At 47.8% G+C, this 72,089-nt stretch overlaps 1 protein-coding gene across 3 annotated transcripts; it reads right to left on the bottom strand.

Moving 5' to 3' along the window:
- Positions 1-24,902: 24,902 nt before the first annotated feature.
- On the bottom strand, positions 24,903-43,113 carry TMEM265 (transmembrane protein 265). Of its 3 annotated transcripts, none has more exons than XM_078652848.1 (3): positions 42,907-43,113; positions 28,676-28,946; positions 24,903-26,307 (listed from the first exon to the last, which is right to left on the bottom strand). In XM_078652848.1, the coding sequence occupies exons 2-3, from the start codon at positions 28,886-28,888 to the stop codon at positions 26,155-26,157; spliced, it is 366 nt and encodes a 121-aa protein (XP_078508974.1). In that variant the 5' UTR covers positions 28,889-28,946; positions 42,907-43,113; the 3' UTR covers positions 24,903-26,154. The 3 variants fall into 3 exon arrangements, with proteins under 3 accessions (XP_078508974.1, XP_078508975.1, XP_078508977.1); XM_078652849.1 differs by having other exon boundaries at positions 41,884-43,082; XM_078652851.1 differs by lacking the exon at positions 42,907-43,113 and adding an exon at positions 36,207-36,258.
- Between the last annotated feature and the right edge of the window lie 28,976 nt (positions 43,114-72,089).

The raw sequence follows: 72,089 nt of genomic DNA, 5'->3' as shown, positions 1-72,089 counted from the left end.
CCTGCCAGTCCCGCCTATGGGTCGCAAGTCTGCGCACTGGGGAGTCCACTAAAGGCGGGTGTGACCTGTCCAACAGCACATCTGAAATGGAGTTAAAATCTCCCGCCAGCAATACAGGGCCCGCCAAATAATACGCCAGTGAGCGCGACAAACCCTCAAAGAAACGTGCTTGATCAGCGTTGGGGGCATAAATGTTACACAGCACCACTTCCCTACCACACAGCCGTCCTTCCACCACCACATACCGACCCTCCGGATCTATTCTCTGACTCGTGACTTGGAATGGCGTGCCCGTTCTAATCCATATTAACACTCCTCTGGCGAATGCCGAGTAAGTCGTGCCAAACACCTGTCCCCGCCACCTCCTCTGTAACGCCCCACATTCCTGCTGCGTCAGGTGAGTCTCCTGAAGCATCGCTATCTGAATGCCCCTCCTCACCAAGTAGGCATGTACCTTGTGGCGCTTAACCATATTTCGAATACCTCGGACATTCCATGTGACACATTTCAGGTTAGGTAACGTCCCCATAGAGCATCAATCCCAACAGTGGCGCACGCCAATAAATGTGACCCGCATTGCAGCAATTGTACAACCCCTTCAAAACATGCCCCTCAACTCCCAACCACCCCCTCCCCAGGACAGGGCCTAGTAACCCAGCTTCAGCCCCGTTCCAAACCTTAAACACCCAACACATCACACTAATCTGTGGTCGACACCACAGAAGACCTTAAGGGTCTGATGAGGGCTATGGAGCCCCAAACCAGGACGACAGAGCAACCACCCCGCGCCCATAGCCCCATACTGCCAATGCAGCCCCATACCTGGCAGTCCAATAGAAGTCAGGAGCGCCCAGGCCTTACAAAACGTTCAGCGGCCACAAGCCTCACCCATTAAATATACCATCCGATGTCTGTGGGGTGACCTCCGGCCCCTGCGCTCCTCCCACCTCCGAGTCTTCATCACCGGTCTTCTCCCCTTCTCCTTCCGAAGCCGAGCCTCTGGAAGCGTCCTCACGCTGCGACCCCATGATGCTCGCCGTGGCCTCCAACGCACTCTGTCTATCGGCCAGCATTTGTGCCTCTCGCTCGGCCCGTTGGCGCCTATTCCGGGAGCGGATGCGCTGTGACTTCCTGACCCTGACCAGCTGCTGACGATCCCTGGCGGGCCTGTGCGCACGATCCGTCCCTGCACGATACAGTTCCAGCCAGGACCATGCTTCATCGGGTGTTTGGAAAAAGTGAGTCCTGTCATCAACGATGATCCGTAGCTTGGCCGGAAAAAGCAAGGAGTATTGAATCCCTTCCTCTCTCAGCTCTTTCTTTATCGACAGGAAAGAAGCCCTGCCCCGCTGCACCTCCTGCGTGTAGTCCGGAAAAATCGTCACCTTGCTGTTATCCACCTGGAAGGGCCCTTGGGATCTCGCCCTATGGATCAGCAGATCCCGGTCTTTGTAGTGCAGCAGTTTGACCACCATCGGTCGGGGCGGTCTGCCCTCCAGGGGCGGCTTGGCGGGCACCCTGTGCGCTCTCTCCAGCGAGAAGAAGGGGGACAGGCCCTCCGGTGCTACCACCGTCCGAAACCAGTCCTCCATGTAGGCCACTGCATCACCCTTCTCGATTTTCTCCGGGAGCACCACCACCCGCACGTTGTTCCGTCGGTTGCGTCCTTCCGCGTCCTCAGCTCGACGCTCCAGGATCGCCAGGCGGCGAATAACGTCCTCAAGTTTATGCTCCGCAGTGACCACGGCCGGTTACAGCTCCTGGAGCAATTGGTCGTTGGATTTCACTCTGTCAGAGAGCTTGGCGTGGTCCGCCCTCAGCAGGCCAAGCCCCGTCGCCACCTGCGCTATGTCCTGGTGCAGCTCATCCTTTGTAGCAGTGATCGCGGCCAATATCGCATCAAGGCGGAGATTCAGCCTCTGTTCCTGCGACGAGGGCCCCGTCGTGAAACCGTCATCTGCCTCCTCCGACCTCCCGTCTCCTCGCTCCTGTGGTGCGGCGACTCCAATTCCCTGCGCGGCCATCTTGAGCGCGGGACGCCCGCCACCCGAACAGCTCCCACTGAAGAAGGCCGGTGGTGGCAGCTCCTCCAGTCGTTCCGAGCCCGGGCCCGCCCGGTGTCGCCCAACGAGACAACCAAGCAAGCGTAGTCCTCCTATCCCCAGGTCAAGCGTGGCTATGCGGAGCCAGCCGTCCTTCGTTCAGCTGCCAGCTTCCGGTCCGGAGGTTGCAAGCCCTTCCTAGCAGGCGGGCAGCCGGGAGTTCGTGTTCCCGGGTAGACCAAGCCCTCTGCTCCCAGCAGCACCGGTCCCTGTGGGTCTCAGCCAGGGCGACCAAGCTTCTCCGCTGTGCCAGGACGGGCCCTGCGGTAACCTGTTGTTCCAGCAAGTGTCAGAAAGGACATCACATGCCCCCTTATCTGGAGAGGGTCGATCTAAAATGGCGGGAGGTGCTTGTTATGATGCACCAAGCGGGGATAGGCAGCTGTGTCTTCCAGAAAGTAAGGCACGCAACCGGCAAAGTACAGGACATAAAATGGTAGTTTATCTATGTCAGTTCTGCATGACCCGGAAATCTCTGCTGGAGAGCGTTCAATCGCCCGAAGTATAGACTTAGCCCTCCTTTCAGTGTTGTGAAGTGTTCCCAATTGGGCTGGAATGTACTGGCCACCCTAGTCACATCGCACCCCGGGGTGCCAGTCCGGCGCACCTTTGCCTGCTACTGGGTGGGCCCACCTCTGGCGACCGATCTTCCAGCCGCCGCCCAGCCTGCCCGTTCCCCGGGGTGTTCAAGCGCCGTGGGCGGCCGCACCTCCAGCGCCCTGAGGACTCACCGCTCCCTTCTGTGCCTCAGCGGCTCCCGCTGCGGCGCACTCAGCGGCCGGGCGGCCCCGCCCGCCCGCCCGCAGCACCTTCGGCCGCGCAGCGCGAGCCCAGATCCAGCGCTCCAGCCGGCCGGGGGAGCAGGCGGGGAGGGGCGCCGCTATGTCCAGTCCTCCGCGCCGACCTCTGCCACCGTTCAGGGCCCGCACTCACTGACCGCTCCCCGGCTCGCCGCCTCACGAGGGTCCGCCAGGCGCCTTCAAACGGCCCCGCACCTCTCCCCGCTCAGCTCCCGGAGCCTTCACTCCGGCAGCGCCGCCATCTTGCCTTCTTGGTCCAGCCAGGCCGAGCCGATCGCCAGGTCCGTTCCCACTCGGCGCTCAGGGTCCCGACGGGGGCCAGACGTTCCCCACCAGGTCGGCGACCCTCCAGGACCCCGGACTCTGCTGCCAGGTGATGCGGGGCCGGGTTTCACAGGAGAAAAGACGGGACTTGGCGCGGAGCAACTCGCTCATGCAGCCATCCCGGTCGGCGCCGAAACCACGCCCCCCCTCTATTTATTTGTAGTTTACGATTAATTTTTAACCCAATCGCCAATGTATGAGTAATCATAAGGTTTCTAATGCTGCTCAAAATGAATTAACTGCTTCTCTATTGACTTTATTGGAACATTTTACACAGAGTTATATCTATTAGCTACCTTCTGCACAGTATACATATCGCACATGCACTTTATTGAGCCTATTGGATTTGGAACAGTATTGAATTCCAGGGCTGGATGTCATTTTACCATTTTACCTTTTTATTCTTCTATTTTAATGAATTGTATGTTGTCTATTTTGTATACTTTTATGGTCGTAAAAGACCGAAATACCGTTTTCTGACTGAATGAATCTTTATCATTTGTGTACCAAGTACAGTGTCTTGATTTGTTTTGATCCTATTAAAATATTTGTTTTCATCACTCTTCAGAATTACAAAACCATGTGCTTAATTTTTGCTTTCCTAACTGCTCAATGTGTGCAGTTCATTTGCAGGTATTTACAATTCATTGTGTGTTGCAACAAATTACATCCTACACTCTTTCCCTTCACACACCTGTACACCAGCAAGACTGTGGCATAATTTACTTTACTTTTCTTTCTCTGACTGCAAAGTAAGAGGAGTTCGTAAAAAATCAGTCTCCGTGTTAATAAAAGCAGCAATTTGTCAGACTTAGCCTGACATGTAACCTCTGTTTATGAAGTGTCGCAAATGTGACAACTTAAATACAGAATTTAATTTGTTCTTTATTTATTGTTTGAACTTCGTGACCCACCAAAAATCGGCACACGGCCCAACACTGGGTCGGGACCCGCAGTTTGAGAAACACAGTTGTAGACTCTCGATTTACATACAGAGTTTAATAGAATGTGCTTGCTTACCCATTCATCCCCGTACAGACTTCGCCTCAAAATGAAAGGACTGGGAAGGGGAGGTCAACGAATCGGGGTAATGAAGATTATCAGTAAGTAATTGGAACACTGTGGTTACAAAGGATGGAAGAGGGTGTAGTGTAATCAAATTGGGGATGGTTGATCAGAAGAGAAGTGTGGCTCATAGTGTGTTGAGGGATACGCGCAGGCAGGGGCGGATTGGCACTGCGGGCATTCGGGAATCGGCCGAAGGGCCGCTGTTTCAGTGCCCTCTGTGGGCCGTTTTTTTTCTCCCCTTTCCCAGTCCACAGAGAGTGCTCTCTGCTGTCTGCTCTCTGTCGACTGGGAAATGGGAGAAAAAAAACGGCCCACAGCACGGAGACAGAGACAGAAATGAAAGCGCTTCACTGTGCAGGCCATACAGCGATTATGCCGCTGGCCGCGCGACGCGAAGGGGAGCTAAGCGAGACAGCATCTTAGTCCCACATTCCGCGCGCACGCCAGCTCTGGCCCGCCCCCTTTCATGCGCCCCAATGGGGGCAGGCCACCAGGTGTGAGGGGCGGCCCTTATGGGGTTTAAGTCTAGCGCGGCAGCAAGGCTCGGCCTTTCCTGCCGTCGCGTTCCTGGCTGCTCTGCGCTGTTCTTTCCTGCTTCGTCTCCGGTCCGCCCGCCTGAGCGCTGCTGTGTCGTCGGGTCGTTGAGCTGTGTTGTCCTGCAAAGCCAGGTATGTGCCTCTCTTGTCTCCCCCCCGGCCATGTCCCTGGGTATGACCAGGTTGCACGTGGCCCCAGTGGTTAAACACCACGGGGGGGAGGGGGAGGTGGCCACGCTAGTCGTGTGTGCAGGCGGTCGTGTGCGCAGGCGGACGCGTCTTAAAAGACCATGGGATCGGGGCGGTGGGGGGAGGTTCAGCCGTCGGGCGAAATTCTGCAGCACTTCCACTCGCATGGTATCGGTATCAACCCTTCCTGGGGTTCGTTGCCAGGAGCGCGCCTAGTCTCGTATCACCTCCTGGCGATGAGACTATAACGCCATCGATACTCAGCATAGTCTAAACATCCTGCGATAATGGGCAAATGCTCGGAAACACCCGGAAAATATATGACCCGGCATAAAAAACACGGTAAATATGTGACCTGGCATCCCCAAACTATTTATTCGTTGAAGCTACCGGTAACTACCTCCGTATTCTGGTTTGAAAGCATCTTGAGCCAGCGTGCAGCGGGCCGTGCACTGAAGCCCATGTAGCTACGTCAGTAGAGTTTTTTAGGCTACAAACCAAGGGGTCCGGGGTTCGATTTCTGGATTAGGGGCATAGCATTTTATTCAAAATTATAAAATTCCCAGCACACAAAGCGCCCTTGGCTGGTTGACGTGGTCACAAATGACCCGAGCCCACTTGGCAGCCATCCTTCCCTAGGAAACAACCGAGACCAACAACGGTTCCCTGGGCGAACCCAAAGCACGCCGCCATAATCGCCCCCCCCTTTTTTAGGAAAGGTGGTCATGGTCGCCTTCAGCATCGGGAGCCGAGCCGTCGCCTGCCTGTATCTAACTAGAAGGGTTATGGAATGTGGGCACAGAACTGCTTGAACAACTCTGTTATTCCCGCTCTTTCGCAGAGGTTCGTTTATATTAGCTATTTTATGCACTCCTCCCATGCGTTTAAAATGCGCCTTTCATGCGAGCGTAATAACTTCAACCAGTTCTGGCTTTTTAGCCGACAGCAAAGTGCACCCTAGGACTGGCATTCATGGTGCGATCCTCCCGGGCCGTGTAATTCATTGAACACCAGCCAGCTAGAGCGACTGGGCGCGAGGGGTATATACACTGGTAATTGAAATCGTGGTATAATCATATATTCAAAATTAAGTATATGCACTGCTTAGAGTCTTGATTTATTATTTGTGTTATTCAATTTTTTTTTTAAACCAATATAAACAATTAATGTTTGGTAGGTGGGTTGCAAATGCTTGTTGCCTTTCAGTTTGAACTCGGCAGCGAATAATCAGGGATTTCTTTCCAAATTGTCCGTGGTAGTTTGTGTTAGTTTGGAAAATCAAGTTGGTTCAACTCACCCTGTAAGCACCACACACACGCCAGAGTAGAACGGAGTGAGTGAAATATGTCGCACAGTGATCACATCATAGTTGTGCACCGCAATTGACCTAAGCAGACATAATGATTTAATTAGCCGTGAGCTGGAGTCTTCCAAACCAGTAGATCGTCATTGTAAATGTGTTCATGCAGTTAGACAGAAACGCTTTAAAATGGAAGTTATGTATTATTAAGCTGAGAACGACTATTTGATTTTGAGACCATGTTTTGAGAGCTGCAGCCTGGATTTGATTCTGCCCGAGAAACATGAGAGATGGTAGTAGATGAAAGGCAAATGTGGCCGGAAAGGCCTGGCATTTCTCCTCATCCTGCCAGGTGCCAGCAGCCCGTAACTCTGTCCTGGAGTCTGGATGGAGCGCTGAATGAACGGTTTCAAAGGCGACAACTATTTTATGGATTTCTATCCACTTTAATAGTAGAGTGTAAAAGCGTTAACCGTGTTACACCCTGTCTCTCGCGGGTGCATTATTCAATCTTGCTCCGCGAACGCTCGACGTGGCAGCACTGTCCGTCATACGTTCAAATTATAGGTCTGCAAAATGCGCATTGAGCGCGGAGAATGGTGTGCCCATCGAACCCTAATGTCCCGAGAGGGTCGCCGTCGGCTGGCTCAATTGGCCGCAGGAAGGGAGCTTCCGAACTCTTTGTTGATGGCACAGGGGAAATTTCTAAGAATTCGTGCTAGTTTTGGCCACAGTTAACAAATTTCAGGGGGAGTTAATTTTCAATAGTTGGTGACTTCAGAACACTCGATCGGGTATTCAGTTACCAGAGGCTCGAAGACCACCAGCATTAGTTATGTATATGCTGTGGTCGGGTTAATCTGCGCTATAATTGATTTATGAGTCTCCCGTAGGCCCTGCTCACAACAGTATCATTGAGGGCTCTCTGAAGGGTGGACTGTGCCAAATATATTGGCAGTTCTGCGCGGCGGTTTTACCTAGTGTACTGTTTAAAGTTACTTAAGGTAACTCAAGAACACAATGGATACCCTAGCTCCCTCTTTCATTTGAATAGTAGCGCTTACTTTGCTATACCGATGCATTTATAGTTAAAATCCAGTTTGCCGCATGTTTCATGGAAGGTGGGTAACCATGGTTGTGCACAATGGCCCTTATCTACCGTGGGACCGTGAATACCCCCAAGGTCACACATGTTAGGAATATAACCTCAATAAGGTATGGCAAACTCACTGCTTCCATATGGCTACAATTTGCATGCCTGGGGAAGCTGTACAGAAGCTTCAGAAGAGCACGGGACTGGAAAGAGGCATGCCGTGACTCGTCACTCTAGACATAGTGCAGGCACTGTAAGATTGCCAGATGTCTTTTTCTGTCCACAGTTCTCCGAGTCTTACAGCAACTCAGGCTCCTGGCATTCTTCCCACAACAGGATATGCTGCGCAACACAAAGAAGATATGCCCCTAAGCCAGTAGGACCGCGAGCTTTTTTAGCGGGCCTGTGGAGGATACATTTTAGGGGTCTCAGTACAAAACAAAGTTAAATAGGATCGCCAGGAAGTCTGGGCGAATCAACTAGGACCTCCAGATCGGAGAGCAGGTGGGACCCACACATATTCCGAGCGCTCGTCAGTTGGGTCCGCTGGGCGGCTCTGGGGGGGGGCCATGGCCGGCCATGCGTTGCGCTCGACAGTTAAGCTCGCTAGGCGCTTCTGGGTGGGGTAGGTTCACGCCGCCATTGCCGGCCACGCGTTTGCCCGCCGCCATTGCCGGCCACGCGTTGCCTTAGCCGGCCGCCATTGCCGGTCAAGCGCCATTGCCGGGGCTCTCTCACACGTGCGTGCTGGCAGATCATGAGCGGATTATGACACGATAGGTGTCTTATATTAATTGATTAATGGTTATATAGCGTGATCATTACCCCAAGAGGTCGGAGCACTGTACAAAAAGGACCAGTTGTGCGCTAGTAGATCATAAAACGACTCGTGTCTTATTATTAGTTTATTTATGCGATTAGATGCGCGAACATCACCCGAAGAGGTCTGATTCGCGAGCTTTACCCGGAGATGTCTGAGCACGGTACATAGGAACCAGTTGCGTGCTAGCGGATTAGAACACGATACATGCCTTATATTAGTTGATTTATGCGATTAGATGCGCGAGCATTACCCGAAGATGTCAGAGGCGCGAACATTACCCTAAGATGTCAGAGCTTTGTCCCACTTCTGGCTTTTATCCTGTCCAAATTGAATGCTTACAGACTCTACCTGCCATATGAGCGTTGTCCCTTAAGGGGCCAACCACTTAATCTCCTCGGGCTACCACAAATGGATGTGTTCATAGGTAACGTAACGGGTGCACACGTCAGGAAAAGTGCCCCAACACTATTCGTCAACTTGCGTGTAGGAGGCAGGCATCAATTCCAGAGCGTTGTCCCTTAAGGGGCCAACCACTTAATCTCCTCGGGCTACCACAAATGGATGTGTTCATAGGTAACGTAACGGGTGCACATGTCAGGTAAAGTGCCCCAACACTATTCGTCAACTTGCGTGTAGGAGGCAGGCATCAATTCCAGATTCACAAGAAACTGAGTGTCACTAACCTCACCTCAGGCTACGTAGTAGCCAACGAATATGGCCGCACTGACTCATCGCTGTTTTCTTTGTATCCGATTACATGCCCCGGCCCACGTTGTGTGTGTTGGAGTGGGAGTAAGGGGTACGTCTCCTGACGCAGCTTCGCGTTTGCCATTTCTGGCCGCCATTACCGGCCATGCGGCATTGCTGGGTCTTGATACGGGCTTCTCCGCGACACGGGTCTCCCTCCATTGTGTTGCGTGTCCTGGGACTCGTACTTCTGGGCTCCAACGGCGCGCACGAAACGGTGATTGGAAGGATGGATACGGTCAAAGTTGGGCAGATGTGCGAGCGGCACGTCCTGTGCGAGCGGCAAGTCCTGTACAGTATGGGTAAGCCCATTATGCACCTGCCATGAGCAGGATGCGGCTGATCCGCTGTTGCCCCGCGTCGTCTGTTGCCTCGCGTCGTGTTAACGTCGGCCGATCGCGCCTAAGGTATGTGGCTTCCAACTAGCCTCCTTCGCAGAGAGCTCGACAGCGAAGTCCGCGGGCTGCTATGGGGTGGTGCCAGATCCGGTCGCCATTACCGGCCATGAGTTTTGCCATATCCGGCCGCCATTACCGGCCTGCGGCATTGCTGCTCCTTTCGACTCCTTTTGGCCTTCCCTTCGGTACGAGTTTCTCTTCGATACGGGTTCTCCCTACATTGTGTTGTGCACGCTGGGACTCGTAGTTCTGGGCTCCAACGGCGCGCGCGAAACGGGGACTGGAGGGATGGATCGGTCAAGTGTTCAAATGTCGGGCGGAAAGTCCGGTATATTATTAGTAAGCAAATAATGTATCTGCCACGAGCAGGATGCGGTTAAAATTGTATGGTAGTCTCCAGCTACCAGACCACCAAAACAGATGTTCTGTGGGGCGATGGAATGCACATTCTCTTGGGGCGAGTTGTAATGTTTAAGTTATATGGCCTGAAACTGATCGAGTGTAAGAAGCGAATGGCCAAATAATTCATGGGCAGGAGCACCAAGCGGCGTTTTAAAATGCTGAAACAGCACTACATATGTCTGGTGTTTGCCAAGGAAGCTCAACACAGGGATCACGTTAACTGAGAGGTTCACTGCAGTTTTCTCTTTATCCAGATGAACCTGGCAGGCGCAGGATAGCCGCTTACAGAGAAGTAATTGTTTTAGCACATTATGTTTCAACTATGGTAGTTGGTCGATCCTGAAAACAAAGTGCTCTGACAGAAGCCACAGCCACTTGCGTGCATGGTCGGCAGTCTTTCAATTGCTTGAGGTCAGCTTTCATTCATTTACTTATTCAGGCGTTTTTATATAGCGCAGACTTTACCCGAAGGCGTGAGAGCGCTTCACAATAGGAACAGTAAATGACTGGGCAAAAGCGGAAAGTGACGTGGGCAAGCTTCACAATAGGAACAGTAAATGACTGGGCAAAAGCGGAAAGTGACGTGGGCAAGTTACATGAGTACCACACTCGGGTGCAAGGATAATACGGCAATAAAGGGCAAATACCGCACAGGGAATGGTAAGAGGCATGCCTGTGACTTTGTTCACTCTAGACATAGTGCAGGCACTGTAAGATTGCCATATGTCTTTTTCTGTCCCCGTACTTACCCATATAACGATTTTACTATCTCTGCAGTAGCACAGCTGTACCAACCCTATGATCCTGCAGTTTGAGACAATCTCAGCAGTAGCACAGCTGTACCAACGATATGAGCGATCGTTCAAGGGGGGACGTAGTTCAGCTCCCCGCCGGATCGTATTGTACCAAAGGCAATTGTAAGCACACAGTGAGGTCAGAACAGAGGCCCTGGGCGAGAGTTCTTAGGTGAACCAATGCTGAGAAGATGCCAGCTTTATTTGTGTGGGTTGTTTATATAGCGCAGACTCGACCCGGAGGGTCGGAGCGCTTTAGATGAGCGACAGTTGCATTGCAGGCGGTCACGTTGAATTTGGGCAAGGGGAGATTGAATTATTAGTATGGCATTAAGACGGTGCACCTATTGCAACAAAAGGAAATGTTAACATATATAGCATTTCTCTGCCATTGTGCAACTAGTTAACTTGCTGTGTTTATAGAAACACATTTCCCATGTGTTTGGTGTGGCTGCAACTAATACAGCAGTCATGAAGTATCATCATGTCTTGCCTTTAGCCCCGCCCCAGTTTCGGGAGCATAAATCACTCGTGGGAAGGGAAAGGGTTTGAACTGCCATCCTTTCTGTTGAAGCAATCTTCAGGCAAGGAGGGGGGGATTTACCCAACAGTTACAATGTTGATACCGCAGAGTTGTTTTAAGACCTAGGGGAATACAAAATAGCACTAATTGAACTGATACAAGCCCTTATCCTGTTGTTGTCCTTCAACAATCTGCTGTTGCGATTGTGTTTAGTTACAGAATAGATACGAGATATTTGCCGAAGACCATTGCTGGTATCTGGTTGTAATTTCACGCACATAAGGCCGTCAACACAAATGTCGACATTAATAGTACCTACAGCAAGACCCAGCAGTTGATGCCCCTATTAGCTATATGCTGAAACATTGGCATGAAAGGTATTGCCAACTGCAAGCATGTCCCCATAAATATGGTAGGTTTGGGGCTGAAATATTAATTAAAAGAGGTCGGACAAGCCGAATTGAAACATGGTGAAATTACAGACAAACATGGTGGGGTTATAGATGGAGGATTAGGTCTTTAGTACCCCAGGTTTGGTCAAGGCGACAGCCTAATCCTGTTTCGGGTCATACTCCAATGAGTACAGTACGGTTGGGATTTTGGGTATCTTGGGCGCACGATGATCTACTTCTCCAAGTGGATTAGTGGTAAGGCTAAATAAAGGGGTCACGAGGGGAATGATGGGTTCAGGGTGAATGATACCTCTGTAATAGATCCCGTAGGTGACGTGCGGGGGTAAATAACGCCACTAGGTAAACAAAATACATGAGGTAGCCCACTGTGCATTACAGAAGGGGGAAGTGACAAGGGGCAAGTTACAAGGGAAACCAAGTTCAATTGGAGGCGGCATGCCATACGGGGACAATGCCTGTGAAGAACAAGAAAGCGTATTCCTGAGTGTTAAATTTCGAACTGGGGTGATCATAAATAGTTGAACACTGGAGTTGACAGTGCCCCTATGAAGTTGGTCAGGCGAAGGGAGCTCGAGCTAAGAGCCACCCAAATACGCAATGGGGGTAGGTGGAATGCTTGTCAGGACTGGGGGTGAACATATCCCTCCTGGATTGCAAGTGGTACGTAACAGCGAGGCAAAGTAGCTAAGTGGGTGGGGGGGCTCTGTCATCGACGGGGGCCTCCTCCAGAGCTGTGGCGGAGTACAGGGCGATCTGGAAGCAGATGGACAGTAGGGGTACCTCTGCGGCAGAAGGACACAGTCAATACCTCTGCCTGGCACAGTAGGGGTGCCTGAGCCAAGAACCTGGAGCCGAGGGGGTTCCAGCGAACAGCGTCGGCGCCCCGTTAGTCCTTCGGGCGGTCGGGGGGCCTGAACCGACCGGGGGTGTGCCTCATCGCTCCGCCCTGACAGGGGGGGTGGGAGTGAACGAAAGAAAGTGATAAGGGACTGCACCGTCAGAGCATCGACTCGCCGTGCAAGAAAGGCTCATTAGGCATGCGGGACAGCGAGGGGCTGCCGCATTGGATGGCCCGTAAGATGACCCACCTTATTTCCACTTGTTGTGCAAAATAAACCTGCACCACTGCTTTCCCACTAATTTGTCTCATGAGTTTCCTTGGTATGTGAGTGTTATGGGGCGCAGAGGGGAGTAAGCGCTGGGAGTGTGGGCACTATGCCGCTGGCCGCGCGACGCGAAGGGGAGCTAAGCGAGACAGCATCTTAGTCCCACATTCAGCGCGCACGCCAGCTCTGGCCCGCCCCCTTTCATGCGCGCCAATGGGGGCAGGCCACCAGGTGTGAGGGGCGGCCCTTATGGGGTTTAAGTCTAGCGCGGCAGCAAGGCTCGGCCTTTCCTGCCGTCGCGTTCCTGGCTGCTCTGCGCTGTTCCCTCCCTGGCCCAGACCCAGCGGCAGAGCGGCAGGCAGGCATGTTTTGAACTGTTAACGGTCTGTTTTTGTGTTGCAGGCGGAGTCACAGGGCGATCTGGAAGCAGATGGACAGTAGGGGTACCTCTGCGGCAGAAGGACACAGTCAATACCTCTGCCTGGCACAGTAGGGGTGCCTGAGCCAAGAACCTGGAGCCGAGGGGGTTCCAGCGAACAGCGTCGGCGCCCCGTTAGTCCTTCGGGCGGTCGGGGGGCCTGAACCGACCGGGGGTGTGCCTCATCGCTCCGCCCTGACAGGGGGGGCGGGAGTGAACGAAAGAAAGTGATAAGGGACTGCACCGTCAGAGCATCGACTCGCCGTGCAAGAAAGGCTCATTAGGCATGCGGGACAGCGAGGGGCTGCCGCATTGGATGGCCCGTAAGATGACCCACCTTATTTCCACTTGTTGTGCAAAATAAACCTGCACCACTGCTTTCCCACTAATTTGTCTCATGAGTTTCCTTGGTATGTGAGTGTTATGGGGCGCAGAGGGGAGTAAGCGCTGGGAGTGTGGGCACTATCAGCTGTGGCCTCTACTGCACCCCCTGCCCTGCAAAGCAATCACGCTGAGGGTGGCTGGGGAGGGGGTGATTGTTTACAAGAATCGGCCTCCCTGGGGGCCAGGTGTTTCTCAGGCCTTTTGAGCCATTTTCACCATGGCCCCCCTGGGGCCCACGCCGCCTGGGAAACAGTGATAGTCTTAACACCTCGCCCACAGCCCCTCACATTCAGGGCACAGTGGGCGAGGAAGAATGGGTCTGGCTGTGGGGGCCAGGTGATGTTTTGAAAGCGCACAATCTTCACCTTAGCCCCCCCCCCCCCCGTCCCCCGTGCAAGAAGTTTTTAAAAAAAAGAGTTATAGTTCTTTCTCGGTGTCATTTTAGAACTGATGCATTTTCAATATTACATTCAAGGAAGTCATGGTTGCAGCTTTTCTATTTTATGCAACTAACAACCATTGACAAAACCTATAGTTCTGGCTTGTTGTAGGTGTAACATTACTTGCTGTATTATATATCTGAACGCAATGACAGAAGCAGCAAAATACCAGTCGGGCGGCACACTATGCTAAGCACAGATTTGTAGCTTAGGTGTTTTAAGCTACGCCCATAATTACATTGAACACCCCCTTTGGAGAGACCCCTCAGTTTTGTCATCCCACTTAAAGCCCTGGAAACAACACCATGTCACAGACACCTCAGGGCCTGGCACTGTGCATCATGCATGACTCATGACTTCCAAGGTTTCAGATTGACTATGTGCAGGGGCATCTTGAACGACTCCCTTTGCTTTAGGAACTACAGCGAGGGGTGAGTTCCTGATGAGTCTCTTCTGTCTGCAACGCTGCTTACAAAGGCTCAGCTCACAATTATTGTGAAAAGGTGGGTGAGAGAGTAAGTGAAGGGATGGCTGGATGGATCAGTGAAAGGGTGAATGGATGAATGAAAGGGTGAATGGATGGATGATGAGAGAGAATGGGTGGATGGATGAGTGAAATGATGGATGGATTGATTAATTGATAAGTGAATGGATGAACAGATGTGTGAAAGGGTGGCCGTAAGGATGGATGAGTGAGTGAAAGGGAGGGTACATGGGCAAAAGATTGGATAGATGAGTGAAGGAGTGAAAGGATGGATGGATGGATGATTGAAAGGATGGATGAGTGATAGGGTCAATGGATGGATGCATGAGTGGATGAGTAGATGGATAGTTGGGTGGATGGAAGGAAGGATGGATGGCTAAGTGAAAGGGTCGATGGAGAGAGAAAGGGAGAATGGATGGCTGAAAGGGTGAATAGGTGGAAGGATGAGTGACTGGGTGGATGGATAAGAAAGTGAAAGGATGGCTGGATAGGTGAGAGGGCAGATGGCTAGATGGATGAGTGAAGAGATGAATGGGTGGATGGAGAGAAAAAGTGAGGATGGATGTGTGGATGACTGAAAGGGTGAATGTGTCTAAGGGTGAGTGACTGGGTGGATGGATGAGTAAGTGAAAGGGTGGCTGGATGGGTGAAAGGGTAAATGGATGGATGAGTGAATGGATGGATGGGTGGAAGAGTGGATGAATGGGTGGATAATGGGTGGATGAGTAAAAGGGTGGATGGAGGGATGGATGAGTGAAATGATGGATGGAAGAATACATGATGGATAGGTTTGCAAATGGTTGAATATGTTTGGATCTGGATTAGCGGCATCTTATGTTTGCCACTTTACATCTCACAATGACTATCCAAGCAGATCTTCCCGACCATTTCTCTCACCAAACATGCCTGCTCAGAACCATGAATTGTAAACAAAATATCAGACTGGACAACCCAGTGCTGTAACCATATATATAGATTATTATCATATGAAATATCACAAAAAGACCTGCACAGTTGATCAAAGCTGCGTGCATACCGAAAAACCGTGAAGTACACGATTGGTTCAACCTGATATAAACTTATTTTGACTAGTGCTTAAATGGTTGTCTATTTACTTACTTACATAATAATGCGCAACCTCCTCTGATGGGTCTGTAAAACGTACCTTTTGTCCAGAAGGTTTGTTCTGAATTTTAACCCTTTGTCCTCAATTTTTACACTCCCCATCCTGAATTTGCACCCATGCCAGTTGGTCACCCTAGTCCTGACACTCCCATACAGAACTACAGAGTGTTCACCCTGCCTTTTCTATTTGGTTACTCTTGTAACCAGATGCACCACACTGCCAAGCTCTAACTCAAGAGGGGCCATCTAATCCCCTTGGCATCCCACTCTCCACAGGGCTGACCAAAGTAGGCTGAGTAAAGCTAGTAGCTAAGTACTCAAAGCTACATCGAGTGTGCCTCAATTGTCATCCCACCGAATCCAGAAAATACTGCACTAGACTCAGTTCAGTAGGTCTTCCTCAAAGGTTTACTTGACTTGCCACATCCAGCACCCAGAAATGCAATGTGTTGCTAGCCGATCCCTTCCTCTGAAGCAAGAAGGAACCGGTAGGAACCATTTTGTTTACCATTTCTTTGCACAATTTACTGATTCATTTGTGTGCCAGTTAATAATGTAACTTTATTTTAAAGGCCTCATCCAAAATGCAGACAAGGGGCATATTTCTCTATATGCGAAACATATTAATTAGTAAGTTTTGGTTCGTTTTTGTTTGTAGTGTGTAGGTCTGACTGCACTCTATTTTAGGTCCTAGGCCAGAATGTGGCAACATGTTTGTGTGTTGATTTCAGGACATGTCTAAGACTTTATGTAATGTGATTTCTCAAAAGAGAGCTGTTTAGCCTCATTCTATGCTAGGCCTTGTTCGAGGCCTAAGCAAAATTTGCAAACTTGGCACTTCTTTCTCTGTGCAGAAGAATTAACTTTTCTAGCATGTTCAGGTTAGAATTCCTTTTTGCAGATTTTATATCATTTTCATGGTTAATTGAGTAATCCTCAGTCTCCTCATGGCCCAGACTTGAAGGCAACAACAGATGTGAATAAAACTGTGTTTTTTGTATATAGACATCACTTGCTGGCTGTGAAATAAATTTATGACTAGATTGTACAGATACATTTTTTCAGCATTCTTTACACCCCAGACTGCCTTTTCCTCATTTGTGAATTCTTACTTTTGTTATTACATGTTCTGTTCCCAGAGATTCCAGTCTTACCCTTTCTCCTTGACTTTGTACTAGATTTCTGATTTATGTGATGATTAGCTGGTTGGGAAAGAGTATCTAACGACCTTGTGCAGGGCGTTAAGACTGCATGTAAGTATTCAGTTATCAGACCTGCAGTGCTCCTAGTCTTTACCAATGTTACTTGCTCTGTAAGCTTTAAAAGGCTTAATTTACTAAATATTTCTCTATGAATTAGACCTCAAAGAGTAACCAAATAGTGTTTCATGAAAGGGCACGCCCCTTGAATGCGGGCCACGCCCCTTAACTGTAGGCCACGCCCCTTAAATGTATGCCACGCCCCTTAAACGTGGGCCAGTTTTTTCGTCAGTGCCCGGGCCAAATTTTGATCCCAATCCGACCCTGGATACGCGATCTTGGATTTGGCCAGAACTGAAATGTTGGATTTAGCTCCCACACGGTCCTGTTTTGCAGGGAGTGGAACATCACGGTCATAATCAGATTACTGAATTTGACAGAAAGGAGCAGATTGTGGGCCTCCTTTAGGGTTCGGCGGGCAGGTGGGTAAATAAAAGACCACCCTATGTCTTTCTTTTGCCAAATTTGCTTCTGCTGCCATGTCAGGCTCTGTTTCTCTGAAAACTGAGAATGCTAGCCAGTCTACCATTCTATTGGGGTATCGTGAGCCGACCAGGATTCAGACCAGGGAGTTTATTTTTGGAAAATTTAAATTCAGTGTCCTCAACACACTAGAAGTTTTTCCCAGTGAGTGGTCCGCATTGTTAATTTATCTAAGCTTGATATGGTACTGGACAGTAAATGAAATGGCTGACAGTGCGTTTGAAATCTCTCGCTAGTGAGGGCAGGCCTTCTGGCGCTATGGCAGCGGGCGGCACTAAACTGTGCTTTCGACATTGGACCCTGCGCTGGTGTAGCGCCGCTGGAAATGTAGAGCATCCCCAGGCTCGAAATGAGTTGGGGAACCATTAGGTCAGCAAAAAGCATATCCCCCAATGTTCACTTACCTCCTGTTATGAGCAGCCTCTAAATGAGGCCCTGCATCTGCAGTGAACAGTCTGGCCAGCTAAGAGGGGTGTAGAGCTTTTGGGTTGGACAGCTTGTGCTGCTTCCTTAGCTCGGACAAAATTTCGGTCTAGACAGCGTCTAGTATGGGTTTTGTGTTTGAATGATTGTGTTGTTTCTTGTAAAAGTTTGTATTTTATGTGGCATGCCTTTTACTGTCATGTGGATGTACTATGCAAGAGTGTCTTCAGACATTTATCTAACTTAGATGAATTCCTTCTTCCTTTTTCTTGGTACTCCCTAAATGTAAAACCTGTATTTGGAACATGAATTCATGCATTGGCGGTCGCGGCAGATGAGTGGGAAAGAAAACGATCTTATGACTGGACTGCCTCGTTTTTGTAAAAGCATGTTAACATTCTCTGCTGCACGCCTATTTGCTGTAATGTACAATGGGGCAGATCTACAAGAAAGTGCTGCAGCGCGGCACCGCAAGCCCTTTGGCTGCGCCACGCTGCAGCACTTTCAGAGCACAGGAATGCGACATATCTACAATGATATGTCGCATTCCTGTGCTCTCCCCTGCGCTGGTGCAGAAACAGCTGCCATGCGCCGGCGCAGGCACCCTTGGTGCTAGGATGCCAACGCCATGGGGAGATTGCTTTTGTGCAGGAAGGGGCCCCTTCCTGCACCAAAGCAATCACTGTAGGCATTTTCCACTTTCAATGCGTGCTGTAGAATGCAGCACGCATTGAAAGAGGAAAAAACGAGTAGAAATGAAAACATTTCTCCTCGTTTCGCTTTGCTACGTCACCCCTAGGGTGGCGTAGCAAACTGACGCATTTCCAGGTTTACGATTTCTCGTAAATCTGTAAATGCATCAGTGGACATGGGTCTCGTAAATCTGGAAATGCATCTGGGGACATGGGTGTTGCGTGGGAACACCCACAGCAACACCCATGTCCTGCCCCTAACACGCAAAGTGTTGCGTGAACAGGGGCGATATTTACAAGCACAGGTTAAGTCACGCAGGGTGACTTTACCTGTGCTTGTAAATATCCCTTAGCAGGCTGCGCCACCGGTGCGTCACGCAACGTGATGCACCGGCCGTGCACGGGGCTTGTAAGTCTGCCCCAATATGTTTTACCAGCCCCACCTAAGGGGCATTGCCAGGACTTTCTCCACCAATCCGGAGAGACAGTGAAGATCCATCGTCATCGTTGTCCTCAACCAATGAAGCTCCTAGTCTCTTGCTGGTGTTCCTGGTTATTGTGACATTTGTGACATGAAACTATTTATTACACCAATGGCCCTTTTTTGAGAACCTGGTATCCTGAAAAGCACCAAGGCCCACGAGTAACAGAGGCAGAGCATCCGGAATCAATTTAGGTCAAAACGTCCAGAAACCATCCCCATATAGATTATCCAGTCTCAATCATTCAGATAATCAGAGAGAGAAGAACTAAAACGGAAACAAGCAGTGATCAGGCCAAGACAGTGAGAGAAGGTGCATTTTTTCTTCTACAGTGTTTTTCTGCCCCCCCCCCCCCAGGCACCAAAACACTCAAGAAAAAATTGCTAATTCTACGAGGGTGCACGGACCTCACCTGCACCAGCACCACACACTTGATAATATATCATACAAGTGGGACCTCCACCCATAGAGTAATGGTACAGGGTCACTATATGGCATGCGTTAGATTCCATGGCAAAATATTGCAACCACAACATCGACCTAAGCACTCCATCACAAGGTAACTCTAGGGAGGAAAATGTAGGGGTAAGAATAATACTTCCACCATGACGGTGTAGCGGTAGGTGACATGACAGATCCAATACTTTTGTTGACCGAAATCTCCGACCTCAGTAGGTTCAAGCAACCCCCAATTACACACCATGTTAACAACATTCATGTGCCTATCGCGGTGAGCTTCAGGTGGGTCCTATTAGGCAGTCCCTGCCTTGTGAATTTTAAAGAGAGACTGCTGTCTTAGTACTAAATTGTTGTTGTATGACTTTACTAGACTCTCACTAGAGTGTCTGAAGGGTGTACGCACATTTATAAACAGGAAAACACCCAGTGAGGAATCACATAAGCTAAAAAATGACTCCGTGCACCAAAATCCCCAGGTAAGTATTAATATAGAGTGGACTGTAGTGTGCATTATAACGCATAGCACGCTTCTGCGTCGCGTCAGGTCAGTCACATGGTACATGAAAGTCCTTCATGTATGACACCGGTTGCTGATACTAGCAGGTGGTTAGTAGACGGCTTTTTAAACTAGTCTTGAACACATTGAGGCACTTGGCCAGATGCATCTTGGGTGGGGGGTTTGTACTCTTTACAGACCACTCCACAGTAGTTATGTTATACATAATGCACAAGGTGCCCTGGCAGTGTTGTCAGGGGAAGACTTTCTAGTTGGTGGTAGCGAGTGCTATTGGATGCTGTAAGGGCCTTGCCCACAATAGTTATGGTAAAGCAAAAGACCAACTAAGCAGGGAAATAAAAGAGGGAGATAAGCAGGCAGTAACTACCGAAGGAAGCCTGGCAAGGTGACTTAATAAAGTACTGAAGAAACTTACAATAGCACCACCTGTTGTCACTCCAGGTGTGGTAACAGCAAACAACCGCAAACACCACGCCCACCAATACAGCATCATCCACTTTACGTATACTCTAACCCACACTCTGCCAACAGTGCTGACCCGCAATCAATCATAAGCTAGCATCACTCACATACTTGAGATACATACATGCCAGCAGCAAACATGCACTAACCTCACATGCAGGTCACCCCCACGTCTATGCTAATGTTATATGTGTACAAGTGAAAGGTATGTTAACATCACAGGCTCCAAAACACATTTACCCAAGCACAAGTATGCAACTACCACTTCCCAGGCTAAGACTCAACCAGAAAATAGGGATGGGCAGAAAAATTAAAGTGGCTCCTATCAGTGAATCAGATAGCTAAAAAAGTGGCCCATGTTTACAAAGTGAGCTAGTTTTGAACTTGTAAAGACACGCCTGTGCAGCTGTTTTGCAAGATATGCGAGACTGCATGCAACTGAGCTTGCTGTAGGCAATATTTATGGTAATTCACATTTGTACTGTTCCTAGAACTGCACAAAGACGTTCATATAAAGTGATTATCCAATTGTTCTACCTACTCTGTAATATAATTTTATGATTTGACAGAAGTGATTTTGAATTTTGTGATTATGGGAACATCAAAAGTATCAATAACTTTTTATAATAAACATATTAGATTTATGGCACCTGAAATGCCTTTTGCTGGTGAATCGATCAGGCCTACAGCTGTTAGAACTGGATGGTCTGCGTTGTATTGAGCTACTGTTTTCCCACAAGGCAACCATCAGGCATGCAGTCATAAAATTACAAAAGTATACACAAATACATTTGGCAAATCACTGCCACAAAGAGGGTCTTCCAAGGATTCTCACAATGCCCATCTTCTATACCCACGGTTTGGTAGAGGAGATAACCAAACACCAGTATCGTTGCGTACAACGGTAATCTGTGAGATTCCATGTAACAAAATACCTATCTGTTGGCTTTAATACAGAGTAATAACAATCCACCATTAAACGCCTATTGGCTTTTCGCAAACAATATGTCTGACTTACTCCTTTATCATAACTTTTCATAATAAACAATTAGGCTTATAACCTTAATAATTGGCTTGTCACCACAGCCAATTCAGATGTACTGTGCTGGGCATAAGCTTTTCCACAAGGTAACCGGGGAGAGGAGTTGGCCTAACGGCTAGGGCGCTCGACCTCGGACCTAGGGATCTGGGTTCGAGTCTCAGTAACGACGCCAAAACCTCCTGTGATTCTGGGCAAATCACTTAATCTCCCTGTGCCTAAAATGAATGTGTGTCCGTCCTCATGTAACGTAACTGGTGCTATGTAAAGCGCTCTGATACCTGATTCGGTTTGGGTCTAGTTCGCGCTATATAAAACTCTGCAAGAAAAAAAAAAACTTCAGGTATACTGCACTAGAATTACAAATGTGTACACAATTTCTGTTTTCAAAACTATTTAAAATCCTTACTAGCAGAGCCTAATATGGATTGCCATAGTGCAACTCTATCTCCATGGTTACTCAGGTGAGTCACCAACACCAAACTCCTTGTGTACTAAGGTATAATCTGCAAAATTCTGAGTAACAAAATACCCAACTAAAGGCTTTAGCAAATAAAAATCTTCTCTTAAAAGCATGTTGGCTTTGATTTCACAATTTGTAAGTCAGACCTACTTGCTTAGTCATAACTTTTCATTATAAACAGATCACACCTAATGAATGTGACATAACCTTTACCAGTAAGCCGATAAGGCCTATAACCTTGACAGTATAGTCAACACAGGCCTACTGGAGTGTGCATAAACTGGCAGCCATTATGCATACGGTTATAAAATGTAAAATATGTCCAATATTACAGTTTGCAAACCAATAGAAACCCCTCTCAATAGGGCCTAAAAAGAAACATCACAGTGAAAATTGTCTCTTAAAAGGGGTTGTCATAGGAGGTAATCATGACTAAAACCCCTCGCCAACTAGAGTAATATGCGAGATTGCATGTAAAAACCATACATGCTGCAGGCTCTAGCGCAATATAATAACAATCCTTGGTTAAAAACCTATTGATTTTAACACATGCATGTCACAATAAGTAATTCTGGCCTACCTGCTTTCTCATAATGTTTCCTAATAAACTGATCAAACCTATGGGACCTGGCATTACTCGTCCCTATGAACCAATAAGGCCTTGAGGCTTCACTTTTGGCTTGACCCAACAGCAGCACCAGCCTATTCAAATGCACATGAACTGGCAACTATCATGCATACAGTTATAAAATTAGAAATATGTAGAAAAATACAGCTTTACAAACAATATACAACCCCTTTCAACAGGGCCTAAAAAGAATGATTATAGTAAAATTCCCCGGGGTTGGTCAGAGTGTGTGGCCAGTACCAAAACCTTTTCCCACTATGGTAATCTGTGAGATTACATGTAACATATACCTGTCTTCAGCCTGCACCAATATGATAACCCAGGTGAGCTGGTTTTAACAAATGCTTTTCACTATAAATGAGCTGGGCCTACTGCCTTTGCCAGGCCTTTTCATAATAGAAGATCAAACTTATTCCATCGGACATAACTTTTCCCAGTGCACCAATCTGGCCCACAGCTTGTCACTATCTTCCACTCAGTCCTGCAGTTTTAAGTGTAAGGTTCCTCGCAAGGCCAACATTAAGCAAACAAAGTTATATAAAATTACAGTTAGCTAAGCAAAATACTATCTCTCCTTAGAAAGCATAACAAGAATTCTCAGAGAGCAAATTTTCTATATCCACGGTTTGTTACAAGACAACACCAAACCCCCTGCCTACTACTGTAACCTGTGAGATTCCATGTAACAAAACCTTTTCTCCAGGCTTTCATACAGAGTAATAACAACCCATCCATAAATGGATTGATGTTACTGGATGCCTTGCGCAGTAAATTTGTCACCCCCACAGACTTTATCATAACATTCCATAATAAATAGATCAGGCCTTTAGCCATTATTATAGGCTTGCAAGCAACACCAACTCAGTCCTGCCATTTTGGCTATAAGCTTTTCTACAGTCCCAAAAGTGCAATACAAGCACTCTTTTGGCCGGAAGAACAAAACGTTTGCTCAATCTAATGCTGTACTTAGAGAAATGAACATGTGGGTGAAGATAAGCGCTTCTGTCGGTAGTACTCTGAAAGCTTATTCTAACCTTTCTAGCACTGCCTGATTTCCCTATAAACTAGTCCAACCCTGCCACTTCAACGACAAAACTGCATGCCACACACACTGTTTTGCCTATTAGGGGTGGGTGTACAACTGAACGCTGGAACGAGAGCCAGATGCCTGGCTCAGTTCGAGGTCCTCTTGGACCCTCAAGCCCGAAGTAAGCTGAACCTTCATGTTGCTTCTGCCATGCCACCCACGCTCTAAGCTGGTGCATCAGGATTTGAAAACAAAACATTAACCTTTGATGTAAAACAGAAAAGAAAGAGAAACCTGTCTAGTGGCTAAATTGCACAACACGAAACCAGAAAACCTGACCTCGATTCCCACTGTCCCTGCTTGACGAAATTGTGTGGTCCTAGGCACATATTATTTTACAGTGCCTTCTTTTTCTTAGTAATTTTACACAAGAGCACCATAAATCCAGGAGTCCTGTATGTAGTCTGTACGAAAGACTTCTGTGTCTGATTTAAAAAAAAAAACTATTAATATGGTAAATTTATAATAAGAATCTAAGCTACATGCCAACTGACTCGTCTTTTACTTCACTTAGCTTTGTGATCAGGTCGGAGAGAAATTACATTTTTTAAACCTGAACTTAGAAACAATCACTTTTAATAAATTCCTCTCAGTGGAGTGATATAGACTGATGTACTAAGGTGAAAGGTGTTGGCATGTTAAAGAAATACAGAAGAAATTATCATATTTTATATGATGTTTCTTGCATGATTTACATGCCAAATATTTTCAAGGCTCTTCCCGTCAAATGGCTCTTAGAGGCAGCTGGCTCTGGTTTGGCTCCCTGTGATAATTTGCTGGTTCGCCCACCTCTTTGGTCTCCTGATTGATAGAGCTGGGCGAGCCACTGAAAGCTCCAGCCAGGCTTGAGCTTGAATCATGTCTCTGTGTCAGCTCGAACTCCAGTTAGAACCTGGAGCTCATGACAAGCTGGGCCTTCTGCCTCCCTCCCTCTACTTGAGATGTGGTGTTACGGTCAGAGCTGCTGACTTTGGAACTAGGGAATGATGTTTGAGTCTCAGGGTGGGCCAAACCTTCTGTGATTCAGGGCAAATAGTTAAAAAAATTAATGTGACCTTATGCAATGTAATTGGCGCTCACGTAAACAGGGCCGAACTGGCTGTAGTGGGCACCGGGCATTTCACCAGTGGGCCGCCAGGGTGGGAGCCGGTTTGGACTCCTGGGGGGACGTTTTTGTTACTGGGTGCCTGTTTTGCAGCATAGCTGCAATATCGCCCCCGCCTGTAAAAAAGCAGCTGCTGTGAGAAGGGAGTGGTGCTTTCCACTAGCACCCCCCAACCTCCTCCCTCCGGCCGAGCTGTGCCAGGGCCGGTTTCGGTTCCCAGTCCAGCCCTGCAGGTAAAGCGCTCTAATACTTTCGGGTCAAAGTCACGCTATAAAAAAACTGCCGAAAAATGCACAAAGAGGTCAAAACAAAGCATTAACATAAAACAAAGAAAGACAAATAGAAACCTATTTACTGGTTGTGTACAAAGTGAAACCAGAAAACCTGCATCACAATCACTCACACCGCCCCCCTCCCTCCGCCCATGGCTCGTGTAGGTGGCCCAGCAAGCCGCAACGTGCCGCGCACATTTTTAACGTAAACCGGAAATGAGTTAAATATTATCCAAGCTTATTCCGAACGAACAGTGCCAGCCTCAACAGCGACCTTTGAGCCACACACTGATTTCAGAGAAATGCACAGATTTACATTTACTGCGTTCTTTCGAATAAAACGAGGCAAAGCACAGCTGTTCAAATGAAACAAAATAAATATATTAAAAACTGTACACTGTAAACAGAAAAAGAGCCACTGAGTGAGCAAGTACATGAGCACGTATCCCACGATACAAGGAGCTATCCACCCTTCTGTGACCTACATTTGGTCGCTAGCAGTTCTTATTTAGGAAGGGGTGGGCAGTCTATTTGGTTACCACTTGTGGTGTTTGCTTTTCATGTTTTTTTGCGCCTCACTCCATACAGTCAATTTCGTTTTTAGTAATTTCCTTCAAAATCTCCACATTTGCCTACAAATGTGACTGGAGTGTTTTGTGCCGACTGCTTGGGGCACATCTGGATATTGCGCACCAACAACGCCAAAATGTCAGATAGTGGGTCCAGAGCCCGTCTCCTCGGAGTCTGTTGGTCTTGTGTAGAATGGAATAAAAAGAGTGTGTGGCCATGTTTAAGCCTGTTCTTGGTTCAGACTATGCATAGGAGTTGATTCCAAAGAGTGGTATGTAGCCCTTTGTGAGCCTGGGGCAGTTGTGGTACTGGGCATGAAATGGTTTGAAAGTGCATCTGGTTTGAGGTAGTCACTTCAGGCTCTGATGGCCAATCGTTCAAAGAAATCAGTTCTGCAAAAGTTTGGTCCTCCTTGGAGTCCTGGCACTTCGTGTCCCGCTCTCTTGCCAACACATCCAAGCAAGCAAGGGCTCTGTGAAGCATGGATAGCATCCACCAGCCCAGGCAAAATGCTGCAAGGCATCAACTGCCAACTGACTGCCAGGAGTAAAAAGTCACTGCAGAGAATCTGGATGGCTTAAACAGCCAAGGGAGGTCTGGAGGCTTTTCTGGCATGGAAGGGTTCAGAGCCATCAGTGTCGAAGAGAGCCTAGCGAAGTGAGAACAGGGGTACTCCACGGTAACACACCAGGACCTCCGCAGACACCACTATGGATGTGATGATCAGCAATCATGGCATCAATCTCACTCGGCCTGCGCAACGACATAGGAGAGGAAGCCAAGAAAGAGCGGCAGAAAGACCAATGCGCCCACCCATAGGCTGATGCTGAGGATTGACAACCGACGGGATTTACGCCTCATGGTCCTAGCTGCCTCCAGATCACCGGTCCCCTCTGCCTGAAACAAAAAAAAAATCAATAAGAAATGTGAGATCTTACAATGATCCCCCACAGCAAACAACAAAGAAAACTGTATAATCACATCAAGGATTCGCTCACACAGCACCAAATGAATAAGCAGGTGCAAAGCAGGTCTGTTGACAATCTGTGCAAGATTGGAAACCAAAATCAGTCATGGCAGAACTGTTATTTCATTTGTATACCAAGATATCTGAGAAAATATTGGAGTGAGGTGCTTTCATTCTGGTTAATGGGCTGAGAAAACTGCCTATTGTGTGTCTCCTTAATGAAACTCTCACGTAAGCTGGCTGTGTGTGATATTTAGACACTTATGTACAGCCGCACTGCAAAATGCAACCAAACCCAACAATGACTCTATGGAAAACAAAGTACAGCTCTACACACATGGTATGTATACTCAATAATATTGGTCCTCACTCTTGTGGACTTTCCTTGTCCTGGTGGCCCATTCGCACTAGTGAAGTATCCACTCACCCTCCCCAATCAGGAAAGGGTGTCACAACCCTCCAAGAGGGCTGTTCCATCATAGAAGTGTCCTACACCTACTGTAGGTAGCAAAACTCAGAGTAGGATATTTTTCCCCTAATGTCATCTCGGGTCTGCCTATAATTTGGGCTTGGCCAACGATGCAACCCTGAGAAAAACAAGAGGTGCGGACAGATCCCAACTACTCATTCAGGGAAGGAAAGTCAGGACCCATGATTGCTGCTCCGGTCTCAGAGATCAGCTCTCCACTTGCCTGACACACTCCTTGAATGTGCCTCCAATCAAACAAAAACACAATACATCTTCAGCTCTTGTATCATCCTTGATTTCTGGAGGTGATAGCTCCAAACCAGTGGCGTAGCTTGGTCAGTAAGCCTGGGTGGGTGTGAGCTTCAGATTTTGCGACAGGCAGACTATAATATCATAATTATATATGAAAAGCAGCGCTTGAGGGGGGCTTAAGGCCCAATGAAAAGGGAAAGGAGTGCAGATTGTGAGGGGTTCTTTAAACAGTACATACGTGTTTTTGCCTGAGTGAGTATTTAAAAATTCCAGTTAAAACACCTTACCATGCCAGACTGAAAGCTTCTGTACCCAACTATTTACTAAATAATACATTTATTGGGGGGTGTAACACCCCAAACAACCTCCCTGAAGCTACGCCCTTGCTCCAAACACGTGGCTTGCCTGGTGCTCATCATACAATGCACCTGCTACTGTTCTAAAGCACTACCACCCACTCATAGTTGTAGGAAGTGTGGCCTCCAGTCACAGCAACAACAAAAATATAAAAGCAAAAGTTAGTTGAGGTGCTAGGCTGTAGCTCCTGGTGTATATAATTTATTTCTAAGAGCATAATAGAAGGCAGAGTAGATATGAGATTTGTAAGAGTCCCAGTAGGCACAGGGACTTCGGGGAAGGATGGGATAGAGTCGGGGAGACATGAAAGAGAAAAACAGAGCATATCTCACTTTCAACATACTTCTCTTAAGCTTCCAAATCTTTAAACATAATGCAATCTATTGAGGTATTTGACATTCTGATCTAATATTTGGCCCCTTTCTGGAGTTTAGACCATAAAAGGACTTATCTGAGGGGTTACCATCAGGGTCCTGGGGTGACCTATCTTATTTGGCCTTTTCTGGACTTTAAATAATAAAAGGACTTATCTGAGGCATTGCCACCAGGGTTCTGGGTGTCCTGTCCTCGTTTTGAATGGATTCACGCATCTGAACAGTTTCACACAGGTTCAGGAATAAACGATTCTCACCAAGTTAGACAGAAGCCCGTTTTTTGGGAGGTCCAGGTGTGCCTATTGTCTTTCAAATCAAGGGGGAACTTCTCTCTCGAGGGTCACAGATGAGCTTGTTCCTTCGAGCACTAAGGCGGTGTCTGTCTCAGGGGTTCAAGGGTGGCGACGACCTCACAGGGCTAACAGTGACTCCGTATCTGGGGGTCAAGGGCGACCTTGAGCTGAGAGGATCTAGTCTGAATATTGTCACAAGGAGTGGCTTGAATATGCTTCTCGTGGGAATAGTGAAAACTGCATGTTTTTGAAGGGATAAACCCACGCATTCCCACAGAGACAGGTGAACCCGCCCACTCTCGCATGTTCAGGGGTGCAGCCAAGCCCACAGAGGCAACACTTCACCCGAGTTCACAGCACCTGTACCCAAGCATACAGGGTCGGGTGAAGCAATCTCCATCTAGTCAGCAGTGAAACTGTTCTCAAGGGCTCAGGTGAAAACCCGTGCTCACAAGGTCAAGAGTGAAGCTGTCTTTGTGGGGTCAAAGGTGAACCTCTTCCTGCAGGCTCAGACTTGAGGCTTCAAGATACTGCCACAGATCAGCAAGCTTACCTTCATGGCATAGATGAGGGCCACAATGCCTATGCAGGAGAAACCACAGATGATACTGGTGATGGCAAGGTTGCGCGGACCATGCTTGGTGCAATGCTGCGGCTCCTGGGGTCCGGTGGCATCTGGGGACCCAGGGTAGATCAGGACCTTTTCCTCCTCAGTGGGAAGAGGTGCTGCATGACCATTTCCTGGTAGGGTGACGTTGGAGTCCATCACTGCGGCAATAGGGTGGTGCTTCTTGCAACCGGAGTGGCACAAACCTGGGGTAGAACTGGAGAAATTAAAGAGGGTGAGATGTCAAATTAGCTTAAAGAGGACTATCAAGGAGAGGATGAATTATACAGGAGAACATCAGAAACCACACAGGACAAGAACTACACACTGGAGTAGAGTGGATGATGCTTATTAGAGTAGACGTAAGAAGAGCCCAGCCCCCACCATTATCCATAGTTACTCCTAAAGTCTGCTAGCAGCACATATCTCCTGACCATACACATGTTACTGAGTAAAAAGCATAATGTGACGAGCAAAATGTTTGAATTCATCTCAACCAATGATAATCACTCAGGGCCACTTACAAGTCCATCTTTTTTGTGCCTCAAAGCCATCCCAGAGAGAGTCCAGATATATGCAAATCAGACTTGATCTGTTCCAATGGAACAGTAGATCCTGAACTATTAGGCCAGATCGCCTCTAAATGGGAACACATACAACCCCCAACTGGATGCGGCCTAGCTGCACCTCAGCAGAGAGGAACAGCTTGAGTCTAATGGCACAGTGAGCAAGGGACCAACGACTAGGCATACCTGTCACACTTAGGCAATCTCAGTGAGAAAAACAAAAAGAAGTGATGGAAGGAATGTCTGACTTCTGTCTAGAGTGGCATTGAGGGCAACAACAAAAATCTGGACTGACAACATGCCGAGTTATTTCCAGTAGCATTTCCCTGCTTACCTGTTTTTAAGTCAGTTTCCAGGTTACAGGTTTTGCACTCAGAGAACCCTAACACCAAACCTCACATTTATCTTAGTATTTCAGTATTCCATGGCCTCTCAGCCTACATGTACAACCTCCCTGTTCATGGTGCTCTGGGACCATTCGGGGGTCACCGAGAGGCATCTGGTGGTCTTCAAGAAAATAGAATTGCCTTCCTGTCCATATCTCGTGGTGTATGATTCTCACATGACTATCTGGATACAATTTTGTTTTGCCATTTTTGCAGACGTGCATTGCTGTATTCATCTGTAAAATGTCTTGTTAAAACCATAAAAAGCACCAAAACATTCAAACTCCTTTCCTGATACCAACCAAAAGGGGACTACAGAAGGATGATAACAATAGTTATGTCGAGCCTACCAGACAGTGTGAGCAGTACAGTTGTGAAAACCTATTGTGAACTTCCAGTGGGCTACCAGGCCATCTATGCTTATCATTGGCAGGGTCGTAGCTTGGTCAGTAAGACTGGAGGGTGCGAGCTTCAGATTTTCCAACAATCACGCTGGTATATAATTTAAAAAAACATTACACGACAAGGAGGATGTATGAGAGGGCAGTGACAGGACAGGAATGTAAATTGACCGGAATATTAAGTGCGAGAAAACACACAATGTTTTGTAAAACAAATATCATTTTTGTGGACTTTGAAAACAAAGAGGGAGAGTATGTGTGTGTGTTTTTTATAAGTGTGTATGTAAAAATTCCTGGTAAAATCTGACACACACTTCACCATACCCGACTGAAAGCAACTGTACCCAATTATTTATCAGAAAGTACATTTATTAGGGGGTGTAACACCCCAAACACCCCCCTGAACTTACCCCCATGACAATTGGTTGACTTTGTCACTCTAGCTTGCTTCTTAATCAATGGCGTGTTTTGTGCATTTTGTGTATGTACCTTATCTGGAGCATAGCCTCTTTACTTGTGTTTTTACACTCCTCAATTTTAGAGAACTACTTTTTTCTTTTAGGTTAAGCACTCAATAACAGTGCTTGTATTTTCTAGTTCTCTCCTTTGTGAGCGTTTCTCTCCCCGCTCAATCCCCTGTGCTCCGTGTTTCTCTCTCCTTCCTATGCTTCTGCCCAATCCATATTCCTCGCTTCCTCCTGTGGGTCCCCTGCAAAGCCTCTCCTTCCCTGTGAGTTCCGTGTTGCTTTGTCAAATGTTTGCTTCTACCCGAAGGAAAAAGTCTTCGATCCCGTTGCGCTCCTTGTGCTCCCCCCCACCTCCCATAAAACTCCGTGTTGATTTGGCCCTGGTCTGCTTGTGCCAGCACATTAAAGTTCACGTTTCGTGGGTGCTCAATTAATGCGCAACATTTGCTCATCAGCAATGTTGCATTGTATCGGGCACAAGAAGGTGTTTCCAGGAGATTGCTGTAGTTAAAATAGACATAGCATGATGATTCATGATTCACGTTCTTTAGAAGTGAAATTATTTAACCCAATTGTTTGAACAGGCATTGGCAAAGCTCTTGCTTTTCCGATAGTTAGAGCTATTGGCGCTGTAAATGACAATGTATTTTACCCATGTAATGGAGTGGAGTGGATATGTAAGGTGTGGAGTGGAATTATGTGGGTTGGATTAGAATTGTCAGTTGTGGAAATGTGTGGCGTGGAACTGTGTGGTTTGGAGTGGAATCATATGGCATGGTGTGCAGTGGAATTATGTGGATAGTAATTATGTGATATTGAGTGTACTGGAATTATGTGGAATGAGATTGTCATGGAGTGTAATTGTGTGGAATGGTATGTTGTGGAGTGGTATATAGTGGAGTTTAATTATGTGGTGTGCTGTTGAATTTTGTGGCATGGTGTGGAATTCTGTTGTGTGGTTTGGATGTATGTGGTGTGTTGTGTAATTGTGTTGTTTACTTGAATGATGTGATTTATTGTCGAATTATGTGGTGCAGAATGGAAATGTGTGGAGTTGAATTATGTGGCGTGGAACTGTGTGGTATTGAGTGAAATTATGCTGATTGGAATTATATGGCAAGGTGTGAAGTATATTTGTGTTGATTGTTGCTATGTGACAGAGTGGTTTAATGTGGGGTGTATTTATGTGGTATTGAGTAGAGTGTAATTATGTGTAGTTGAATCATGTTGCATTGAGTGGTATTATGTGGAGTGCAATTATGTTGGGTGGTGTTGAGTTGTGTGGGTGTGGAATTATGTGGTGTTGTTTGTCACACTAAACATCCAGGTATGCCACAAGGTACCCAGGCGAGTGGAGAAATTTTCTTTACTCCGCATCTTCTTCCGACTATTCAGATAGGATTCATATTAATGAAGATTAACAAATTTGTCCAAGATTATACAATGTAGTCAAGTGAGAGAGTCAGGTTTAAAACCCAAGTCTACTGGATCCACAGTCAACAATTTAAGCTCTAGATTTTTTCTAAGAAATTGAACGTATATTTGATTAGTAACTAATTTCTTGTGAAGTCAGTTTATTTCCAAAATTCGGATCTTTTCATGAGGTTTTATGAGACAATCAAGCAAACAATAAAACAAAAAAACTAAACACGGCAGACCAACTTGATACATCTTTATTTTACCACTAGAACAGATCTTTACAATCACTGATGGGTGATGCTGACATCATGTGTAGCTCATTCTTCAATAACATTCTCTCTCATCTTGGTATAATGTCTCCTACACCAACAAGGCCATATCCACGGTTGTCAACAGCTACTTGAGGGGGGAGAACAGAATTACCAGCTGCACTAAATCTGAACATGTCCAACCATGCGTCCATACCAAAGCCAACCAGCATTGTAGCTGGCGAGCCCCAGAGTGAAGAAGCATGCCGGTGTGCGTTTTAAGGTATCAGCCAGCTGGAATATGGTTTCATAGGCTACATTCTTATTTAAAGTGCACAATTGTTGTTTGTTCTGAATTTGTGAGGGCTTACAGTAATCCTTTGTCTCTCAGAAGGCGGAGATCCACTCCTAGAAATAGATTTCAGTTTCCAGATTTCTCAAGTTCCTAATTGGGTTTGCTGCTTAATAAAGGAGCATTATTACGAGTAAAAAAAAGCAGATTGAAAAAATATACGATATATGTGCATTTAAGAACATACATTTTAATACTCACTGCCTCTGCAGCAATGCTTCAGTGATCACCTCTCCTTTACCTCGCCCTACCTCCCAAACTAAATGGCTTGTGATAGAGGTGCATGCATGCGCAGTTTGACAATAAGAGACTTTATGCCTGAATGGATAGGAACAAAAGTGCAGAACGATTCGATCTAAAGGCAAAAACTTTTAGCAAGGCGCGATAGAGGGCTGTTTGGCATGAGCATTGATTACCTGTAATATTTATTTTCCTCAACCATCCAAATATCGGAATAATCCCAATGCAAATCAAAAAAACAAAAGCCAGAGACATGCCCATATAAACAAAGTAACAATGTGTTTGCAACAACAAAAAAATGCTGTTAATGCTGTGTGTGTTTCTAAAATAAAAATGTTGTCAGCGGAGTGCGTTTGATTCAGAAAGACAAAATACACAACATTCCAAAAACTAGAGCTGAGTCAATTGAGGTAACCTGTGTGTTTGTAAACTAAAAATACAGTATGTGGTTGGAAAATAAAAATACCGTCAGCTGAGAGCGTTTGCTTCAGAAAGCCAACAAACAGAACATTCTGAATAACATGAGCTGAGGCAAGCAACAAAAATTGTGCGCTGGAACTAACATAAATGGCCAGAAGGGAAATACTACATGTAATAGGGCCAGGCTCCATGGGAGGGAATAAAACAACAAAAGAAGGGACAAATATAAACCATTCACCACAATAAAGTAAGGATTTGCTAAGGGCACACAAAGGAACAAATGAAACGCCATGGGCGTGCTCTAAACCAGCAAAGTAGATACAGCATATCTCGAAGACCTACTGAGGACAAATGTTCTAGTACCATTTTACAACATGACGTTTCTCATTAAGAAAGCTTAACGTCCACATTTTAATGTATTGTATTCCGTTTTCATGAATTACATACAAATACTCAAAGTATAAAATAATTGCTATTTACGTTGCATGGCTACAAATAAACGTGATTCAAGGCACGCACTAACAATTATCAATGATATTTTCACCCAACTTAATGGTTTTTTTTTTTTTTAAGTTGAAGGATGAAATGCTGAGTTAGCTGCCGTTCTTGGTCGAGACGTGGGTGGGAAGCGGGGGTTGTACCAAAATGTTCATGGGCCTTGTGACTTACTGGGCCAGACCACTACCTGCACATGCGTATGTGTGTATACGCCGACTGGTGGCAGACTGGCAGTGCGTTCTTTCAGTTGCCATAACAGTCAGTTAATGGCTTAATTTGCCTGTGTTTTCTAGGAAGTTCGGTCTTAATGGGTTGTGTTGGAGAATGATGTGCAGGGTGCCCTGGGGAAGAGTGCTTTTGTGAACAGTCTGAGAAGGGGTTTTTGACTTTGCAAAATTATGAACATGAAAACATCATAGATAGTATAAGGAATAGTGATACTTGAGATTAAGAACATTTTATCAACACTGTGACATCATTTCTATATGCGGTAGATAAAAGGTGTTACAGAGTTTAATTATTCTCATCTAAAGCTTCCCCTGCCCCTTTTCCTGACTCCTACAGAACTATATCCAGAACGTCTCTGCCCGTGCTCCTGACTCCTACGTGAACTATATCCAAAGCTCTGTGTGTTCCTTACTCCTACAGAAATATTTTCAAAACTCACTGTCTGATCCTTACTCCTTCAGAACTATATCCAGAGCTCCTCTGCCCGTGTTCCTGACTGCTACATGAACTATATCCAAAGATCCCTCTGCCTGTGTACCTTACTTCTACAGAGCTATACTTAAAGCTCTCTCTGTGTGTTCCTTACTCCTACAGAAATATAACCAAAGCTCCCTCTGCTCGGTTTCTTACTCCTATAGAACTATTTTCAAAGCTCCCTCTACCCCTGTTCCTTACTCTTTCAGAACTATTTCCAAGGCTCCCTCAGTGTCTTTCTTACTCCTACAGAACTAAAGCCAAAGCTCTCTCTGCCCGTGTTCATTACACACACAGAAGAACTATTTCCAAAGCCCTCTCTGCTCATTACTCCTACGGACCTATAACTAAAGCCCCCCTGTCTGTATTACTTATTCCTACAGAACTATACCCAAAGCTCCCTCTGTCTGTATTCCTTACTCCTACAGAACTATACCCGAAGCACCCTCTCCGTGTTTCTTACTCCTATAGAACTATACCCTAAGCTCAATCTCTGTGTTCCTTACTCCTACAGAACTATACCTGAAGATCCCTCTCCGTGTTCCTTACTCAAACAGAACTAAACCCAAAGCTCCCTCTTTGTGTTCCTTACTCCTACAGAACTATACCCAAAGCTCCCTATCCGTGTTCCTTACTCCTACAGAACTATAGAGAAAGCTCCCTGTCTGTATTCCTAACTCCTACAGAACTATACCCAAAGCTCCCTCTCCGTGTTTCCTACTCCTACAGAACTATACCCAAAGCTGCCTGTCCGTGTTTCCTACTCCTACAGAACTATACTCAAAGCTCCCTCTCTGTGTTCCTTTCTCCTACAGAACTATAGCTAAAGTTACCTCTGCCTGTATTCCTTACTCCTACAGAACTACACCCAAAGCTCTCTCTCCGTGTTCCTTTCTCCTGCATAACTAAACCCAAAGCTCTATCGCTGTGTTCCTTACTCGTACAGAACTATAGCTAAAGCTCCCTCTCCGTGTTTCCTACTCCTACAGAACCATACCCAAAGCTCGGGCTCCTTCTCTGTGTCCCTTACTCCTACAGAACTATACCCAAAGCTCCCTCTCTGTGTTACTTACGCCTACAGAATTATACCCAAAGCTCCCTCTATCTGTATTCCTTACTCCTACAGAACTATACCTAAAGCTCCCTCTCCGTGTTCCTTACTCCTACATAACTATACCAAAAGCTCCCTCTGCCTGTGTTCCTTACTTTCGTCCTGTTGTTCCCTCAGCTGTGTTCCCTGCTCCCCTGTCTGTCCCTATTCCTCACGTGTTACTTCATCTCCGTTGTCCTTCGCCTCCTCACGGCTACACTTGAAACCCAAAGAAGCCCTGGGAAAAGTCTGCTTTGCTTTAGAAGCGGGTGATTGCACCGAGAGATTTTGGGGGGTTTATGGGCCCCTCTTCTAAAAAAAACTTTGAACTTTCACCAATATTCAACCAAAAACATAGGTTGTTCAACCTGTTCTAAAAGGAAATGAATGGAAAATATCAGCAGCTGGGATTGTAACCAGGAACAATGACCTATTCTACGCCGTAATTTATGTAAATGTAAACAAAAGCGGGCGCCCGATACGAACACTAGACGCCAGACTGGCAGACGTTTGTGTTGACGGTGAAAAGGTCCCATCCGGTAAAGAATGAGGAAAAGCTACCAAAAAAATGGCCAAAAATACCACACCGCTTCCAGATACTATCTTTGAACGCGGCGCCTCTCACGCCACCGCCTATCACAATTTATCTTCCAGAAAATGCGATGCCGCCAGAAGTGACGCATGATACCTGAGGTGCCGCCGCTATCCGCCCGCGTACTTCCGCTCCCTCGGTAACGTCCTAAGCGTGACGTGTGTGACGTGGGTCCCTCGAGCTCTCCGTGCCTCACGCACGAGACCCAACTGGTCTGCGGCCGGCCATTGTGGCAGCCATGTGTGCCACCTGGCACTTCCAATGGTGCTGGAACAATTTTCAGAGCGTGGATGCTGCCACATCCTCACTGTAGTAAGGGGGGATTGTGAATACCCCTCCCAAGCATCACACACACAAAAATAGTGTAGCCAATAAGCCACCTCAATTTAGCAGAAGAGAGGCAATGATAGTATGTAGCTGGTGGTGTTGAACTTTGAAGCTCGAATATGTCACTAAAGCATTGTGTAGTCGCGCACTGTCATTTACAGACACCATATTTCCCATGAAATGGTAACAAAATTGGCACAGACACGCAGTTTTACTGTTGAAAGTATATACTGCACACAATCTGGCGCTCATTCTGGCCAAACGTAATGTTACAATGAAATGGAAAACTGCTGGATCACCGTCGTTGAAAGAATGGTATGAAGAGTTTATGAGATGGGGCAAGGCGGAAGGTGCAGAGCTAAAGAGGGAGGAACACCGTGGCTTGCGCAAGACTCCTATATCCATAGAATGGAATATGTTGATGGAGGAACTTGGAGCTGTAGACATACTTGAATATTGCCTCTAGGGAGTGTTCGGATGGAACATAAAAAGTATGGAAGATGGGCTGCAGTAGAGTCCTGTAATGCTCAGTGGTTTGCTACTAGGGGCCAGAATATTTGTAATTGTGTATTAACTTGATGTACTGAGCTGGAATGATTGCATGATTCAAACATTTCCTTAATTGCTGAGTCTACGAGGGAGGGGGGTGGGAGGGGGAGGTAGGGAAGTGTTTGTTTATTTCAAAATGTCATGCTATGAGACAAGTGAATGCAGTATTGTTTGGTCAGGAATCCTTCATTGGAGGTATATCCTTGCAGTACTGTTCATGGAAAGGGCAAGACCTAAGGCGAACTAAAAATGGACTGTGGACTATTGATGGGTGTTTCCGGATTGTATATCTGAACACAGGCAGACAATGATGTAAAACGCGGTTTTCTGGAATGTGGTTATTGATTGATAGGTAATATGTACCATAATACTACGGATGTACTGACTAATGCACCCTGAAATGTTCTGAGCTGTCGCTTTCCAATAAAAAATATGTATAAAAAAAAGAAAGTATATATTGCACACACGATAATGTGTCCAAATCAGGTTTCAGCAACTTTTTTCAGTCGTACATTACCGTCTTGATTTGTTTAGATCCCATTAATAACTTTGTTTCTATCACACTTCGGAATTACAAAAAAATGTGCTTCACGTTAAAAGAGTAAGCAGCAATTTGTCAGAAGATGTTGCCTGATGTTTGACCTCTGGCTTTGGAATGTGAGAAGATAAAAACTAAATCTGAAGGCCTCTTTATTGATCATTCACCTTCTGAACTCCATCATGTCTAGTTTGGGGGGTGCTGACGCACCCCCAGCAGCCTTCCAGGCATTTCCCTGGAGAACTACCTCCTTTGGAGGCCACTTTTGAAGGCCCGCTGCCGAAGTTGTCGCCTCTGTTATTTTCTCCAGCTCTCTGGGCGTCATGGCTGCAGGAACAATAAGCAGATAGAAGAGAGGGAAAGAAGAGCAGAGAGTCCAGATAGATGAGAAGAGAGGAGGGAGTAAGCTGATTTGAACATTTTTGCCAGCGTTGCTTTTTGTTGCCATGCCGGGCCTGGCCCCGCGCAGCTTGAGTGCTTTGCTCACTTGAGCGACTGGCCTAGCCAAGGTGCAGTCAGTGCTTTATTTGTTAAAAAAAAAAAGAAAATAAGCGCCATGGCACTCGTCTGGAGCAGTGTTTTAAATGGGCCGGTAATGTCTGGTACGGAGTATTTGCACTTTTTTGTTTTGAGAGGGAGAGTATCTGTACTTCTTAAGAGAAAAATAATACTTTTAGTTGGAGAGTACCGGCACTTCGCAGAAACGAGCAGGTACTCTGGTACAGAGTACCTGCACTTCTATTTGTCCATTTCAAGTACTGGTCTGGAGGGCACTGCAGCTTGCACCATACATTGCCCCTGTCATGCTGCCAATGACAGAAACAACAGCAACTGCTAATCCTCAGATGGAGAAGTGTGGCTCAACGGTTAGAGGCGGCAGACCCGGTTAGAGGCGGCAGACCCGGAGGCTGAGGTCGGCCCGGGACCAGGGTTCAATTCCCGACGCAGTCGGGTGCAGGACCAATGTCAGCGGGTCCGATAAATCTCGCCTCGGTGCCACTCTAAGCATGGGGTCCCACGCTGCAACTCTGGGCAAAAGCTTGCTTAATCTCCACTCCAGCCCCACCACCGCCGGGGATGCCTGGCTTCACCTTGGGGATGCCCAGTAAAGGGACCATCTCACAGGGAAAGCCAGGACGGGTTCCCCAGTGGTACAGCGCTGGGACGCTCCAGGGTAACAACGCGCTCTATAAATCCAATATTCATTCATTCACACTCCTACAAGTGTGACGATTCGGACTATTTCAGGCCCCCAGTGCTATAAGACTGGTTGAGCGGCAGGTAATTGTCATTTATTTTTAAAGCATATTTAAATATTATTTACCTGTTTTTGTGGCCATCTCTAAATACGTCAGACAGCGCCAACTTGTGGCAGACTGTCACAAGCACTGGTGTTGGCAAGTACCGGTGCCGAGCACCGGCTCAAATTAAGCACTGATTGGTGCTTTAATATACTAGGGCAGAGTGGACTCTGACATCACGGCAGTATAGTTACGCTGTCTTGTGTTGAGGGTAGCCGAGTAAAAGAAGTCTCAGCGCCAAGATACACTCCCGGGTGAGCTGTGAGCTTTACAAGTACATTTAACATAACTGCCCATAAGCAATTCTCGTAGTTCTTAAACAGCGCCAAGAACACTGGCCGCGCCCCAGGATTCTTAACACAAGATATATTTTGGAAGCAGAGGGCGCCTGCTGGCAGAACCCCGACACATACTGCATTAGTTCTTATATAGTATTTACCTTTCTGGCGCTAAGTTTGTAATGGATTATTAAATGAAACAGCGACAAGATGAGCTCTAAGTCTGATGCAGTATTAAAGAACCAGTATTAATTCCCTCTGCATAGGAACTTTTGTGTTCAACTTCACAAGTACGTCACATAAATCAGAAAGGTATATTTTTTCACATGGAACAAGTACCTGTCTAATGTGCATTCAGTGTTTTTCTGTTGGCAAACTTTTTATATAACCAGTTTCATGATTTGCTGCAAATAAGAAACTATATTTATTGGAACTATTCCGACTCAAATCCGTATTTGTAAAGCGCGAACTACTCACCCTTACGGGTCTCAGGGCGCTGGGGGCCGTCGTGGAAATTAAGTGAATTATTGTCCAGAGCCACATGGTGCTGAGCACCCTGTGCTCCGAAGTCAGCTGCCCTGGAAGCTGCACCACACCTCTCCACTTAAATAAAACGTGGGATATTGCATTAAATGCCCTTTTGAGGGCAGTCTGTAAAACTCACTGCTGTGTGTCAATTTATCTGGAAAATTGGGCTGTAAAATGCACTATTGGGTCCGATTGTCCCGAAAATGTTCGTGGGAAGGTATCCCCCTTCCGAACTCCTCTTGAAAGAGTTTGTTTTTGGCTTTCCCTCGCGGTAGTCTTGGGGTAGAGCCTAGACTCGCAGTGGTTCCCAAACTTTTGACTCCTGAGGACCCCCATTGAGTCACCACTGGAAGCCGGGGACCCCCGAGCAATTTCTATGATTTAAATTTCCAATATTTAAAAAAGTAATTCGAAAAAAAAAACACACGTGTGCACACAAAACAAATACTCAAAGTACTAAGGATTTTGGGGCCAGATGTACGACCATTTCATTTAGCGCCTCTCAATTGGCGACACATTACAAGTGGCAAATTGCGAATCGCTAAATGAAATGAACAACAGTGTGTTTAACACTGTTTGGGATTCCCAGTGGGGTCGCAAATTGCGACCCCATTGGGAATGCAGCCCGCCCAGGGATGGTGGCCTGCTGGTCTCAGCAGACCACCATGTCAGGGAATGCTTTTAAATAAAGCAGTTTAAAAAAAAAATGCAGCCCGTTTTCCATGCATTTAAAAAAAAAGAAAATGAAACATTTTTGTTTCGTTTTTTAAGGTCAGGCAGTGGTCCCTGGGACCACTGCCTACCCTTAAAAAATAATTTTGCATGCATTTGCAACGGTGAAGGGATCAGCTGGGGACCCCTTCCCATTTGGGAATGCATAACCATCTACTTGAAATAGGTGGTAATTGCAAGTGTTTTGCGACCGCAATTGCAGTCGCAAAACATTTGTATATGGTTTTGAGACTCGCTATGTGGAAGGGAATGTTCCTTCCAAATAGCTAGTTGCAAAACCTATTTAGCTAGTCGCAAAAAAATTGTGACTTGCGAAATAGGCTATGTACATGGCCCAATAGGTTTTTCCATGCGCAAACGGGTTTGCGAACCCGTTTCTGAATATAAAAACAGATAGTACATCTGGCCCTTAGTATTTTATATTGAAGGAACAGCCCCTCTGTCACATGTATTTCATGTGTTTTATAGCATTTCTCATACCATTGTAGGATGTCAGAGCACTTTACATCACACACACAGAGACAATGAATCGTACATGTAAATCAGTGTATAGAAAATTTTACATAAGGTAAAGGGGACTACAAGGTGTAGTTTTCACATGTCATCCATACTGGTAGGCATTTTTACAGAGTGCCTGGTCTGGAAAAGCAAAACTCAGGATTCAGAACATAACACAGTGGCTAGCACTGACTTTAACATTAAAAATGTATGTCCACCCAAATCTTTTTAGCAGCATCAGGATAATGAATGACTGGGGAAAAGCATACGTTACTAACTGTTACCATGCAGTTTGCAAGCATCTCTTTGATGACAGTTTATAGGTCCCTCTGCTAGATTACGATTGTCACTTATGAAGTGCACATTAACAAAAGAATCTCTGTGATAAAAGCAGTAACCACAGACCTATGCACATAAAATACTGCTTTTTAAAATGCATGTTACATGTTCTTCGCAGTAGGCACATTAACCCTCTGTGCTACATTAGTTAAGTCAAAGCTGCCACTGAACAAAACTCTCATCTCTCTCCAGCAGGTCCATTAATCATTGGCATTATCTTGACACTTATTGTTGCTCTGAAAGCTGCTAATTATACAAGAAATGTTGCTGTGCTGTTAGAACTGCTGCCTACGGACCCCCTGGGAATGTGTCACGGACCCCTGGGGGTCCTCGGACCCCAGTTTGGGAAACACTGGCCTAGAGGAATTGCTTTGTGCAGCAGCGATGGTATAACACCCACCTAAGCCTCCTGCGCGCAGGAGGGTCGACACCCCAGTGACCCCGTTTGGTTTTCTCTCCCCAGAGACAGGCATGTCAGCTGGTTAAATCCTGCTGTGAGAAAAGTGAGAGTGCGAGGCGCTGGCAGCACTTTCATAACGTCACTGGCATTTAAAAAGAATATTTTGGGGGGTAACGCTCATAAGGTAGAGCTGTAATGCCAGGGGCGCGGAACCTCAACATATTTTGCATGGCACCGCTCACCATTTTGTTTTATACGGCTGTCTGGAAGGGCTAGCTCTTACCTCAAATGCGGCTGGTTTGGGGGTCCGAGCCCCGGTTTTCGGCCACGAGGCGACCTCTGGTGGCTACAGTACAGTGGCCCCTCAGTGGTGTGTACAGGTGGCCCCTCAGAGGAGGGCTCTGGCTGCCAGCTTCCAGTATGGCATCTCCAGCAGCACGCGGGTGGGCAAGGGGTCTCGCAAGGCTGTTCACGTCGCTCTAGTAGCCCCTCAAAGACTCTGGTTATCCGGGTCCGCCGGTGCCCGCTCCTCGCGCGGTGCCAGCCTCTCCTGCCCGACGGTGCTTCTCTCTCAGAGGCCCGCGCTCTCTGTGCGCTCTCGGTCTCACCTGGGTGCTTTTGGGGTGTGTTCTCCGCCTCTCACCGCAGCCCGTGATGTCAGGCTGACTCAGGCAGGCTCTATGCGCGGAATGTGTGCGCCTCCCGGCCGGGCGGGCGGGCCGGCGGGCCAGGTATGCGGTGACGGCCTCGGCACCTCCCTGGGAGGAGGGCGACCGAGATCCACACACACACGCGCGTGGCATGATGCAGCAGATGGGGGCTCCATCCTGGCAGCGGGCTGGCACACGCCCGCAGGCCTCTCTCAATTGCCCCCTAGTGGTTTGGGGCCTTTTGGCCCAACTGGGCGCGTCAAACCACATAATTAAAGAGGAGCCCCTTAAACAAGCTCATCTTTTCGTGTGGGTTGCAGGGAGTGGTCCAAGCACAGGGGAACGGGGCCCTACCCTCTTTCCCCCACCACTACTACAACCCTCCATTAGCCCGATAAAAATAGAGAACAACCACATCAGAGTTCTGGGTGGACCCTGGAGCGTAAGGTGGGCCCCTGCAGGGCACGGGGCTCCTTCCAGACCCCCCTATCCAGGCCCAGCCCTGTGACTCTCACGGAGGGACGGAGTCTAGGTGGTCCCTTGCCACAAGCTGCAGAGGGGCCCGTGTCTCTGCGTCAGGCCCGTGGTTGAACCCCGGCCTCGCGGGCAATCCACCGTGGAGTTTGCACTTCGGAGACAGCTACGCAGTCGCTCACCTGGGAATGCGGGCCTGGATGCCTCCCGTCTCCTCCCTCCACCTCTTCCCATTTTAGGTGAATTCCAGGGCCAGAAATGTCACCGCGACTCTCTGTGCCGACGCCCATCTGAGCCCTGGCAGGCGTGACGCCCGCGCCTGGCACCGCGCCGGAAACCGGTCTCACCGCGAGCAGCTATTCTTATCCAGCAGAAACCGACTGAGCGCCGTTCGACATTGACCCCCAGGCCTGAAATATTTCTGCATCGGGCGAGTTTCAGCCAGCCGCCTTTGACTCAGGAGCGCCGAGTTAACTAAACAGCGTGTCCGCGCTTCCTTAGCAAAGTTACATTATTACTTATTGGTTCATATTTGTAATATAATCTGCGAAACAGTCAGTTTTGTTTCAGATGAAATTTAGGTTTGGTTAGAGACGCAGTTAGAGACACATTTTTTTGGGGGGGAGCTAATACACATTTCGGAAAGGGGCTAATTCTTCCAGCAATAGTCAGAGTGGAGATGCAGAGGTTTAAGAAGGGGTGAAAAAACAACAAAGTCTCGTTAACAAGTACATTGTTTTTTAAAGACCTGTGAAGTACTCAAAAACTGTTTGTAAGTGTGCCGAGGAAGCTTTTCTAGCTTTCTCAGCCCAGGCTGGCACACACGGGGGGTTTGTGTGCCGCATGGCAAGTGTAAAGATGAGAAACTAATGCCAAATAGCACAACACCAACCACAGTCTGTGTTCTCAAAACGACACAGCTGATGTTCATTGAAAGGGTAGACACACCTCCCAATCCACCTATAAAAAATAACCCTTACCAGAGCATGATCCTTTGCTATCACAATCCTGCAGTTGGACAGAGACCATTGCTATTCCCTGTTACAATGCAGCCAGCACTTCACATGCTCAAGCACTGCAATACCATCACTCATTGCATATATTACCATCTTAAAAAAAAAAAAATCCTGTCTACCCCTTCTATTTTACACACACTCACTCACTCACTCACTCACTCACTAAATCAATGTCCAAGCAGATAATGAGTTGACAGTGCTTGTGGATGAAATCTTCAGAGTCGAGCCTAGTCCAACAGACTTCCATCAGTCAGAAAAAACAGATGTGGGACGGGATCATCAACAAGGTGAATGCAGTAGCCCCCACAATGGATGACATCACAAAGAGGTGGTACGATGTAAGTTGGAGGGTTAATCGTTTGGCCAGCAAAAACCACCTGGCCGTACAACAGACTGGTGGTGGCCCTCCTGTGACACCTGTGTACTTTACGTCCTTAGAAGGTGCATGCCATCATTCCTCCGGAGAGCTTGTTTGGAATCTCTGAAGGACTGGAGTCTGGTAAGTAAGAACTAAATATTCGTCACAAGTTATCAATGACATCTCAGCAGACATCACTCTAATGGTCTAAGTTAGCTAAATATTTAGAGAACTAAACAAAGTAATAGTCAAAGAATATGTGATTTGTAACTAATGCTGTTGACCTGGGTACCTGCAATGAATATCAAAAGTCACAAAAACATTGAGATTCACACATCTAGCTGTATTTTGAAATTGTATACCCTGCAAGTCAGCATGGCTGCAACTACAAAATCAGTACACATCCGAAAACATGGCCCATAACTACAGTAGATACTCACCATGTATGTAATGCTAACCACTACATCAAGTAATCCGAGCTAAAAAAAAGAACAGGACTACACACACCATAAGCCACTTACACCCCACCTAAGAACACCAGGCACCTGTGTCAGCCATCTTGTTATCACACTTCCCCTCACTGTCAGGAAACCAGAGGCTCAGGTAGGCTGTTAGAACTGGGATTTCTGGTAGGCTAAGGCTGACGCCAAAGCCAGGCAGAAACCACCATTCTAGTCAGGGCAAGGGAGTCACACGCCAAGATAACCCCTGCTCACCCCCTTGGTAGCTTGGCACGAGCAGTAAGGCTAAACTCGGAGGCAATGTGTAAAGCATTTGCGCAAGCACACAACAGCAACAACATCCTAGGCACACCACAAAAGGAACTCCACACAAGGTTATATATAATAAAAATAACTTCTGTATTGTCAAAACACATCAGATAGAAATGACACATGTACATTGTGCCAACTGGCACGGGCAATATTCACAAGGGATTATTTACAAGACAGAGCCACATGGGCCACTGTCAGAATCAGCACTTAGTAGAAATAGCACTTCTAGAACATAGAATATAGGGTATAAAATCACTGTAGCACAAATTAGCAAGTATAGCACACAACCAGTAACTACTGGTAACAGGTAAGTACCACCTACGCAACCCTAACCACCTTAGGAGAATGTCACGCAGGGAACCAGGACCTCACTAGGACCACCTGTACTGGAAAGAACAACCACCTAAGAAAAAAAAATACATTTAGGGGTGTAGGCAAGAACAAAACACATGATGTATAAACAACACATTCAGAGGTGTAAGGAAAGAAAACACATGATGCATAGAAACATTCAGAGGTGCAATAAAACCACACAATTGCGCAAAAACTTACATAAGCCACCACCTGTGGCAGTCCCTAGGCCAACTGGCCTTGTTGGGGCTAGGTCGCCCTGTGTCCCAATGTCAGGGGCCTAAACGTAGCAGCTGCCCACAAAGGGCTGGGCAGCTGTGAAGACAGTGATGGGGCCAACGTTGGAGCCTTCCAGGCTCTGAACAAAACACTTGTGTCCCCCAAGAGCCTCACTGGGCTCTAAACATCATGTGGGCGGTGAGCCCCTCTGTACTCTAAATATAAAATGCCCTCAAGAGCCTCACTGGGCTCCAAATAACAACAATGTGGGCAGGGAGCCTCGTGGGCTCTGAAACTGCTAAATGCCCCCTAGAGCCCTCGTGGCTCTAAACAACGGTGGGGCCATGGAGCCGCTCAGGGCTCGAACTACAACTGCCCCTTGAGCCTCGCAGGCTCTGAAGAAACATGCAGCGTCGTTGGAGCCCTCTCTGGGGGCTCAAGATCACGGACATGGCCCCGGAGCCTCTCTGGGCTCTTAAAACAAATGGGCCGGGCTGAGCCTCCGTGGCTCTAAACACAAAATGGCCCCCGGAGCCCTCGTGGGCTCGAAATTATTCAGAATGCCCCTGAAGCCCTCGTGGGCTTCACAACCACCATGCGCACAAGATCGCGCTACTGGGGCGGGGGGGCGGACACTGACAATGTGTCCCGGCACCCCTCCCTTCTCCTCTGCTGCCACACTCACCGGATCTGGCGGCGGCTGGGGATGGAGAGCTCCCGCTCCTCGGGACTCTCGCGGCGGCGTCTCTTCTCTGGGTGCGGGGCTCCCCCTCGGTCACGGAAGCCCCACTGCGGCCGACGCCATTCTCTTCTCCGGTCTCCCGAGCGCTTGGCCAATCGCGGCGCGGCTCTTTAGTCGCGCCTCCTGCCGCGGGCCAATCCCAGCGCGGCCTTCCAGGGCGAGCCTCCCGCGGCCCGCCTATCACAGCGCGGCGCCTCAGAGAAGCTTCTCTCTGGCGGCCATTGTCACAAACGGCTCGGGCCACAGCGGTACAACGAAGGGGGCAGAATGAGGGATGGGCACCCTCGAAATCCAAATAAAAGACAGAAGCGGCGTGGGCAGCCGCGAAAGGGACAGTAAAGCGCTCCCAGCGCTATAAATCAAATAAAAGCGCTTCCAGGCACTATAAGCAAAAGGCAAAGTGCTCCCAAGCGCTAGTGGCTAAAAATACAGCGCTCTCAGCGCTAGGAAGCAAATACAGCGCTCCCAGGCGCTATAAGCCCAATAAAGTTCCAGCAAAGTTCTTCAGCAAAGTGAAGCAAAGGGGTCCCAGTAAAAGGTCTCCAGAGTCCAGGACATCAGCAGTCCATCAGGTATCCAGGGGTTGGGCAGGGCCCAGGGTGGCAAGTCTTCCCCTGGGCCCAAGCAGCAGCACGCCCCTGGCAGGATTCAAGTTGGAAACAAGAACATTTTCAGAGTGTCACAGCACCCTTTTTATACCCAAAATCCTTTGTCTCAAGGGTGCAGGCAGTGTGAGAACCAGCTACAACTGGTTATAGGGAACTCCTTTCAGTGTGAGGGGCAGAGGCGACAGCCGCCCAGCAGGAGGTGGAGCCAGCATTGTGGCAGGCAGGCACAGCCCTATTCACTCCCAGGTGCTATCTCCTCCCACCACTCTAATTGCAGATGCAGTCATTCAACCAAGGGCTGACTCAGACAACCTCCTGGGGGCTCCCCAGCCCCTGTCACCCTCAAACCAGACAGTCAATCCACAAGCAGGCCCAGGCACTCCTGGAGCCAGGCTCCAGCCAATCACGTGCCAGCAGACTCGCTACACACGCACACCCATGTCTAGAAGTGGCACTTCCACACTAGACACACTCATGCCACATACATCATTACGCAGCATTCAATCTCACGAGTTTGCACATACCAAACTCGACCCTGCACTCCCCACACATCAGGAACTACCATGGTCACACAGATTCCCCCTGCATTCCTATGGGAGGGCAGGTCACTCACCACACATACACAGAGAGCTCACGCACTTTATACTGTACCACAGTGAAAAAGTGCGCAAAGGCCTAAAATCACCAACACCAGGTCACAGAAACAGGCTAGGAAAAAGCAAAAAGTTTCGGGGTGAACCTGCCAAAAAGGGCCAGGTCCAACACAACCCCCTTCCAGCCAAAACGCAGGGTAGACCAATCACTCCACTGATGGGCTTCCCTGCTTTGGGCGACAAAACACGGACACGGGCCTGCACGGCAGGGACACCCTCCGGTTTTTCGCCACTCTGAACCCACATGGATTTCTCTCAACAAGAGCTCTCTGGCACAACTAGGATACCCCACTGGTACTCTCTAGTCATCCACGGCCAGGACCAGGCCCTAGGCCACCCAAATGTCACAGGTCCTGACCAATCCACAGAGTGGGGGGCAGTAACCCCTGGCATACAATAGCCATTCTCCACTCTCCCTCTCAGTGTAGCTACAACTACCACTGATCCTTCAATCTAGGGACCACACCCTCAGGCTGACCAGAGGTCACGGGTAAGAATGCCCCACCCTACCTCTACTTCTGGGGTTCCGCACCCTCCCAGGGAAGCACCCACCAGAACACAACTCTCCCACCAGATCAGGACCTCACTCCATCAACTAGTCTACCACCTGGGATCTGGAAACTATTTCACTTCGGAGGTACAAAGCACACAGCACAGTCCCTCTTCAAGCAGGTGGGGGGACATAGCACACAGCAAAATCCCCGTTCCTCTACCTTAGTGGAAACAACAAACTGCAGGTGGGCCCCAGAGCACACAGCAAGGGCAGCCTCCTCAGTCTCTTCAGCTGATTTACTTTGGCAGAGATTCCTTCTTGACCTGGAAGTTTCTTAATCTCCCAACCTAGGATCTAAACCCTCAGGTTGCACCGGGGTCAGAAGTAAGGACACCGTCCCTCTGCACCCCCTTTCAGAGTTCTACACCCTCCCACCTTGGAGTGGTACCCCTGGAAGCAAAAACCGGTCAGGACACTGATTACAGATGCCCTTCCCTCCAGGTCAGGCTGAACCTGAACCTGGCCTCCCCCTCCTCGGGGAACGACCTCCAGAGGCACCACAAATGGTCAAGCACTCTAGACGGTCAAATGCCCAGCGAACCAGGACTTCTGCACCCTCCCCTTAGGAGCAGTACTACCCAACACCAGGACCGCCGGAGTTCTGGTTACAGACACTCCCCGTCCTCTAGACACAGGAAGATCCTCCTCAAATGACTTGTAAGTACAGCCTAGGCCTCTGACCTGGTGCTCCCTTAGGGAACCCTCAAGGCCCTGAGACAGGGTTTCGAGCCAACGTGGGACACACCGTCCCACACTCACTCTGCCTCCACTGAGACAGGACGTGAGCCCCTAAACCCCAACCATCCTACTGGGACCTACCTGGGCTACACATGAACCTCTTCCCCTACACAGGATCATCAGATACACAAGCCACTACTTTTAGAATCACTCCCTAATGCCTCTGCAAGACATCTAGCACACCGCCAGACATCCACCTTCTTGTCCAGTGCCTCTGTAGGACCTCCTGCACACCACCAGAGGTACACCTCCTGTGCAAGCTCCATTTAAAAAAAACTCACACCAACTCCTCTAGTTCAACACACCACTCATCCACACACTCCCCCTCCAGACTGGTGAGACAGTTCCTCACTGCCGCTGACTCTCAACCTGTATTCCTCTTACTGAGCACCAGGCACCATACTCTGGGAACTGGGAGTGGGACTTCACGCACTGGACACATTTTAGCTGCCACCACTGGATCCTACCATACTGGGGAATCCAGACACACACACTACACTCAGGGGATAACCACCCTCCCGAGCAAGCCATTCCTCCTCCACACTCCCTCTCTTCCATCTACACACACAGGGACTGGAACAGGGATTGGGCACTGGACCCAGCAAGGGATTCCTAATCTATGGGAACCTCCCCCTCTACTGGCGTCCCGCCCTGTCATTTTCTCTCATCTGCCACTAAACATAAAAGCGCAGGAACACCATTTGAAAATGACACTCTTGAGGAAAAACAAAATCATAAACAATAATCCCAAACATGTGACTATCTAAAAAAAATGCTGAGTTTTGTAATGTAGCCAGCTGTCGCTGTGGTACTGCGCAAACACAAGTCCTAATCCTCACCGCTGACCAACAATGTTAGAACTGGGATTTCTGGTAGGCTAAAGCTGACGCCAAAGCCAAGCAGAAACCACCATTCTAGTCAGGGCAAGGGAGTCACACGCCAAGATAACCCCTGCTCACCCCCTTGGTAGCTTGGCACGAGCAGTAAGGCTAAACTCGGAGGTAATGTGTAAAGCATTTGCGCAAGCACACAACAGCAACAACATCCTAGGCACACCACAAAAGGAACTCCACATAAGGTTATATAAAAATAACTTCTGTATTGTCAAAACACATCAGATAGAAATCACACATATACATTGTGCCAACTGGCACGGGCAATATTCACAAGGGATTATTTACAAGACAGGGCCACATGGGCCACTGACTGAATCAGCACTTAGTAGAAATAGCACTTCTAGAACATAGAATATAGGGTATAAAATCACTGTAGCACAAATTAGCAAGTATAGCACACAACCAGTAACTACTGGTAACAGGTAAGTACCACCTACTCAACCCTAACCACCTTAGGAGAATGTCACGCAGGGAACCAGGACCTCACTAGGACCACCTGTACTGGAAAGAACAACCACCTAAGAAAAAAAATACATTTAGGGGTGTAGGCAAGAACAAAACACATGATGTATAAACAAAACATTCAGAGGTGTAAGGAAAGAAAACACATGATGCATAGAAACATTCAGAGGTGCAATAAAACCACACAATTGCGCAAAAACTTACATAAGCCACCACCTGTGGCAGTCCCTAGGCCAACAGGCCTTGTTGGGGCTAGGTCGCCCTGTGTCCCAATGTCAGGGGCCTAAACGTGGCAGCTGCCCACGAAGTGCTGGGCAGCTGTGAAGACAGTGATGAGGCCAACGTTGGAGCCTTCCAGGCTCTGAACAAAAAACTTGTGTCCCCCAAGAGCCTCACTGGGCTCTAAACATCATGTGGGCAGTGAGCCCCTCTGGACTCTAAATATAAAATGCCCTCAAGAGCCTCACTGGGCTCCAAATAACAACAATGTGGGCAGGGAGCCTCATGGGCTCTGAAACTGCTAAATGCCCCCTAGAGCTCTCGTGGCTCTAAACGACGGTGGGGCCATGGAGCCGCTCAGGGCTCGAACTACAACTGCCCCTTGAGCCTCGCAGGCTCTGAAGAAACATGCGGCGTCTTTGGAGCCCCCCCCCCCTCTCTGGGGGCTCAAGATCACGGAAATGGCCCCGGAGCCTCTCTGGGCTCTTAAAACAAATGGGCCGGGCTGAGCCTCTCTGGCTCGACAATGCCCACTGCCCCCAAGAGCCTCCGTGGCTCTAAACACAAAATGGCCCCCGGAGCCCTCGTGTGCTTGAAATCATTCAGAATGCCCCTGAAGCCCTCGTGGGCTTCACAACCACCATGCGCACGAGTTTGCGCTACTAAGGGGGGGGGGGGGGCGGACACTGACAATGTGTCTCGGCGCCCCTCCCTTCTCCTCTGCTGCCACACTCACCGGTTCTGGCGGCGGCTGGGGATGGAGAGCTCCCGCTCCTCGGGACATTCGCGGCGGCGTCTCTTCTCTGGGTGCGGGGCTCCCCCTCGGTCACGGGAGTCCCACTGCGGCAGGCGCCATTCTCTTCTCCGGTCTCCCGAGCGCTTGGCCAATCGCAGCGCAGCCCTTTAGTCGCACCTCCTGCCGCGGGCCAATCCCAGCGCGGCCTTCCAGGGCGAGCCTCCCGCGGCCCGCCAATCACAGCGCGGCGCCTTGCAGAAGCTTCTCTCCGGCGGCCATTGTCACAAACGGCTCGGGCCGCGACGGTGAAACGAAGGGGGCAGAATGAGGGGTGGGCACCCTCGAAATCCAAATAAAAGACAGAAGCGGCGTGGGCAGCCGCGAAATGGACAGTAAAGCGCTCCCAGCGCTATAAATCAAATAAAAACGCTTCCAGGCACTATAAGTAAAAGGCAAAGCGCTCCCAAGGGCTAGGGGCTATAAATACAGCACTCTCAGCGCTAGGAAGCAAATACAGCGCTCCCAGGCGCTATACGCCCAATAAAGTTCCAGCAAAATTCTTCAGCAAAGTGAAGCAAAGGGGATCCAGTAAAAGGTCTCCAGAGTACAGGACATCAGCAGTCCATCAGGTATCATGGGGCTGGGCAGGGCCCAGGGAGGCAAGCCTTCCCCTGGGCCCAAGAAGCCGCACGCCCCTGGCAGGATTCAAGTTGGAAACAAGAACATTTTCAGAGTGTCACAGCACCCTTTTTATACCCAAAATCCTCTGTCTCAAGGGTGCAGGCAGTGTGAGAACCAGCTACAACTGGTTATAGGGAACTCCTTTCAGTGTGAGGGGCAGAGGCGACAGCCGCCCAGCAGGAGGTGGAGCCAGCATTGTGGCAGGCAGGCACAGCCCCATTCACTCCCAGGTGCTATCTCCTCCTACCACTCTAATTGCAGATGCAGTCATTCAACCAAGGGCTGACTCAGACAACCTCCTGGGGGCTCCCCAGCCCCGGTCACCCTCAAACCAGACAGTCAATCCACAAGCAGGCGCAGGCACTCCTGGAGCCAGGCTCCAGCCAATCATGTGCCAGCGGACTCACTACACACGCACACCCATGTCTAGAAGTGGCACTTCCACACTAGACACACTCATGCCACATACATCATTACGCAGCATTCAATCTCACGAGTTTGCACATACCAAACTCGACCCTGCACTCCCCACACATCAGGAACTACCATGGTCACACAGATTCCCCATGCATTCCTATGGGAGGGCAGGTCACTCACCACACATACACAGAGAGCTCACGCACTTTACACTGTACCACAGTGAAAAAGTGCGCAAAGGCCTAAAATCACCAACACCAGGTCACAGAAACAGGCTAGGAAAAAGCAACAAGCATTTACAATGCAATGGTTTTGCCTTTGTTAAAGTTAGAGCTATTGGCATTGCTCTTGACATTATTTTTATTTACGTTTTTTTTTAACATAAATAAATGGCATTGTCATTTACAATGCCAATAGCTTAATCTCTCGCAAATGCCACACACAAACACTCACAGAGACCCCCCCCACACACACACAGAGCCCTTCCCCACACACACACCCACACAGAGCCCCCCACACACACAGGCGAAACCTAAAAAGCACTGTCATAGCCAATAGCTCGCGCCTGTGCAATGGATATTGGCTGTGCCCATGAGCTAATGTTTGTTTGATGAAAAAGAGGCAACATCTGACAATCCAGAAAAAAACTGTCAAGAAATATTTGATTTTGAGGTAAATAAAAAGTAATTTTGCCTGCCAGGTCTCTAGTTTACTACTTTGAAATCAAGCATGAATCCCAATGGGAAATAACTATGCCTAAAAGTACAGTTTTTAAAAACCAAATGCTATGATGCGGCCAGCCCTGGTGCCATGTCATAGAGCTCATTTTTAGAAGCAGGATTGAGTGGGCAAGTCAGGCGAGAGAGGGAAGTGGGTGTATTCAGAGACAGTGATCGAATGCAGGGAAGAAAGACACCACAGGCAGAAAAGCAAAACATGAGAGGCTGAGACAGGGACAACAAATGCTTCAGAGAGAGAAAGTGTGGAGCAGCAGCAAAGGACAGACCAGTTCGGCACTGTGCAAGAGCGAGAGACGCATGTTTGTGGTTCTTGGCAGGCTTCGACTGGAGAGAAAAGACACTTCAGGGAAGATAATTAGAGGTTATGGAGACAGACAAAAGGCAGGGAGAAAGAGTGAGAAACAGTAAAGGAAGACAGAGTGTGAGACGGGAGAGAACGTGTAACTGAGACAGTGTGCAGGTGAGAAAGTATGAGAGGCTGTTGACTGCTGGCAGACTGAGACGGTAAAGAAATACTTTCAACAGGAGAGGGTTGGGTATAGAGACAGTCTACTGGGGGGTGAGGCGTTAGACTCAGTGAGATGTGGGATACCCGACAAAGAAGAGACACTACACGGAAGAGAGAGTGGGGTACAGAGAGTCTTCAGGGGGAAAAGGTGAGAGAGCTGGGAAACTCAACGAAGATAAAAACACCTTTTGTAGGAGCGGGTAGGGTCCAGAGACAGGGGGGTAGAAGGTAAGAGAGAGATAGGATATCCAGAAGAATAAGACAGAAGAGACCAAGACCTCACAAAATAAATGTTGGGGTATAGAGACAGCAGTGGAGAGGCGGGAGAACGAGCAAGAGATCGGAAGCAGGGAAGGGAAGTATAGTAGGTTGAGGTGGAAGAGGTAGCAGCCACAGACATTTCAGGGAAGAGTGGATTCAAGATTATAGAAGGACAAAAACTGCACGGGGAAACTAGAGAAAATGTAGATAATGGAAGAAGAGAAACTTCCTGAGGGGGTTTGCACCTCCTTAGGTCTGTTCTTTTATTTTCGGACTAGCACAGGCACCCATGCGTCCAGTATGAAATGCTGCACCTCTAACTCTTATGGTGGAATGTAAATATCTATTTCCTCACTTTTTATAAGAGAACGGCGTACATGCATACTTTAGAGTGTTTCCTTCTATGAGATTGGGGAAACTGCGTCTGTTAGAAGCACAAGGTCTGCAGCAGAATCATGTGCAATGAACTGTATACACTTGACGTACACGGCAGTACTACCGGTGTCATCTTTACATGTAGAAGTGAAGTGTAACAAAAGTAGAGTAGAACTAAGATCAGCGGGGGTTAGGGTGAGTCTGGGGCAGATGGAAGCTCTTGGCCTCAGATGGGGCTACAGGGTGGTCCGAATAATTCAGAAGGCTCCCAGCTCAGCAGAAACCGAAGCTAGCTGGCAAAGCGGAAGTTCTCTTCTTTTCAAAACCAAGGACAAGGACAGACAGTAAATGTTACCGACGGTCAGCTACTCACACTGCGCCGCGGCCTCTGGAGGTGGGCAATATAGTCGGGAGCCCTGTGACACTATACAATGTTACTTATACAAATAAACAGAATGCCCGCGCAAGTGCATTCCCCTGATTGTTGGGAAGTGCGAGTGCATAACATCGCGCTCCCCGCCAATCTGTTGGTAATTGTGCTGCTATAGAGCTCACCTCGGTCATACCACTGCAGTCCGCTTCATAGTCCTGACTGCTACGCACAGACTTCAGCTGAACCATCTCAACACCTCGACGCTGCCTGCAAATGTGTAAACGTGCTGCGTTCCTCCTGTCATTTTTTAGAAACAGGTTGGTTCCGTCTGCTCCACAGCGGGACCTTAGAACCATGACGTCACTTGGGCGTCTTGGTACTTGTTGCTGGAGTTCTATAAGCAAGAACAGTGAAGAAGGACAACACTTTCTAACTGTAGTGCCCTTTACAGAAATATGGCCTACCCCTTAAAATATTGCCTGCTATGTAATGTTGCTGTAAAAAGCTCAATTGCAGAAAGCACTGGCAAGCACATTTTTAAGCTATGTGAAAGTCTTCGATTCTTTGAGCACATCGTATACTAATGGTATTGCTAATGGTTAAATATTAATTTGATTTCGCTACATACTGCAAGTGGATGCATCTGTTTTGTACATAAACAGCGCGCATTGTTTGCTTTCGTTACGATTTTACAGTGTACACATTTTGTTTCTACTACTTTATTTACTTGAAATGGCATATCTTCAAGATAGTCGTGAGATTTACAGCCGCAGCTGCACAGTGGTATTGTAACGAGGCAGGAAGGGTGAGGGATAGGGAAGCGCTCCACGGAAACCTGGCAGACCAGCACTGTTATGAAAGTTTCAAAAAGAAGAAACAGCGACGCAGGGTGGGCATGCAGAACATGGGATAAATGCTGCATTAAAATGTAAGCAGCTACGAGCGCCAAAGGTGAACACAGGCATAAGCAGGAAACCATGAAGGGGGAGGAGAGACGCAGCGCCATTGCGAGGCCAGCATCAGGCAACAAGCGGGAGGGGGCGGGAAAGGGGGGTGGAGAGACGCAGAAGTGCCGGCAATGCCGGACCAGATTCGGGGGCGTTCCCGGCTTTCGGCTGACGTCGCGTGACGTCGGCAAAAGCCAAAGAATCTCGGGAACGCCCCCGAATCTGGTCCGGCATTGACGGACAGGCCCGTCGTCCAATGGCTAGGCTCCATTTATGGAGCCAGCCAATGAATGACGAGGGCCGACCCAAACCCACACTACAGTTCTCATTAGGTTTTCGCCTGCGCGAAAAAGATGCGCAGAGCGCATCTTTTCGCCAGGCAAAACCTAAAAAGTTTCGGGGTGAACCTGCCAAAAAGGGCCAGATCCAATATAGGCTAGTTGGGCAGGGTGTGAAGACTGTTTGTAGGATAGGGCCTGATGGGAGTTGTGGCCAAATCAAACTACAGGCACCTCTGTCAGCCATCTTGTTATCACACTTCCCCCTCACTGTCAGGAACCCCTGCATTTGCACTAGTGGCAATTGTTTTTCATGCAAAATCAAGCAGTATTTAGTTCAAAACTCACAAGACAAGAACCATTTAGAGTTTTTTTTTAATTACTTATCTCGTTCATCTGTCAACATAGTAGGTTCATGTTGTGCATACCATCCTGGACACCACATACATCTAGCGTATCACTGTGCACCTTGCGGTCAAATGTTACAGGGTGGAGACAGTCACGTTGTCATGTCTGTGTTCCACATACAATAACATACACAAACCATTGACAAAGTACAAGTTCTTCTAGATGCTGATGTACACTGAAGTATGGAACACAAAGATGTCCTACAATATTCATTTGATGTGGAAAGCGTCTGTAGACTGAGTTATGGTAGAGTAGGTTCCATCTGGAAGTGTAGTATCCTGAACATCAAACACACCCCCTCCCTTTCCAGCTACACATCACACACTGGCTCACTGTGGATAACAAAATAGTGCCTTGGTGTATTTTGACCTGTACACACAACTGGCACGCATATTGACTGAGAAAACCGTAAGATACAAAACAGTTGTTGGTTTTTACTGTTGTCATTAGCCTACCAATAAGTGTGTCCTGCTCCTCTCAAGGTTAGGTCATCATGGGAGTGTGGGAGGTAGAGTTAGAAGCTCCTTTCACACACAGTATAGTGCATCCAGGCATGGTGTATCACAAACCCTATACATTGCCTAAACTCTTTTGCACCAACCAAAACATTTTTCGAAGATCGCGATAGGCGGTTCCAAACCGATTCCGACATGGCCACAAGCTGTAACTTGTTATGGTGACAGTTGCGGCTCACTGTTTGGGTACGCCTCCAGTGTACACCGGCGTGGTACACTTCCATTAGTTATGTTTTAAACATACCCAGAGACGGCAGATTTTTTTAATGGTGCTATAGGCGGAGTGTCATACAGCAAATGAAGCCATTGGATGATGCAGCACTATCCCTTTAACCGTACGGTCGGAAGACCGCCTATGCAGTCTAGATACAAGTCTTGCGGTTTTCAATACAGATCACTTGCCTTCAGAAACTGCACTCTTACGGATCTCCCCATCTATCTGCCGCTGTACACATCCTCTGGGAGCTACAATGTCTCTCTGTACAGGGATCAGGGCCGCTGCCTTTACACCAGAAGAACTGAAGATGCTGGTGGACACAGTCCTGCCCCTGTACAAGGAAGCTAAATGGCACACCAGAGGAGCAGGTGAGTAACACACTTACAGCATTGGTAATGTAATTGTCTGCTAATCATGCATTTAGCACATATTTCTACAATGAGACACACATCAAAACCTTTTTCCAATATTAGAAAAGAGTGTGGGTAAATGTTCTGGAAAAGTTCACTGCTGTTTATGTGTCTGTCTTGTTCTGGACTTTATATCACTGTTCTCATGGGAATACTATATTTACAACAAGGGGTGGTGAGGGACAGAGTCTCTGAATTAAGCAGAATACTCTCACCCAGTCAAGAGATCTGGGCTAGATCCAACACCGTTTTTTAGCTCATTGCACCATCCCAGTTTCAGAACCTGGCTGTATGCAAATTAGTCTGTCCCTGGTCCAGTGCATCATGGGAACAGGGCAGACCAGACTACAAAAGCCAATTCTTACACTGGGAAGGAAACAAGCTTCCGGGGACCGGTTTCTGGCATTACAGCCGTCTTCGGCCCGGCTTGCTTGAATCCTGATGGTGCAATGAGCAAGGGACTCATGTCTGAGTATACCCTTCCACGCTTAGGGTGGACAAAAATATTTACAACAAGGGGTGGTGAGGGACAGAGTCTCTGAATTAAGCAGAATACTCTCACCCAGTCAAGAGATCTGGGCTAGATCCAACACCGTTTTTTAGCTCATTGCACCATCCCAGTTTCAGAACCTGGCTGTATGCAAATTAGTCTGTCCCTGGCCCAGTGCATCATGGGAACAGGGCAGACCAGACTACAAAAGCCAATTCTTACACTGGGAAGGAAACAAGCTTCCGGGGACCGGTTTCTGGCATTACAGCCGTCTTCGGCCCGGCTTGCTTGAATCCTGATGGTGCAATGAGCAAGGGACTCATGTCTGAGTATACCCTTCCACGCTTAGGGTGGACCAAAATATTTACAACAAGGGGTGGTGAGGGACAGAGTCTCTGAATTAAGCAGAATACTCTCACCCAGTCAAGAGATCTGGGCTAGATCCAACACTGTTTTTTAGCTCATTGCACCATCCCAGTTTCAGAACCTGGCTGTATGCAAATTAGTCTGTCCCTGGCCCAGTGCATCATGGGAACAGGGCAGACCAGACTACATCGAATACGTCATCATTGACAACAGGTGCAGTGTGGAGAAATCTAGTCTGCTAACTTTTAGTTTGCTTAAGCCAGCTTTTCATGACCAATGTGTTAAAGTAGCTGGATATGTACCTAAAGCATGTGTACTCAGGGCATGCTGCCATCCTTACAGGTCAACACCCGTCAGAAGGTCTTGCTGTGGAGGACCATCGCCTGGAAGGTGCGGTCCGTGGGGGTCACACATCAGCGCAGTGCCCACTTTAGAAAACTGTGGCAGGACAAAGAAGATCACCAGAGTTCAGTTGGGCCTGTCACCTCCAGGCTGGAGGGGCACATGCCGCACCCTGACTCCCCTAATGCTACGCATCCTGGCGTTGGCCTATCCCAACCTAGATGGGTGGTTGAGAGCCGGACAGCAGCAAGGAGGGGGTGAGAATGTGTCTTGTTGCACTTCATACAACACCATGCATGTGCATTTCTTGTAGCCAGTGTTTTAAGCTTTAGGTTTGGAGACACCCAAATTCCCTGAATGTAGCAAAGACTTGCAAATGCAACAATAGTAGCAGATGCATGGATATGGCTCTTTCATCTGGGACATGTGAGGTTAAAATAGTCTGGGAATTGGCAGTAGTGTCGTTCCATTGTATAACAGACACATGACAACACAATGTACAAGGAGGTGCACTTCACATGTTTTGTTAATGCCCAACATAGGCCAGGCCAAACACCAAGGTTTAACTTATTCTCTCTATTGACACAACAACAGTATGAAGTTCATTGATCCCAGAAAACTTGACTGTGGCATGCCATGCAATACACCCAGCTTGCAGGTAATGTGTAATTTGAGGCCGTGGTGAGTAGTGATTGATCATTCTGCAAATTGTATCAAACAGCACTGGTGGTAGGTGTTCTCCAATGTATCAGCTGACAAAGTTAGAACTTTGTGTATTCATGTCACATTCCATCCTAGCCCTTGCCATGACAGAGTGGCAAGTTACATCCTATGTGATCGGAGGCTAAGTCCATATTTCTGACTATGAATAGGTAACAGTTTAACATGTCTGTGGGAACGGGGTAGGCGCACACTGCTTCACCTCCCAGCACAGTTCACCCCTTAGCATTATGGTAAATGCTTACTTGAATATTTACTGGAGTATTTCACCAAAGTTGGTGCAGGTTAGTGCAGTAAATCTCTATACATTTGTTTCTGGATATCATCCTTCATCAGAAGAGATAAAAACAGGTCTGTGTTCCAGGGGATGGACTGGACACAGAAATACTCCGATAGAATCGTGCTCTACACGGATGATGCCCTTTTTTCATGTCAGACCTGTCATTCTCAGGGCCCTGCATCCTCCAAATCCTCCGAATCTTTGGCAAAACCTCTGGGTTGTGCACCAATCCATCCATATCCACACTCTTCCCTATTTACAGGAAACAGAGGAGTCAGGCCTGGGCCTCCGAATTATCCATTGCTGTTACAGGCTTTAAGTACCTAGGAGTCTTTATATTGCCGTGCCCTACGGTCTCCTGGACACATAATATCACCCCACTGCTCTGGGCCGCCCGTGATGAGACGACGGTTTGGTCCCTGCTGCCCCAGTCCTTATATGGACGGTCCGCTATCTTTAAGATGGTGTCCTTGCCGCGCCAACTATATCGGCTTCAGAATTTTCCATACCCTATCCCTCCAACGTGGTTTACGCAATTCAACGCGATCCTGAACAGATTCCTGTGGCAGGGGATGGTGATTCGGGTTGCGCTTCCCACGTGTACGCAATCCACATACTGCAGTGGCATTGCAGCGGCAGATGTCCGTGCATATTATTCCGCCTTTTAGTGATTAACGAATGGTGGTATGGGTCCCAGTCGGACCCTGCTTACGCGGTCGAGCGGGAGGCTATGGCTGGCACCCCCTTGCTGCACCTCCTGTATAGCAACGCATCTGTAGACACTCTCCCTCCTGCGTGTCGGACAGTCATACAGATCTGGAGGCATAAGGTTCGGTCATCCATGGGATGGTGGGCAGACTAACTGGCTCCACTCCCCCCTGGCAGGGCACCTATCTGCGACCTGTTTCTGCTCTGAGCGGGTTCCGTAAATCGGACCTTATTGGGATTTCTTTGCTGGGGGATGTCATGCAGGGCTTTACCCTTAAGTACTTTCAACACCTGCAATCTGACTCCGATTTACATAAATCTCAGTTCCATCGTTATCTGCAGCTTCGACACGCATTAGACCCCCAGATTCGTCAATTGGAGGCCCTACCAGAATTCCATTCGCTGGAAGGCCACTTACTGATGGGGGACATCAGGATCACAAAATCAGGCAAATCTATCAGACGCTCAATACACACACTAAGACCACCATTCACAAAACTAGAGCGGCATGGGAAGCCGATCTGCCAGCCCTCACAGATAATGACAGGACGGAGGCCCTGGCTAGCCCCTGGTATGCGGCGGTGTCTTCCCGATACAACTCATCCAGTTTAAGTACCTCCACCGGGTGTATTACACTCACCATAGATTGTGAAAAATGGGTGATATCCAGTCTTCTATGTGCCTCCTCTGCCGTGCCGATGATGGTTCCTTTCTGCATACCTCGTGGAGCTGTACAGCGATTCATCCATTCTGAATCAGTGTGACATTCTGCCAGGGCCAGGTTCTGGCATGGACAATCCCGCTCGACCCCAGATTGGTGCTTCTACATAGCACGGATGACCTTGGGGGGAACCGCTGCAAGCAGCACCTTTTATTTCTGGGTCTCACTCCAGCTAAGAAGGATATCGCACAGCATTAGAAGGCTTCGTCCCCGCCCAGCGTTGTCTGATGGAAAAAGACAGATTTATGACGGCTGAAACTGTGGTTTTTCAGGCGAGAGGGTACCCACAGGAAGATCTGGACCCATTGGGCCGCTTACAGAGGTATCGATCTGCCCCCAGTATTGCAGTCAGCCTCCCATGATCCCATTGAATTATTGGTGGTTAGCAACTCACCTGTTTAGTCCAATGTCGTTGACTATCTGTGGCTGGGTACTTATGTATAATGTGCATGTAATGATCTCTAGGTGTGTTAGGTGTTTTTTGAGGTATTTTTGGTCTGTTGTTCTGCAGGCTTTAGGGGTTTTGTATGATGTACCTACGTACTATATGCCATGCACATTATTTGTACTATCTTTGCCGGGCTTCGCCTATTTGGTACCTTGGAAAATCAATAAAAATGTGTTGTTAAAAAAAACATGTTGGCGTGTGGCTAACAAAGTAGGTATTTGCAGGTAACATGGTGTAAGTACATGGATGATAAAGTTACACATTCCCAAAGATAATCATGGGTTTCAAATGTGGATGTAAACCATGTTTCAGACGGATAAATGTGACATCTGGAAATGTGCAATGGTCATCGTCTGAGAAGAGCAGATACATAGAGGTGAAATACAACAGCATCTAAGCTACACATTGTGTGGATGGTGCTATTAATGAGGGAGGGATAGACTGACTTGGACTTGTCAGGTGTGGAGATATATAGGATTCACACTATAGTAAGAAGTGATGTCAAAAGAAATGAAGTAAGATGTTTTTGAGTACTATTTTGGAAAAACAATGATTTTTTCCAGGCCTGGTAGCATAGTGATTCACATGAATCTTAAGTACGGTGCACTCCTTGCAATTGGCAGTGTGTTCAGCTGTGTTTCCATGACAAACTGTTATGAGGTTTTCAATCAGCAAAATGAACGTGATGTGATTGCACTGTGCTGACATTACACTATACTTGTTATCACATAGCTATGCCTGTATCACATGTGTGTCCACCATATGAGAAACACACGTGACACTTCGAACAACTACATCTGCTAATGTACAGATGAGCAACTTTGATGTGACGTGTGACATGGCCCATTCCATGACTCACATCTTCATTTAGACTTATCATGATATGTCAACTGTAGCACTGGACCAGCGGTTCCACAAGTTGTAGATTAGGGTTAGCATACTTTGGGCCATATTACACAACGTACCCAGGGGGCACAACAGGCGTCTGCGCCCACTTTGCATGCCCCGGGGCACTTTGCTATTACAGAAGGGGCCACAGACACTTTTGCAGCCCCTTCTGTAGTGCCGATAGTGCTGGCACACATCAGCTTTCTTTAAGAGTGCGCTCCCCATGCAAATGAGGGAATCCCTTTGCCTCTGCACCTGCGCTGTATTACAGAAGCAGGAGGCGCAGTGGCAGTGCGCCATTTAAAAGGTGGCACACTGTCAGTGCGCCTCCTGAGAGCAGCTCTCTGCAGAGGATACAGGGGGCCCTATGGACCCCAGACATCCCCTTGCAGGCGGGTGCTGTCACTGACGACTCCTGCCTGCAAGGGGATCTATAAACCACTTCAAAAATGCAGACCGAACGGTAGCTTGCAGCCGCTCTGGTTTTTGCATGAATGCGCTGCCCTCAGGGCAGCAGAAGTTCGCAGCTGCCCTAGGGGCAGTGCATTCATTATAATATGGAATATCTCCCTTCATTGCGCTGGGCGTACCTTTAAAAAGGTGCGCCCAGCGCAATAAATGAAGTGTGTTGCATCTATAATGCACCCCTATATGCTATATGCTATGTCTAAAGTTTGCAGTGTAATTCCATTTCTTATTAGGAGGTCCAATCTCACCTGGATTACATGAATTAAGTATGGTATGAGACAAGGACATCAGGAGTGTGAGACTAAACATCAGTTGTTAAATAGATATGGTTAAGACAGTGAGAATGAGGAAAATGTTGTCGCATCAGACTTTGTTCCAGACACTATTATTTGAGAGTGTGCACAGGTCTAGTTGCTTGCTATCATGTGTTATTTACTATACATTCTTAAACTTTGTCATACAATTATAAATGATGTTGTCTAATTTGGGAAAAGTTGTATTGAGACCTATGTAGCAAGTGCATATCAACACCTCAACTAATTTTTGTTTACCTCTCTTTTTTACAGCATCAGACCAGGGCAGTGAAGGAGCCGGTGCCACAACAGTTGGGGAAGCAGCTGACCATAGTGGTTCTCGTGCTGCCAGTGAGCAATAAGGAACCAGTGGCACAGAGGGTGACGGGAACGCCACTGAGGGGCTGACAGACGTAACAGCAAAGTCGTTGTCATCCGATTAGAGCTCCAGTGAGCCCTCCCAGGTGGTGGTGGATTCCCCTGGACCTGTGTCCACTCCATCTGAGTACACCACCCCCTACCATCTCCACCCTCCAAGCTGCTCCCCAGCCACCTGTCCGTAGCCGCCACCCGAAGAGGGGAGGCATCTCCTTTGCAACAGGCACCTCACCCTCTGTCTCCCCTGCTTCCCTGAGTGTGGATGCCATTGACCTCCTGAGGCAGATCTCTGTGGGTCAGACAGTATTGCTGAACGTCCTCCAGGTGCATACCACTCAACTTACCCAGATGGTATCTTTCCTGGAGGGCATTTACTCTGACATGTCTTCAATTCAGGGATTGAATCAAGCTCTAGCCTCCACACTCACGGTACTCTTATCTCAAATCCAGGTTTCCCACACCCCTCTTGCCTCTTCCCCCCATCCACAGTTCTTACTCAAATACCTGACTGAAGTGTTGCGGGCCTGTCAGCTGTGCAGGGGCTATAGGGGTCTGTGTTATGCCAATGCACAAAATGCAAAACAAGGGAAGAGGTGGGGAAGAAACGTGCTAAATTGAAGCACATGTGGGGCAGAGGTGGATGTTTGCAGGGCTGACTCAGCAAAATAAGGGTAGAGGTGAGAAAGATGTAAGAAGAAGAAGAGCATGGAGGGAAGAGGCGGATGTAAAGGTGGCATAACCAGTGAAAAAAAAATGAGGCTGAAAGGAAAGATCAGCGGTAAAAGGCAGTGCATGGGTAGGAGACAGACCATATGATGAACTGAAATAGGGAGTGGAGAACATGTTGAGGGGTGTATATCAGAGGGTAGGACATTGAAGAGCAGGTGAAAGGCTGGGTGAGGTATGCAGAAAAGAGGTAGATGTTTAAGAGGTAACCCCAGCTAGAGAAGGTTAGAGGTTGGTAAGAGATGAGAGGTGCCCACCCCAACCCCCCCCCAGCACCTTGAGACCCTCACAGGTGAGTAGCACGCTCTATAAACCCCCTGATTGATTGATTGACGTGTGTAATAGGAGGGTGAGAGGTGGATGTAAAAGGGGCAGAGTCAGTGAGAAAGGTAGTAGACAATATGAGAAATGAGGTGAAGTACATAGCATGGAAGTGAGATGTGTCTGTAAGAAAGGCACAGTGAGGCAAGGTAACAGGCTAAGGTGGGTCAACGTGGCATGGTGGATGTAAAGGGGACAACCAGCAATGAAAGTTAGGATGCTGGAGGAAGAGATGTTATGTTATTCAGACTCAATATAGCACAACAATTCACACCTGAGGGGGTATCTCGGCACTGAGGTAGAGTCCCAAGCTAAAAGAGAGAAGAGGAAGAGGTCAAGAGTCCTGATCTTTCATAGCGTCTTGGTCAGAAAAGGGCAATTTTTCAGCCGCTTCTTGAAAGATGCTATATGAGAGCATATGCCAATGTGAAGTGGAAGCCTATTCCAATGAAGAGGGCACAGATAAGAAAAGGATCTGCTGCCCTGCCTAACTGTGCAAATACAACATAAGCATAGCAAGAGCTGATGCTTAGAACTAAAATTTCTAGTGGGGCGGTAAATTTACAGTTTGTTTTGGTGATACATTGGACCTTTCCCTGAGAGTTCTGTGTACTAGGCGCATACATTTGATGGTCACTCGCATTCTAATGGGAAGCCAGGGCAGTGATTTAAGCATGGGTACAAAAGGTGTGCGAGGAGGGAGTTTTAAGACAATTCGGGCAGTGGTGTTATGGATAACCTGAAGTCTAGACAGGAGAGAGTCATTGGCCACTGACACAATTGTTACGGAGTTCCTCTGAAGTAGTAAAAGTTGGGTAATAGGAACCGATAGGAGGGTCCCAAAGGAGACCACAGGTGTGTGTAGGTAGGAAGAAGGAAGAGGGGGAATCCTCCTTGCGGAACTAGTACTCTCACACACCTAGCAAGTTAGGTGTCATGCTTCATCATTTGAGTATGCCCTTCGTCAGGTCGGCGCTGCAATACCTGACGGGCATCCGAAACCGGGGCTCTTTGTCGGGGATCTTCTGTTCCTGCCGGTTGGTGCAGTGGGGGTGAGGGGCCTAGTATGTGTAGATGTGGGGGGAAGTGAGTTAAAATAGGTCAGTTAGTCCTATCCAATCTTTATTCCATAGGTAAACTGCCTAGTTAAAAGGGGGGGGGGTTGAGAGGGACCGAACCTAGTCGCAATGTGCCTAGTTGTGAGGGCCCTACTCTCAAATGATCAACATGTTTCGTGTCGGAGTAGTCATAGAGATCTAGACACTTCTTCAGGATCAAAATGTCAAACTATCTACACTGGTAGGTAAGTGTAAAACTGCATACCCCCTTGTTTTCATAGTAGACCTAGAAGTGGGATAAAAACAACATATAAGGGAGTGTATAGTACATTTCATGTAAATACCCTTAAGTGGGGTCACCAATAATGTCTTGTGTGACGCTCATCCGTCTATTCATGTGTAAAACCTGTTAGAATAAATTACTTCTTCAAGCATACACCCTGATAGGTTCCTTAATCATTGTGTTATTGTGATAGCTCTATAATTATGGCCCAAAAGTGGTTTCAAAAGCATGCAAATTGCATCTTAAAATGACATTAAAAGCAGTCAGGACAAGAATGCTGTAGAACTCACCTAGACTGTATGCAACAATATTTGCAACAGTGGCCGGCGGTAAAAAGTACTCCAATTGGGTCCTAATCATAGGGGATAGAGAGTAGCAGCAAAGGTTATCAGGGTAAGAGAAGTAGTTTATAGTTTGCATAGTCATGAAGACTGGGAGCCTTAGGATTGCAAACAGCGTATGCCTCATGATTGATGGCTTCAACAGCGCGGTGTGCCCGTCACGGTACACTCCAAACAGGCAAGCCAGGAGCCCGTCCCCCGGTATATCCCAGCGCCGCGCTCGCAGTTGTGTAGGGGAAGTGCGGCCTCCTCGTAGCAGAGGGGCGGGCTCTTGTGACCCGCCCGGGTTGTGTACCGGCTTAGAGCCGAAACACGCAGGGGATGCGTCAAAGGTAAAACCAACTCTGTGTTAACTCACCTTCGGTCCTTGCAAGGTCAGGTGGGTACTCGCCGACGAGCGGATCGCTTCAAACCGATACACCTACCCTGCCGCCGGCACCGGGATGGTAGAGGTTTGCCGGCGGTCAGGGGTAAAGTAAGGCGAGTATCCGTGTCACGTGGGCACGCAAACGCGAAGTTATAGAAACTGAGAACGGATAGTGTAGCAGTGTGTACTGCGTTCTATTGTGGCGGCCATGATGTAATGGGTTAAGTTGATGTCACTATTGTGGCGGCCATGATGTAATGGGTAAGTTGATATCACCAGTGGATAAACAAGTGGGTCCAAGGCCTCAATCATCGCTCGATAACAGTTAAGTTGTAGCGTTAGTAGATTCTGTTGAAAAACAATTAACTGTCGTTATTGCATGTATATATTGGCAGAACTAAACCAGCAATTGAACTTGCAAGCCCAGGTACTATGGTCGAACCCATGTAAACAATCTACAAGTCATATCAATGTTAATCAACACACGGCCCTCATTACGTCAAATAGACGGGTCCTCAAGGGGATCGGGGGTGTGTGTGTTGTTGTACCATGTGTAATGCGGGTCATCTAAGGCCGGTATATAATGTCCGATATTAGGTGGGATCGAATGATAAAGGGTTGGCAAACCCATATCGGTTGGACTAGGTTTTCAGGGGAGTGCATGATTGAAGGTCTGTAACCAATTGCAGGGTACAGCACCCTGTGAGCCTCCATCTAAGGTGGTATCAGGGCAGTAATTGAGGTGGGTGGGGTTAGGTTTGGTTTAAAGAGCCCCAGGGGATGTCGTCATTCAAGCCCCTGGTGTCAGTCGACAGTCTGTGTACCCATCTCTGTTCAATCCTGAACAGGGTACCTTTGGTGATGCTTGGGAAGGATTCAAGTATTGTCCAACTCAGGTCATCTGCAGTGTGTGGTGTGTCTTTGTAATGAGTATATATTCTTGTTGTCACTTTATGACAGCGGATGTTGCTCCTGTGCTCAATGATTCTAGTTTTAATCGGGTGCATTGTCATGCCTATGTATTTCAACCCACATGGACATGTCAGCATGTAGATACATTGCTTGGTGTTGCAGTTCGTGTGTCTTTTCTGTGTCCACGTAAAGTAATGCTGAAGGGGCAATTCCTTAGTCGCTTTTGTGAGTGGACATACCACGCACATCCCACAGGGGTAGTGTCCCGTTACTGGCGGAAGACCCCATAGGGTCCTCTAGGGGTTGGTATGTGTTGGGCGTGGTCGGGTATGTACAAGTGAATCCTTTAGGTTTCGAGTTCTCTTATATGCAAATCTGGGTTTTGGAAGCTGTAGTTCTCCAGTATTTAGGATCTCCCAATGTTTAAGGATGATCTTTTTGATCCTAGTAGAGTCAGGGGTAAAGGATGTCACACATGTGAGGGTGTTAGTGGGAGTCTTTGTATGAGTTTCTAACAAAACTTCCCTCTGGTTATTCCTCGCCCTTTTCATTGAGTCTCTGACTTGTCTGTCAGGGTAGCCCCTAGACTTCAGATTTGATGCTAGAATCTTGGCCTCTGTCTGGTAGTCTCTGATTGAGGTACAATTGCGTCTAATGCGCATAAATTGACCAACTGGGAGATTGTCTCTTAGCTTTTTTGGGTGGTGGCTTGTATAGAGAAGCAAACTGTTTCGGTCGGTCGGTTTTTTGTACAGGGATGTTGTCAGATTCCCCGATGTCAAGGTTATATTTATGTCGAGGAACGGAATAGATGTGTCTGAGATAGTATGGGTGAACCGTAGGTATTCATTAAGTCCATTGATCCACCTCACAAATTCCTCACATTCACTCCTCTTGCCATGCCACAGAATCAGGACATCATCAATAAACCGTCTCCACAGTTTCAGGTTATTGTAATATGGATTGGTCTCATTAAAGATGTTGGATTGCTCAAAGTCTGACATATAGATACAGGCCAGACTGGGAGCAAATGTGCTTCCCATCGATGTCACCTGGCTCTGATGGAACAACTGTTGTTTAAATTCAAAGTAGTTCTCTGTCAGAGCCAGGGTGACACACTCCATGATAAATGAAATGGGGGTGGGTGATAGCCAGTCTAGGACGTTTAGGGCTGTTTCAACGGCTGTTAGTGTGGCCCTTTGTGGGATATTTGTATATAGGGCCTCCACGTCAAGGGTGACGAGGAGGTCGATGTGCTGTGTGATAGGTATATCACCGATGATCTTCAGGATGTCTGTGGTGTCCCTCATGAATGATGGGGTGTCCCTGACCACTGGTTGTAAAAAGTGGTCACAAAAAATGGAGAGGGTCTCTAAAATTGAGCCTATCCCTGAGACTATGGGTCGGCCAGGAACCGGGGAGACCCCTTTATGAATTTTGGGTAAGGTGTAAAAGTATGGTACTCTAAGTTCTTTGGCCACCAGAAAATATGCCTCCTTCCGGCTTATCCATCCATTGGCCTCCGCCTTATATACTAAGGTGGCAATCTCTGTGGCTAGTCTGGGTGTGGGGTAAACCGTGATTGAGGTATACTACCTCACATTGGACAGTTGGCGAGTACACTCTGTATCATAGTCAATGGTTGATTGAATTACTGTGGCTCCACCGTTATCGGCTTGTTTGATGGTAATTGTCTGATCCTCAGAAAGTGACCTCACTGCATCCTTTTCCTTAGTAGAAAGGTTGTGAAAGGGTGCTGGTCTCTGCGGAAGATTTAGTTCTTCGAGTACTGCTTTTTCAAAGGTCAGTACTTCTGTTGGGACCATTGTGTCGTAAGGGGTAAATGTCGATGGATTTCTCAGGCCTGAGTCATCCTGTTCATTAGGGGTAGTGTCCCTAAAAAATGCTTTTCATCTTATGGTTTGAAACCAATTGTGTATCTCACAATGTGTTCTGAAGTTATCTGGTTGAGGTGTAGGGACAAATCCCAAACCTTTCTGTAGTACTGTCTTCTCACATTCAGATAGAATTCGATGTGAGAGGTTAACTACTAGGTCTTCCTGCCTTGAGTCTTGCTCCTGGTGTCCATCCCGCTGGGGGTCTGGTCTTGCCACTGCACCTGTTTCTTTGTTCCTCTTCTGTTGCGCCCTCTTCCTCTGCCCCAGCCTCTGCCTAAAAAAGGTGGGTTGCCACTGTTGTAATACTGGGGACCTTGTTGGTATTGGGGAAATTGCCAGAACGAAGGTGGGGGTGGTGGTGGTGGCCCCTGGTATTGTAGTGGCCCCTGATATGGTGGTCCATTATAATATTGTTGGTTGGGCCGTTGGTTCCTTCTCATGTTGTTGTTCCCCCAGCTCCCTGCACTAGAATTGCTGTCGCTAGAGTCTCTCCTTATAGAATTTTCATCCGAGGAGTAGCTTGTTTTAGTAGAGGTGTAATCGTCTTTGAGGTAAGGATATGCTTTTTCCTTTGAAAATTTCTGAATGTCTTTTTGTAATTTGGCAATTTTCTGTTTCATCAGATACTCCTTATGATCTGAGATTTCAGTGTTGATTTCTGCCAGTTTAGTTTTGAATATGGTGGTTACTTGAATGGTGGTTTTCAGTGCGCCTTCGGCAATCTGGATTTTAACCAGAAGGGCATCTGCTAGTCTCTTCACAGTGTTAATGATTAGTATCAACCAATCCCTACTGCATTTCCATGCGATAAGAGACCATTCTTTTTTGAAAACTGGATCATCCAAGAATAACCTTGGGTAAGTGTTGACTATCAGACCTGGAGGGGCGATATTTGCTCACAGGTACTCGCTAATGAGGGCGCCGTGAAGGGTGATTTTTACCCATTCTCTTTTCAAAGATGTTAATGTGTTCCAATCGTCAGAGTTGGAACCGGATGCTGCGTTACCATCTGCCCCTAAGAGGGAAGGGGTTCTATCTAGTATGTCCGTGACTGCATCATCGCCAAAACTCAATCCTTGATGGAGATCCATGGGGATGAGTATCGTCAGAGTTGGGCCAAGAGAGATCCAATAGTGATCCCTGGTAACGTGAAGTATTTGTCCCACGGGAAAACCCGTGCTAAATATGTTGCACAAAGGGAGGGACTCGGGGCAAGTTTAACGAGGTCCAGCGCACATGCCCCAGGGAAGCTGTACTGACACAATTGGTACGGAGTTCCTCTGAAGTAGTAAAAGTTGGGTAATAGGAACCGATAGGAGGGTCCCAAAGGAGACCACAGGTGTGTGTAGGTAGGAAGGAGGAGGAGGGGGAATCCTCCTTGCGGAACTACTACTCTCACACACCTAGTAAGCTAGGTGTCATGCTTCATCATTTGAGTATGCCCCTCGACAGGTCGGCGCTGCAATACCTGACGGGCACCCGAAACCAGGGCTCTTTGTCGGGGATCTTCTGTTCCTGCCGGTTGGTGTAGTCGGGGTGAGGGGCCTAGTATGTATAGATGTGGTGGGAAGTGAGTTAAAATAGGTCTGTGTAGGAAGGTGGATACCTGACTATGGTTACCCCAAACTTTTTGCCTAGTGTTTAGCTGGTTTTCGACTTAGTTGGCCTAGGATCCTGCTATTCAGGACCCCAGGCTATCTGCACTCTCTGTAAAATGGACTCCATGTACTGTAGGTACATACCAAATTGGGAATTGGTTCACCTTGTCAGCCCCTGTATAGTGTACTCTAGGTACCCAGGGCATAGGTGCATCCAAGGCCTACCAGGGGCTGCAGCATATATTATGCCACCCCTGGCTGGCCACCTAAATTGACACAACTGGCTGATCACTCAGCTGGGGCAAGGTCATGTAATCACCCCTGGCTTAGGTATAGTATCCCTATACCTACCTTATATATAGACACATAATACCCTATAAGTCACTCCTATGGCAGGCCTTAACAATCCTGGAGGCAAAGCCCTTGGTTATGTGAGAGATGGTGCTCTAGCATTAGCTGAGCCTGTCTGCAGCTTTCGGAACCATGTCCTTATAGCTGTTCTATGATATTGCCATACCATATACTCTAAGTGCATTATAATCCTCGCGGTTAATTGCTAACTGTGGTTTGGCTTTATCTAAACATGTTGTGTAAGGTGTCATACGCTTTGGAATACTACCCCCTCGCCAATTCTGGCGATGGGGGTAGCATTCCACCCTTCTAGAGGGAGAAGACATGTTGAAACTACTGTACCCGGTTAAAGTTAACCAGAGTCCCAGCATCACAAAATGGATGCTGCTGCCACAGACACAAGTCTGACCTGCTGCTGGGAGTCCTTCCAGCAAGGGTGGCCTGGACAAAAGGTTTCCTGCCTGGAGAGGTGCGAGCACCACCCCAGACAGGATTTTGCGTATTGGGACAGGGAGGGCTGAATAGAATGAGCCATGCCTGGGGCACACTAGGTGCTCCATGCATACCCCAGTTCAAACCGGTTGCTGGGGCACTCCAGCCCCAGCTCTGGCGCAAAACTTCACAAAGGAAAGGGGGTGTAACCACCCCCCTTCCTGGTCCCACCCATAGGAGGGACCTAGTGAGTAACCCAGCGCCCTTTAGTAGTATAAAGATAGGGGCTGACCCAGGAGACTTTAGATTAATCCTGATGAAACTTTGAAACGAAACTCTGGACCCTTCGACATTCAACCGACTTGAAGACTGAAGAATCTCCCTTGTGGCCAAGGAGTGACCACCCTGGGAAACAAGGCACTATCCAGCAACTCGACGGCTTGCTTTGTCCCTGTTCCCACCAGAACTCGAGCGCAGAGCCTGACAAGACCTCGAATCCAGGACTCCTCTGACCCCACTGCA

The sequence above is a fragment of the Lissotriton helveticus genome, chromosome 7 (genome assembly GCF_964261635.1).
Source record: "Lissotriton helveticus chromosome 7, aLisHel1.1, whole genome shotgun sequence".
NCBI lineage: Eukaryota > Metazoa > Chordata > Amphibia > Caudata > Salamandridae > Lissotriton > Lissotriton helveticus.
This window is presented reverse-complemented; position numbering and strand designations above follow the sequence as displayed.

Bases quoted from the DNA above. Each gene is read 5' to 3' on its own strand.
- TMEM265 (XM_078652848.1), bottom strand. From the start codon at position 28,888: ATGGACTCCAACGTCACCCTACCAGGAAATGGTCATGCAGCACCTCTT. The intron at 26,308-28,675 runs GTAAGCTTGCTG...TTTTTGTTTCAG, and splicing joins CCCTCATCTATGCCATGAAG to GCAGAGGGGACCGGTGATCT.